The sequence below is a fragment of the Centruroides sculpturatus genome, unplaced genomic scaffold, assembly GCF_000671375.1.
Source record: "Centruroides sculpturatus isolate CEXI.00-Female unplaced genomic scaffold, Cexi_2.0 scaffold525, whole genome shotgun sequence".
In the NCBI taxonomy this organism is placed as follows: Eukaryota; Metazoa; Arthropoda; class Arachnida; order Scorpiones; family Buthidae; genus Centruroides; species Centruroides sculpturatus.
Genome location: NW_019384791.1, coordinates 423114 through 495202, shown reverse-complemented (window position 1 = coordinate 495202; position 72089 = coordinate 423114). Strand labels below are relative to the sequence as shown.

At 27.3% G+C, this 72089-nt stretch overlaps 2 protein-coding genes across 2 annotated transcripts; both read left to right on the top strand.

The window, feature by feature from the left end:
- Positions 1-24715: 24715 nt before the first annotated feature.
- LOC111629313 (cGMP-dependent protein kinase, isozyme 2 forms cD4/T1/T3A/T3B-like) lies at positions 24716-65644 on the top strand. The gene is made up of 17 exons (XM_023373195.1): positions 24716-26181; positions 35536-35702; positions 39208-39321; positions 41918-42023; positions 44834-44897; positions 47591-47668; positions 58065-58159; positions 58233-58304; positions 58383-58457; positions 58866-58953; positions 59494-59633; positions 61066-61155; positions 61225-61439; positions 61914-61953; positions 62150-62212; positions 62297-62363; positions 65538-65644. Exons 1-17 carry the CDS (start codon positions 25853-25855, stop codon positions 65634-65636), a joined length of 1902 nt encoding a protein of 633 aa, XP_023228963.1. The 5' UTR covers positions 24716-25852; the 3' UTR covers positions 65637-65644.
- LOC111629324 (cGMP-dependent protein kinase 1-like) lies at positions 54119-55564 on the top strand. The gene is made up of 4 exons (XM_023373211.1): positions 54119-54290; positions 54370-54492; positions 55043-55105; positions 55190-55564. Exons 1-4 carry the CDS (start codon positions 54268-54270, stop codon positions 55293-55295), a joined length of 315 nt encoding a protein of 104 aa, XP_023228979.1. The 5' UTR covers positions 54119-54267; the 3' UTR covers positions 55296-55564.
- Positions 65645-72089: the final 6445 nt, after the last annotated feature.

Genomic DNA, 72089 nt, shown 5'->3' with positions numbered 1-72089 from the left:
TACTTAAGAATATTTACTTTCTTAATTTTGGAAATCTATGGATTTTATATAAATATATTGTATTTTTCTTACTGATAAGATACACTTTAGGGATAATATAAACAAATTAAGACATTAAATTTTCATTTGTAGTGATTTTAAATATGTAAAACTTATAACTTATGTCACTTAGAATCAAAGTAGCTGCTGACAATTTGAAAAGAATATATAGCCTATTTCTTCATTACAGTTACTTGCAAATATTGTCTTTAATCATTAAAATATAAGGTATTTTTACCATTAAAAAATGAATATTTTAATAAAAGAAAACATTGATTCTAAAATTTTTATGTATTTAATATACTAGATAATATTTTTTGATACATAAAACTTAAATTTTTACAATAAAATATTGAACTGTAAAGACGTTTAAATTTCATTATAAATTTTATATAAAAAATAAAATTAATATTCCATATATTCGATTTTGCATAATACAGGACGAATGCTTAGAGTTTACTTATAACTTTTTCTTTTGTATGTGTTTTTTCCACAATAAATGCAGTGACCCAACAAACAAGACCCAAAAAATTGTTTAATGATTTAAAAAAACTAATTTTAATGGGAATAGTGTTGATGAATATTGATAAATAATATAATTATAATTAAATTCCTAAAATTTTGTAAGCATCCTTCGTTCCAAAAATAAAATATAACACTATTTTCCTGTACTTTATGTACAGCATACTAATTTAGTATTTGACTGCTTGATCAGCAGTAATTTTTATTTTTTGAGATTAACGACTCTACAAAAGCGTGCATTTTAGTACAAATGTCGTTCATTTATTATTATTATTATTTTTTTAAATAAGTTACTGTTCAGTTCAAAACATGACATACGTGAAAATATCTGTATAATAACAATAGTAAAAAAATATTCACATAATGACATGCTATATGCTAAGAGAGATTTTTTGAAAATCATAATAACTTTGTATAAATTTAGTAACTATACATGCAGATGCTCTGTATCTACGAAGATGCTGTGTTGGTTTAGCTCTGTAAAAAATGCAATTACTGTATAAGTATTTCACGGGTTTTTTTCAGTACGGAGAATGAAATAATTCGTACATTTAATTATAAAACCAATAAATTTATGTTAAATTTATTCCTTTTTAATATAGATTCGTTCAAATGTTACATCATCAAAAATTTGTCCTTTTTGATCTCCCTCCACTATCATCATTAGTCACCAGAAATCTAGGTACCCCTTCTCCTACTTATGTCATCAGGCCAAAAGTTAAAATCGTTCACAAATATAAAGAAGTATTGCCAAGACTTCTTCTCATTTATGAAATTTAAATAGAGCGAGGCGAGAGAGGGAGTGCGCAGGGCGTACTTGTACCACCTTCTGAGGATTTTTCCTAAATAAAGGCGGGTACTTCAGATAGTAAAAAAATTTATAAGGCATATTGTTTCCTTTCTGCACTCTCCTCTAAAGATTTCTGGATCTACTATTGCTCCAAGCTCAGGTTTCTCTAAATTATTCCAGACGAAGTTTGCCTGTTTCTGACATTTCTGTGGCATTTATCTCAGGATATGCCAGTGTGCTTTTTGAAAAGCACTTTGAAATTTTCGATGATGAGCCCTTTATCCATGATCAATATTTTATTCGTTTCTTTCATTTGGTAAGTTTCACACAGCATCCTCTGTAGGAAAGTTTCTCAGCTGATTCCTCCTCCATATTAAACCATAAAAATTTAGATTTAAAAAAATAACTTTATTTATTAAATATTTAAAGATGTATTGTAATTAATAAATTGTGATACGTAAATAATAAATTTTTCAGAAAATATAATTGCCAGATCTCAATGATATAGTAGCAACTCTGAATATTGCCGGATCATCGGGATTTTCATTCATTCTACTGACTGACATGTTAGAAAATATATAATCCTTTTGAAAATAAACGCCGGAATATAAAAGATTCATGATATATAATTTAAAAAGAATGTTATAATATTATTGCATTCGTCCTCCATAAATTTTGTGACGATGGAGAAAAATAAACGACGGGTGTAATCTTGTCATCAAAAACTCACTCACAGCCATCTGGCTGTGACTCATCTCCTCCACCATCTTCATCAATTGTCAGATTATAAACAGATCTCTTTCCTTCATAAACTACTGACATAATACTTGAATTGTCCCTATAAATAGTATAAAAAAATGAAATAACACTATTGAATTTATACTAAAAGAAGGAATAAATTTCTTGTATCGTTGAATTTACTTCAATCAACAAAGGAATATTTAAATGATGCTATATATTTACATAGATTGTGAAATATTTATATTTAATATATAATAAATATTTATCTATTTATCTATTATAATCATCTTTATCTGCTCACTAGTGGCCGAATGGAATAACCGCTAAACATTGATAGTTGATCACACCTCATCAATTAACTAGTGTAAAAGCAATTAATGAAAGTGGGTGTGTCTGGCTGATCAACAGATAGGTAAGCAAGGCAATGACAATTTGTTTCATATTAAATAAACTATATCATTAGCTTGTTGACTTTCCTACTGGCCATCTATTTGTAACTTGTATTTCAATAATCAATGGTTATTAAAAAGTATAAGTGATATATAGAGTATTTGTATTTGCATTTGCATATATTCATTTGTAAAGATTAAAATAAAATTAAGAAAATATTAAATAAAGTACTAATTAAAAATATCACAAGTTGAAGACTAAATACAAATGACATTTGCTGTCTTCTTACATCCTACAGGAACACGAGTAATATTCGGAGTATAGATTCTGAGTCTGGTACAGTGATAAATTTGCAATCTTTTATCCTCAGTTATTACCAATTTAAAATAAAATAATATTCTTTATGTGCTGTCACAGTCGAAGGTGTCATGTTTACGAGTGGGAATATGACAGAAAAGTAATAACAACAATGATGATGAAATAAATAGAAATTTTTTCTTAATATATTTAAACATGATACAATTAAAAATGCTCTACTGTTTACATAACCTGATCAAATGGGAAATAACCTTAATTGACTTGTACAAACGTGAGATAACAAAAGCCATACTCTAATTTTAATTGGTTAGAATTATCGGTGTAGAGTATATAAGCCTTCACAATATGGCCCAAGCAATAATCAAATTTCAAGACAGAAAGAACTCCAGTTCAAAATGAAAAAAGTAATCTTTCTCGTTCTATTAGTACTCGCTTCGGTCTTGGCAGATAATCCCATCCAATCTTCTAGTAAAAGCGCTCAAGGCTGGTTCGGCGTGGGAGCAGATGCAGGTAAAAAGGCAATCGAATTTGGCAACAATGCATTTAATAAAGGAGTTAAAGTGAGTGAAAACGGTGCCCAAAAGGCTGTCGAAGTAGGAACCAGTGCAGGTGGAAATTCGGAAAATACGGACGAATCAACCGCTACAACTGAGAAAACAACTGAAGAAAAAAAAGACTGAAACAAAAGATCAACGGCTCATGGATTCGAAACTGAATTTTCTTTGTAATACCAAACTATTTTTACTGATATAATTTTTATGTAAGTTTTTATTATAATGCAATATAAAAATTTTATTAATGAAATTAAATTTGGATTTTTCTACAACATTTTACGGACTACTCAACAGTTATAGAAATTCGCAATGATCATTTACTTACATTCAAATTTTCGATTTTATGATAAAATGGCTATCCTGTATCTCATATATTATTACGTGATATATTTTTCTGCATCAAATTTTCAATGTGATATCAACAACATTGTGCTTTTTCAGGTGAGTGTTACTTTGACGAATAAAACATGACAAATTAACATGAATCTTGCTCGACTTTCATGACACTCTAACATGAGGTTAAAAAACCATTAGGAAGTCTGATCATTTTCAATTATAATAAAATATATAATTTAATTATAATAACAAAAGCTGAAAAGGAGTAATTTTATTAAATTATGAAAAAATCTCCATTTAGAAAAACATTTAACTTTAAAAAAACTCTATGACATTAGCTGAAAGTTAAAATTATATGCCGCTCCATCTGTTATGATAACTCTTATAACTTAATTTTTATATTATTAATTATTATTTAAAAAAGGGCAAAAAAGCTTAATTTCTAGCCTTAAAGCATTAAATGGGTTATAATTTATATGAGAAACCACTTAAGATACAAACAAAACATTATATTCTTTATGCAACGAAAGAATTGAAAAGCAAAAAATTTAATTAAAATTATGTCAAACCAAAACAGCACGAAAAAGTACTAATATCATCTTAAATCTTTTTGCAGAGAAAATTATTAATGTGGTATGTGGTTACCTCCTGCACGAACACACGCTACACAATGATAGCTTCTACTGGTTATAATGTTGGCCAATTCTTGAAAAAAACCGTCTTAAAGTTTATAAAGTGTTCTTGGTGGAAACTGATGGGATGCAAGCCAAACAAGTTCTATGGGATTTAGGTCTGGAGAACTTACTTCCATTCCATGCAGAGCCTCCATAAGGGTACAAATCACTTCTAGGTAAATGCTACTTTGCCGCCCCAATGAAAATTGAATAATATTTTAAACCACCTTCACACATTAAAAAATTCAAGGAACACATCTATTTTCTAAATACAATTCTTCATTTAAATTCTTTAAAAGAGAAGAAATATAAATAAAATGTACATTTATTTGTTATCCGATGTCTGATAAGTGTGATGTTTCGATAAAATTGAAGTTAGTACAGTATAAAAAATAAAATACGTCATATATTTAGTATGTATTTTAATTTTCGGTTTTTGCCGCTCTTTTAAACCTGCTGTTCCAGTCGATGCTTCAGTTACCTAATGCGTTATGGCGGCCCTGATTCCAGGTAACGAATATTCAAGAATGTTAATGACGAGCATTATTAAAAATGAATTCCTCACCCAAAATCTTCGGAAAAAATGGGTTTTCAAAACCATGTCTTACAAGTTAGTTAAACCTTCTTGCAGTAATGGCATCCCTTGAAAAAGCACGAAGCTCAATGCAATCATCAAGCATAATGCCGCTCCAGACCATAATACCACCACCTGGAAACTGATCTCTTTCCATGAAGTTCAAGAGTGAAGTTCGGATTTTCCGCTTTCTCCACATTCTATTCCGACGAGAGTCATTTAACTAATATCTATGGATCGACGATTATGCTTATTGTATGTGCTTGAGTGTACAAAGGATCACATCACTGTACAATAAAACTGCAATCATACCTCGTTTCAAACGAATGATTTTAATATTAGCAATATTTTTATTTTGAATAATTATTCATTTTTATTAACCCTCGGCTATCCAGGCATCTGCTCATAATGTTCAATCAAGAGCATTTATACTCATTTGCTTCTTTCATTATTTCAATTTTCTGAATTATTAAAACATTTCATTATAAATTAAAATCGGCAAAAAATCTTCAATTTTTATTTTTTTACTATTTTTTGCTCACCAAACTTAATTTTATTTCAGAAAATATAGTTTACATGACAGGTGTTGCAAGAAATCTTTTATAGAGTTACAGAGAAAACGTGAAGAATTTCTTACAAACTCGGAAAAATTATTTGTTATTCCGATAACAATTAATTAGTTTAAGAAGATTAATTATAATAAAAATAATAATGATGGGTTATTACTTCATTCAAGTTCGATATATTTTTAATTTACATTTTCAAGATTTTGAGTGATTCATATTAATCTAAAAATGGAAATAAATTTTTTATTTATTTTATTCACTAATAAATGTTATTTTACACATTATATAAACTCTTATTCATTAATAAATTTTATACAGTTTATTATAGAATATGTTAATACAGAAAATGTCAGCCTTGTTAGTTGGCTAAATTAACAACAGATGGCGGGGCATACCAATGACTCTACACGTAATAAAATAGTGAAATAATTGCTCTTTACTAGGCAAGATGTGTAATTGTTTTTTATTAGATTACCTTGTCTTTATTAATTACATGTATATATATGTTAGTGATAATTTAAGTTTTTTATATTATTTCCAAGTTTAAGTTAATTTATTTTGTCATAAAATTAAACTTATTGAAGTTTAAATTTGACTGTTAGATTTTAAATTAATTAAAATTTTCACTATATAAATTTATGGTCTATAAATGATTTACACTTGATCAGGAAGTATTCTTAGTAAACTAGGATAATTTTTGTCTTTAAAATACAGTATAGGTATACCTCGCCTTACGTCGGTAATTGGTTCCAGGAGAACGACGTAAGTCGGAAAACGACTTAAGTCGAATTTACTTGTCTTCGAATCTACTTGTCACTAGGCTAAACCATAAATTACCATTCCTGGTTTTGTATTTTATTTATTAATGCATTTTTAATAATATATGGTTAATAAAAATCTATTTTAAGCTTACAAACAAATAAATTTTGGTTTTTAATACAGAAAAAAGTATTCTAAATTTACGAATGCATGTACTGTAAATACAGAACATACTAGTATATATTTCAATATGATTTTATGTGCCTTAAACGTTTTTCTAGTGATATTACGACTTCAATATTTGTGGCGGACAGACGTAAAGTCGAATAAAATGACTTAAACTTGATATTTATTTTTCCATATACTTTTTTGACAAACGACGTATAATCGGGAACGACGTAACTCGAAACGACGTAAGTCGAGGTATACCTGTATAACACAGCATACACAGCATTCATAAAACACATGCAGCATTGGAACTTTCATATTAGAAGTATATCTTTTGGCTTTTCATCAGATAAGAGTACTCTTTCACATAATTTTTATCGAAATGTGCTTATTTTTTTTATAAATTGTTGTTATTAATTATGCCTGTAAGCAGTGGTGATATTCAGCGGGTTCGCACAGGTTCGGCCGAACCCGTTGTTAACATTTTCAAAGTTTTCCGAACCCGTTGTTAAACACACGTAACGTTTCTCAATGGTTTCGTTTCTTTTAAAAAATATATTAAAATATACGTATTATACTCTGTAACACTACTAAACTAGAGTCTTATACCCCGTTCGCCTTGGTGCAACCTCCATCGACCATTTCAATCTCGACTGAAACCAGGTTTAGTCGCGATCGACTCAAGAGAGTTCTTGAAACTAGGTCCAGTCATACGAGAGATACCACACGCGCGAGAAAATACAAGATGGCTGCGGAACACGTGTCGTGCTATCGACAGCGAAATAAAAAAAATATTGTATTTCGAGAAACGATGACATCTGTCTATTATTATGATTATACCTAAGGATAAAATAAATGATTTAGAAAAGTTTTTTCTTGAGAAAAAGTCATAGGGAAAACAGTTAAACCTGCTTTCCCTATGACTTTTTCTGATTAAAAAAACGCCAATTTTTATGTTTATAAAATATTTTGAATGAAAAATATTAAAATATGTACAAAATAAACCATTTTGAACACTCTTTTTTATCAAAAAATATAGTTCTGGCATAAACAATGTTAAATTTTAACTGACTTAATTTTGTGAACGCATTTTTTTTATTTATATGGGTATCTTAAGGTCAGTTTTTGCGCTAATATTGCTAATGCAAGCGAAAAAATTTGTTAAGGAAAAATTTTCTGTTAGCGAACCCTTTGTTAAATATTTCGAATATCACCACTGCCTGTAAGTCATAAACAGTAACTTTTTCGACTTCGTCATGTGGAGGTGCTATCGACCTTTCATGTACAGTATACCGATTTCCAGCTATGCTGCATCTTTTTACATTTGCAAACCTATTAATTAATACCTTATATGTGACGCAATCTCCATTTAAAGGCTTTGTAAAATATTGTTATGTATGGCCATAGTTAACTGTAGTATAATTACTACAGTAGTACGGAGTATAAGTAGTGGATATAATATGGTAGGCCTATAATATATTATGTGTATGTATTCTTTCTGTGTTCAACAATAAAATATGATTTTCCTAATGGCAAGATGTTTCTTTATTCTCCGTTTATACCTTGTACTGTAGTACATATACCTCACTATAACAGTTTATAGATAATGTACTGGAAAGTGATTCTCGGTCAAAGAGTAAATTAAACACTTTTCGAGCGTGAATGAAAAGCTACAGAAATAATAATAATAAAATAAAATGATTTAATATTCAACATAGTATTGGTTACTAGTGCAGTTAATGCGTCATTAAGGCACAGAGGGCCGAAAGAGCGCAAAAAAACCAAGGGAAATATTGATGAATCCGCGACGAACATGAAAAAAATAAAATAAGATCATTTGGCATTTATTTTAATTAAAACTATTTTCATATGCCTTATTACTTCCTTTTCTTTAATAATTGAGGAAATAATTACTAGGTTAAATAAAATTTCAAAATATTTTTAGCAAATAGACTTTAAAAACTTTTATTACTACATTATTGAACAATAATTGGAGACTACACTAATTTTTTAAAAATTCTTATCTAAATTTTGTTAATCTCACTAAAATTTATAAAGATTAAGCGATAAATTCAAAATTGACTGTCGTTGTTAAATGCGAGTTATAAATTTGATCACATGAACCTTTGAAAATTGTAAGCCTAATTAAAAATGTCAACCCTTTAACATATACTAGGACCTCTGTGACCTTCGCCAAAGTTCATTCGGATTGATGAGATAAGGCTTAGGCGAAGGGGATTGCCTATTGCAAAGACTTTCTGTTGGGAACTGGTCTTATTTATGTGTTGAACACGTGAAAAAACCCGAAAACCTTACTCGTCTTGCTTGTTGATCAGGCGTGAACCCGCGACTACTGGCGTTCAGTGATTTTATCCTCTCGGTCACTGGTGGAAAATTCAATGTGGAATGGTTGCAGCGGCGCATTATAGCTTCATGAGCGCCCAGGAAAATTTGATTTAGGGGTCCCTGTAGTGACTTCAGACATATTTCTTCGGGAAAATTTTGGGAGAAAATATTATATTATAAAAAATTAGTTTGTAGTCCTGTATGCGAGGATCCCAAGCAATTATCCTCTCTATTCATATGATGGCACGCAGCTGAATAGTCGGTATATTTAAATAATTATTTTGATATCAAGAACATAAAAAAACATTAAAATTTCGATTAAAGATCTTCATTTATTTCCTTAGTTTTTTTCGAATTTATTAATTAATATTAATAAATGTAGCAAACTTTCATTAAAAATCAAAAGCTGAATTAAAAAATTGATTAAAAAACCAGGTGGCTAAATAAAGCAGATTAAATTTCCTCAATGAGCTTAACTCTCTAATATAATATTACTTCTCTTTCTACAAATATTATTTTTGTTAACTAAGACTTTAATTATACTAAAGATTGTTTTGCAAGATAAGAGAACATTAACATAAATAAATATAATAATTTACATTGATGCAATTTAATTATATTGTCTTATTCTTTAAACAGAATAATTATATTTTTTTTTATCACTAAATAACATTTCCTATTCTATGAAAACATTACACTTTTGTTATGAAAGGTGATACGCATAACCGGACTTTAAATGGATAATTAAAATTAGAGTCCCTAAATATCGCATCCTTTGAACCGCCGGTTCGCCATATTTAGTCCAGCTGTTACTATTCTTTTATTAAATTTTAACATTTTGTGATATTTTATACTGTAATGTAGAATCACTGTTGTTGTAATATTAGCAGGTTAACTATGTCAATAAGTAGGCATTTTGAAGCATAGACCGTAAATACTAATAATGGACTAAATATGGTAGTTATGTATGAAACATAAATATTTACTATTTTTTGTCTTCTATCTTAATTTAACGCTTTATTAATTTATATTTTTAAAATTTATTAAGTTAAACATTATTTAAAACTGAAAAATATTTTTGTAAATTAAAAACAATTACACTTATTTAATCTAAGCGACTACTTGAATAAATAACTATTTTTTAATGAAATACTTTAAAGATGCTAATATAAATATTTTAATATGGGAAAAAATCTACTTTAATATTTAAATTATGAGAAAAAAGTAATTTTATTTCAAGAAATTTTAAAATATAATTTAATTAATATATTTTCTTCATAATTTAATAAAGAAAAACCTCCAATAACGACCATTTCAAAACAGCGGCCATTTTTTCCCAGAAACTTTCTTTAAATTAACAAAAATGCATACAAAATAACTTCCAATTAACGGTCTTTGTATGTTTCCGTCAACGTCCGTATTCAGAGGTTTGATCGGACATCTAAACTCATTTAAATCAGTTAATTACCTGAAGGATGACTACAATTTTAAATGACGCACTTGCTGTTATTATCTAAAATCTTACATATTAGCCTTGTTTGTATAGAAATTAAACGCATCTCTAACATTTCATAATCAAAATTTACACCTGTTCTCTCTCATAGAAAGCCTTTACATAACTATGTAGGCCTATATATAATGCATTGAAATTCTCTAATTTTAATTCTACAAACATTTAATTTTTACCATTTTTCTTACTGGTAAACGAATTGTTCGTTGTAAAATGAATAATTTTAGATTTAATCAGTAAATTCTTTAATAATTTTAAAATTGGACTTATGTAGAATTGTGATAACAAGAACTATATTTAGATTTAAGATAAGGTTAGAAAGATAAAGCGTTTAGTGAACATGAATTTTCATCTTAATGACGTTCAACTGCTCTATAACAGTAACATGAATCATGTTACGTTCGATCCGGAACTGTTCTCAAAGGAACATTGACCTGAAAATTTCCGATTAGAATGAAATCGTTCAAAGTGTCATTGAATATAATTACACTCCTTGCAAACGTCTGCATGTCGGCCCGTTAACAACGTCTCCTTGTTCCCGAAATATTATTTATTTCGACTGTCGGCGCCATTTTTTATCCACTTAACGGATTTTAACCGTAAAAAAATCTATTTCGGATTTTTTGAAAAATTCAAATATTACTAATTTAAATTTTAAATCTTAAAATGTTAGCTTTTAGTGAGTTAACTAAACAATAGATGGCAGCACTATACATATGTAGTGTGTCTTAAATTTAAATGTCTGTTGCTATGTTCATATATTAGTTTACTACTTCATATAACTTTATAACCGATAGGGATATGATGTACAATATATGATTTATGTACACAACAGAATGATATATATATTGTAAATAGCGTTAGAAATCTCGTGTTCTTACATATTTATTTTAATAAGCACGTTGTACTGTACGTACTGTACAGTAGGCCTACTTGTTTATTATCTACATCTATAATTACAATTGTGTTCTGTATTCGTACTTTTATGCTTGTATTTCGTATTTTACACCTAGAAGAAGAGCTTCTGTGAGTATAGTACCTTGGAGTTCTCCGGTCCAATTTCTTTAGAGGCATATTATACAGATGTAGAACAAAAGTATTAAGAATGAGTACTCAGATGATAGCCCTTAATTAAAAAGGCGAATACGCCTATGTGTTAATGCAGCCCTGCCTAACGTTATATGCAATGCATACTTCATAACATTTCTGTTATTTAAATATCTCTTCTGTATACGGTCCATCAGGAACCGGGTGGTTAAAACCATTCAACACTAGCAGTTGCGGGTTAGAGTGTTATAAACGGGCTGGCATATGGAATTTTCTGTTTTGTTCACCTTTCTAAACACCTAAATAAGAGCCAGTTTCTCGTAAAAAGTCTCTCCAGGAGGCATGAATCGTCTCATCAATCTAATCCTTTCTGTAAACATTACTTATGATTGTCACTGTATATTATTACTTTTTATCTTTATTTTTATGTTTCTTAGTACATTATTGCGCATTTCCTTATTTATAAAATGCAGAATTCTTATTTAAATTACGAAAGCGAATAAATATAACATTGCAAAACTTCATGGAACATTTTTCTTAAATTAGAACACGAATATATCTAGCAGACAGATAGATACCGTATTATGTAAATAAGCAAACGTGATAAAAATAATTTATAATTTAAATAATCCTTAGTTTATAATATAAATTCTTTTCAGTACAACGCTTTTACTAAAGAATTTCGTTCAGTTTAAGGATCTATTGAACAGCACAAGGTCTAGTTTAAATCTTAAAGGATATCGATCCTTGCAGATAACTTTTCTTTGACGTCATTCGGAGCTCTTTCAAAGATAATTTTAGAAACAATTGACGGAAAACTATCGAGCTTAAAGTGGAACAATATGAAGTGGACGTTATTACAAGAAGAGTTTATTGTTAAAGAAATGTGATTTTCTAGCAAGTTGTTGAACTTCACTAGTAAACTCGCTGTTTGATGAGTAGTTCTTATCTTCTTAGAACAGGCTATACCGTTAATAAGCCCAAATTTAAAAAATTACAACACCAAAATGCAAATAATGTACGCAAAGTATAGTAATTATAGCCATTCAAATGAGGTATCAATAAAAAAACAGTTTCTATCAGAAATTAATTAACATACAGAAAATATGGATTATTATAATATTACTTTTTATCCAATAGGCATTGTCTACTAATATTGAACTACAGTACTAATTTAATTCTTATCACCATCTTTCTATAAATGTTTACTATATTAAAGACTCACTATCTTATCGAGCTTAACTGTCTGCATTAATGTACGAACAAGACACGTGTCTATAGGGCCAAGCACGATCTTGAATACAGTATGTTGTTTGTGCATGGTACATTAAACACGATACGTGCCCAGAGGGTTTTCTTGCGACACGTGTCTAAAATGCGAATTATGCTATATATTTAGTTATATATTTGATTATATAAATATATTTTTGAAGTTATAAAAGGAAGGCATCTTAGTCATAAAGTCGTGGTGTCTGCGTTGTTCTGCTTTAGTGGTAAATTGAAATATGAAAAGAAGTTTAAGTGGCGAATAGTTCTGTCTGAGTTAAAGCGTGATTTAAAGTGTCAAAAATGCGTAAATGATTGGTAATATACTTAAAAGTAGAAATGAACTTATCAGATTTTTGGAAGAATCTTAAATTCTTCAGCTTAAGAAAGTAAATATAATATTTTTTTAGCTTTCAAAGATGGAATTTCAGAGAAATATTTTAAAGGGTGAATCTTTCTGGACTTGTTCTGCTTCCTACGCATTTTTTAAGTGGAGAAATGTACTTTTTGTCGTTAATTTTGTAATTTCTTCTTTGTTTCTTTGCCAGATTTATATCTAGAGGTATACCTAAATATAAACATGGATACTTTTAATCAACTACATTAACTCATTAATATATATAATTAAACATCAGCTTGATGCATCCGGATTTGATATTATGCAATTCATTTCCATTTTAATCACCATAAAAAATGCATTAACATGCATATACATCCTAACAAAGATTATAATAATCTTTATTTTTAGAAACTTATTTATGTATTTACAAGTTTAATGTGCAAAGTTCCAGATTATTGATATGCAAATATGAGCAGAGATAAGATTTTAGTTGGTTTTAACGGATAATAATTTTACTTTGGGGCAATTTAATTGATATAAACATGTAAATGTACGTGTGGAAGAACCGAATTCTTAAACAGATTGTTACTTATATAATATTTTTTAAATTATAAAATATTTATAGGCCTATACCTATTCATCTTTATTCAGTTTGTATTATTACTATACAAATAATAAAAGTTTTAAATTAATTCAGACTTTAAAGTGTTTTATATTTATTAGATGTTTCTTTGTTTTAAATGATAAATATTGAATAAAATTTACTTAAACCAGTAGTGCAATTGCTGAGAAGAGAGTCGTCCTAAATTATGAAGTGACAGACGTTCATGATATACACATATGACAAGTAGATAAAGCGGCGATATCCCATCATACACTGCCGCTGACGTCACGCAAGTTCTCCCTCGGCGCGATCACCACTACGCTCAACGGAGTCGATCGGTATGCACTTCAACACCGGCTAGCATCCACGCTGTTTTGATAACAATGATATTATGATACGCTGTTCGTCCTCGTCTTCATCAATTTTCAAAATTTAAAACGTCATCTAACGATATTGACAGTAAGAATCCATCCAACAAGAACTGTTTGAATGACTCCTGAAAAAGTAGAATCGTTGCCCTTCTTCTCTCACTTGCTGTACGAAAACAATCCTCCCAATCCTAAACGGATGATGGATTATATAGAAGATCCCATCAGCGAAGTGGTGAGAACCCAAGAAGAGATGATTAGAAAGCTTCGGGAATTATTGATGGAGAAGGAAGAGGAGATCATGAGGCTAAAAAGCCTCGTGGATAAGTATAAATCCGTTTTAGTGCCCTATAATCGATGCAGTGGCAACGGTAGGAGAAAAGTAAGGGCACAGGGTATATCGGCAGAACCACACTCCTTAAAAAATATTCAAGAACTTATACAGACTACATTTCCAGAATATCCTAAATCTGTTAGGTAAGTTCAGCTTTTTTTGTTACTAAAAATAGATACTAGGTGTATTTGCGCGGTGTACAGAAAGGGTGTTACAACTCAAGAGAGGCATTCGGAGCTCGTTCCAGAATTTACAGCTTTAGTGCTATTTAGATTTTAACAAAGATGGAATTGCAGCCTAGTTGGGTACAATTTAAGGATTTTGTATATTATTTCTTAAATATTCTTTGGGATAATGGTATAACATATGCGTCTAGTGAATTCAGAAGGTATCTGCACCTGCTTCGACACATCATAAGCAGGTAGAGTTTTATAAATTTTAAAATATTTCTCTTTCTCTTTTTTTGTGTGAATTTTGCAATAATTAAACTTAATTAAGAACAAGATGTATATCTTAATTATTGCACTGTGTAGAATTTCAATGAATCTTAATTAAAAAATCACGTACGTAGTAAACTAAAAATGTGCTATTTTATAGTCACTTAAAAGTACAGGATATAGCTTTGCTTGTTGTTACGTGCTTCTGCATCTATAATTATCTCCCGCCGTTCGTTTCCACACCTTAATCACATCTTTACGAGAAAGATGACGATGATGATGATCAATTTGTGATAGTAATGGTTATTTTTTCTTATTATTGATTGATGATTAAGCATAATCTGGTAGTGTGTCAATGTTAAACATTTTCCAATCTAGGACAAAGGACGTTGCAAAATAAGATTTGCAGTCTACAAGTTTCTGGCCTATTTTGGAAAAGTTCTATGCTACACGACGTCTTCCAGGCTGCTTAACTTCTTTTTTTTTTAAATCTTGTTTGTATCGAAAAAATTCTTCGCTGTTTAATGTCCATAACTGAATCTACAAGAAGCATATATTTTGCATTTGCCTTTTAGAAATTTAAAAATGTTCAGCTATGTTATAAGTAAATATCATATTGAGCAATACTTTAACAAGGTTATATATTTTCATTAATATAATAGTATTATAAAATTTTAACAGACTTCACTTGCGAAAAGAGTATGATGAAAATAACCCTCTTAGCAAACCTCTTCAGAAGACTCTACTTCTGAAATTATGCTTTAAAGAACAATTAACAGAAGCAATCAGGGCTGGACTTGCTAGACTTGTGGCCCTTCTCCTCTACTTAATTATGATAAAGGTAAAAATGTGAGGCCCTAAAATGCAGTGTGTTTAGCTTAAGTGCCAATCAGGCCGTAGCAGCAAGGCATCTTTAATACTAAACTAGTACAATTACACGATAATAATCGACTCTGAGTACGAAAATATATGCCATAAATTATTTTGTTCTTGTATTTTCCATCCAATCTCGAAAGTACATACGTACAGTATTTCTATAATAATTTCTATAATAAAATTAATAAATAGTACTGTTCGCATTATCTAATTCTACTTTTATACTACTTTTTAAAACAATTTTTCTCTATTCTAACAGAACAATAATATTTTAATAATAGATTCTATAAAGGAAAAAACTGCAATAAATACCTTTTCCGCATACATCTCCAAGTGTATTTATATATATAAATATAGTAGCATTTATATTAGTTTAAATTCAATTTATTAATTTAATATCCTGGTAGTAAGTTCGCTCTCAATGGGCACAATCTTTATATTAAGTTACATTGACTTTGCGGATGTCACTTTTTTATGCTTCATTCTCGTGCTACTACAGTATATTATAACACTAGACTATATGACTATTTACTGAGTAGATTCTCTATTACGTTATTAAAATATAAAAATTAATAAGAGCGCCCTGTTACTAACATAACATAACATTAAGCTTTCATACAGATAAATATTAAGTCAACTTCTAAACTTCTTAATCTAAACAATCAATAATTAGATTAGCTTCAAAATTATCAGTATTAAAGTCCTTAGGGAAACCCAGAGTGGCAAATTTCCCTGACCCCCGAGGAATTGAGGGTCCTTATTTTACTTTAATATAACATTTTTATGCATTGGGCTCAGGCCTCCTTACCATTTGACTACTAGTGATTTGTACTATAATAGCATCACTACTTACCCCGAATTGGAGGGAGGTTTGAAGAGTTTATATACTGTGTACAGTTAATTAAAGCGGCATTATTTGTAGATTGTATATTAAATTAATAGAAAGAGTACATACTACTATAGTAATATCAACTTCTACAGTTTTAATTAATATTTTATTAGCATTACTTCATCATAGTATGCAACACAGTTTGCAACTCAGTCATTATTCACCATACATTACTGTTTGGAAGACCTTCAAACTGTAACTCATTTAAAATGCTGTTACAAGAATAAAAAATAAACAAATAATATTTATTTTTTTTAATATATACTTTCACTTATTAATAGCACAGAAGGTTATTTTTTTCTTACTTATCAAGATAATATTTTTGTCTGTAGTTATTATTACTCTAGAAGTGTTAAATATATTAACTATTGGATTAAACATACTCCTGATTTATGTATGTATATCTAAGTACATAATCCATAATTTTGAAGAGGGAAATTTATTTTTTTATCTTTACTGATAAGTGTGTAATGCTACTGCACTGCAGCAGAATTTTGTAAAGTTGTGTAGCTTTTACCCTGAGATTTTAAGCATATGTTACATATCAAAGCCCTTGTTTGTTTACTTTAATCTACAATAAACAGTAACTAGATTACAAATAAAGCTTCGAAAGTATCCAAAATTTCAATTTAACTCGTTAGAAATATCCGAAATGTTTTGAAAATAGAAATTATTCGAAATTCGAAGTTGTTGAAAATAAATTTCTGCCAAAATCTTGACCAAAAATAAATTCTAAAAAATAGGAAAAGAGATTATTTTTCTGCCAACAACAAGATAAAGAAAGTCGAATTTGGAATTTGATACTTTGCACCTTCGAGATAAAAATCTATATTTATACATGTTGAAGCATCTTATCGAAGTCCGACCTATATTTTGATAAATTAATAAAGTTTAATCAATGATTCATATATTCTCGTACTTCCACGTCTTTGCTTAGACGTATACTGCTATAACAATAATTTATGGCTTTGATAGTCAACTAAATACTACATAAATATTTAAAAAATACTTTTTTAGTATCACTCGAACCCGTTCTTGTTCCTAAAGAAGTATTTAGTTGTTACAACACGAGCTTGTAGGATGAGTTTTTCCAGTTTGAAGAAGCTCTAAGCGCATCCCCTCTGCGTATTATATGAAAGATTAATGCTGTAGTAACTTTATTGGCAAGCTTCCACTTTAAAAAAATATTTAAAGAATAGAAGTTTTGCAATTTTATTACGCTATATTATTTTTCTAACGTGTAGAAGTAAGTTGATGTATAAGAAAATAGTAATGAAATCGTACACGATTACACAAAATACTATTACCGTACTACAGAAGAAAACTCTGAACTTTATCATAGTACAGAAGCCAAGTTTAAGTTTAAATAATTATTTTTATAATTTTTATGGTTTTAATTAAATGAGTAAATTATTATATTTAAAATAATGCACGCTGAAGTTTGTTACTGCAGTATTAGTAGTAGTAGAGGCGACATTCTTGGCTCTGGGTTACTTATAATTCCTTCAGGGAATTTCCTGTACTGTTTAATGTAAAAATTCTTTTAAGTATGAGATTATATACTTCAAATCACGTTCGCTATGAAAGTATTAAAATTGGCTAAGAACTTCACTTAATTTGTAGTATAATACTTTCTAAGCATTCGTACAATAAATAAGATGACGCGAATGGTACAAATTGTTACTGTTGTTGTAAAATAGAAATGCGTTAGACATTTTCCATGTGGGAGGTTGAGGTATTTTTAGTAAAGATCGCTGACCTTTGAACCTCATTTCCGCCAGAAGCGATGACACTTTACGTAACTTCATGTTTGTTTTACAATCACGTGTTACATCTTTGTTACTATAATTGGATCTTCTCATACTTTCTTCGTGTTTCTGGAACAGCTCATTTGTCTGTTACATTAATTTTGATTAAACAGCGTGTATTATGTGATGATAAGTGTTTATTATGATACAGAGAAGAATGAATGTGCTCTAGTATGCGTTTATCTTAAGCGAGAAAATTGGTTAACGTGTATGCAGTCTTACACAGTTTAGAGTCAATTAATAAAAATCCTATTCACTAAACATTAAAAAAAACTGTCTGCACGCAGTCTTAAGTGTCACACAAATGTACAGTCAATCACGGAAAGTTTTAATACAGACGTAAATCTGTTAGTTAGAAATGTGAAGTGCAAATGTGCCACTCGACATTAAGTGAATAAGCAGGTAGCACGATAAAAAACCCGAACAGCTGTCGTCGACTGTCATAAGAACGAAGAAAGCACTCTTTGTAAGGAGCAAGTGTCATTGAGAGACAAAGGCACTCTCCTTATAGACACACGACACTGTTTATACTCCGTCTCCTTGGCATTGTTAATAAAATGCTTTCCACTGTTTACCGTTCGGTCTTTAAAATAAAGAACAAAAAGAAACTTAAAAATAACTCTTTGTTACATATCAAACATAATTCGTCGCGGGATACTCCTCTAAATATTTCAATTATTTACAAGATTTCGCAAGCTCAATCAATTAGGTCAATACACTAGCGTTTGTCTTTGTGTGTGTGTGTGTTTCTGTGTATGACTCAGCTGTACGGTTTAAATGCCATTGTTATAAACATTTGCAACATGTGCTGTTTACATTCGTATATAAACTACTTTTATATTGCCATATCAGTAAATTATTTACTCATATTATCTATTTTTAACATCGTATCTAAATACTATTTTCACTATAAAGTATACTGTAAAACAATACATCTATTATTTCTATATTCAAGATATAGCGTGTTAAAGCACACTATATGCTCTTTTATTTAACTTGTAAAGTAATAATTAATCACTATTTTATAATTATTCTGTATGTAATAGTTTCTAAATATTATATTTCCATTTTAAACTAGGTCCCGATGTTTCTTATGCATAATGGATTTTTAAATTAAACATTATTTTCTATTGCAACATATTATATTAATCTTCCTTCACGCATGATTATATAATTAATTTTATGTAATAACTGTAAGTTGTGCCAAAACTTAAATTTAAATTTACGGCGATATTTTATTCTCGTGTACGCTACATTATGGATAGACAATACTTTTTACCTTGTAAAAAAATAAATATGGCGATGGATGAAAGTTCTGACATAGAATTAAGATAAGAATTTAATTAAAATATTTGTATCTACAAGTTAATTGTTTGATGCATATGATATAATGTCTAAAGGGCATATATTCTATTGTTATCTATGATGTAAGCCCATTGGCGTTTTACAGTACATTATTGGGGAGTCGGGCCAATGATAATGAGTAGGAAAAATTTCTCATTATCGAGGACAGTGCATTCGTTTCTACGCTAATTTTTGTATTATGGCATAAAATAAAAATATGTATATATATCCGGAAGGGGAACAATCTGCTGGTATAAAAATATTGAGGAATATGTCCCCTCTGTATATGAATCGACATCCATGTTTAGTCCTAAACAGTAACGCTCGTCTTTTCATCACGAAAATATGTTTAAATAACACAGTGTTTACAAATTAGGGTAGATATCCGTTGTAAACACTACATTTTTATTTAAATATTAATGCAGATATACTTTAAAGTAGACCGGGTCTAGATTTGGCCTATCAAGTCTAGAGCCATCTTATAGATTGTAAGATTTTATCGTATTGTTCATAAGGAAGAGAAAATTGAATCTTATATTCAAAGCTAAAACTAGAAAGATTAAAAAAAAAAACACTCAATATATAAAAAACAATATAGTCGTGAATGGTTCTTAAGTAGTAATCGTATGCCAACGTCCTTCCGCACTTTGCTAGAGCAACACTTGCACTATTTGTATAATTCTCTGCAGTAATTGGATCCCAGTGCACACTTGGACAGGAGCTTTCTGTTTGTATGTAGGACGCCATTAATGTTGTTGGGTCCAGACGCACTCAGAAAATTTCGTTTGATGTAAAAGCATCAGATTTCAATCTCGTTAATAAAGGTTGAAAATAAAATTGAAGGACGTATCCTCACTTAAGGCCCAACTGTTGGACATAGGTTGCACGGTTTAACGCAGTCCCACTTCACAAACTTGTCTGTTTCTGGAGAATTAAAACTTATACCTGTACTACAAAATACGTTGAGTATACGTAAACGAGGATAATTAATAAAAAAAATTCTTAGGATAGCTTCACCTGCACGAAGTAGAATATTTTTAAATTTATAGTGAGTAGAAATTGTTAATTAAACAGCACGCAACTAGACGGAAAGACAAGACACCCCTGCTGTTAAAAATTCGATTATTTTAAACTAGAGTTGGAACAAGGTTAACACAGTAAACTGCACCAACATGTTTATCATTTGGCGAGTCAGAGGTCGTTTTCTATTTTTAGCAGGGTTATCAGACCTGACTTAGCAGGACGAAGTGGGTGGAATGAGGAACGTTATGGCGTCGGTTAGCCAGTTAAAATTCCTCATCTAATTCCTTTAATTAATTAATTCGAACGTATCCGATCGGTCACTTGTTCGTTATTACGTAAAAAATATTAACTAAATCCCCGCTTACGTGATAGACGAAAAAATTCGTCTATGCGCCTCGTTACGTAAACATTGTTAGTCACGTTCCGTGTTACGATCACGGAATAGGCACCGTTTGGAAACGTAATAATACGGCGTACGTGACATCGTAACAATATCCGAGCTCTTTAAAAATAAAAATTTAATTGTGAAAAAGTATGTTCTAATTGAAAAATTTTAAATATTCCGTCACGTGACGGTGCAACGTAAAAGCCAAACGTAACACGATAACGTGTCTCGGATTTACTTATCGAAAATATTAGAAGAGGTAAAGTTTACACTAGAGAAAAGATATTTAAATATAATACAATCGTACAGGGAATCTGCTGACCCAAATCACGTGATTCGTTACAATTAAAAAAAACACCAGAATTTTTATAACTTTTATTTATTGATTAATTTTTTTCTTCTTAAAATTAAATCGGCTCGAGGGTGTTCGGAATTGATAAACAGCTATAATTATTGCAAACGAGTTAAATTGGTCGGGTTATTTATAGATTGCGATAAGAATAGAAACACCGGTCACGTGACCGAGAATGCATGACTAATCATAAACAATACAAATGTATACATAATAAAATAAAATTAAACTTATGTAAGATTGAAATGCATTACAGGCGATTTTGCGTGTAAAAGTTTAAAATTTTTCAATTGTAAGTACAATACAATCTTGAAAATTCGACATGTACGGCACCGGAAACATATAAGGGGATTGCCGGATTATTGAAAGTAAGATGAATTCAATGGCACGTAGTCAACTGTTAATAATGCAGCAAAACACAGGTCCTATTCATCAAAATATTCGTACGTTCTTCCGTTGCCGGTAATCAATGTTGCAGAGTTGGTAGTTCCCATTAAATTTAGTGGGAAATTGAAGCGAACAGTGGGAAAGTTAGTAGGGATTGGAGTTTGAACTAGTGAGAATCTTGTATACTTGGCGACAGTGTCAGATTACTGGACGTGTCGAACTAGCGAACGGCCGGATAACCGAGAACGTACTGTAGTTAATACTTATGATCAAGTATTGTTTATAGTAAATATTTTGTTTGTAAAATGAATATTTAATTATTTTTGTACGTATTGTTTATTTGTTTTGAAAGAGCTAATTGAAAAGTTCTTAAATATTTCGATTATTGTTAATATTTTTAATAAAATATAAAATTATATAGAGTCGAGCCTCCAATAGCAGTCTCCTCTGAACAACGGCCATCGCACAATAAATCATTTTTCCTGCCTGTGGCCGTTGAGAGGTTTGATCGTACTCATAAAAACGAAGCAATTTTCTAATTTTACAAAAAATCTCTCTTAAATTTTTAATTGCACGTCTGGCAAAATGTTTAATATCTTTAAGAATCCTTAAAATATTTTTAATATCTAAAAAAAAAATAATAATAAATAAACTCGAAAAAATCCCATAAACTGACAAAAATAAAGAAGTTTTGATGCAAATCATAACTAAAACTTGAAATTAAATAAACAAATTTATCTTAAATTTAAATTATTCAAAATTTAAAAGCGCTTTTTCTTGATTAATAAAGCAAATTATAGAATTTGTACTCTAGAATTTAGCTTACCGAAGGAAAAATATTGATTACTGTAATTATATAAACGATAAAAAAAAAACTATAAAATTATAAAATAGAAATCCTGTTTAAGGAAAATGCCCACCAAATCATCTTACAGCAAAAGTCTCGTTAAAACACGCTAGAAATCATCAAATAAATCAAAACACTCTCGTAAAGAACCTGGAATATATCAAAAGTCTCCTTCAAAATATGTAAATTGAAAAAAGTTTCTAAAAATAGATAACAGATTTCCGTGAAACAGACTGGACTTCATTTCCCGGAAAGAACGAACTCCCAAATATTCCTAGAGACTAAAAATATCCATTAAGTTTGTATAAAGTAAAAGTTGCAGCCGACATTTTTGTTCTCCCTTGTTTTTTTTTAACTAAAAGTGAAAATCACGTGACCGAATAAAGTCCTACACTTCGCTCCATTGAACTATAAATAGCATCTACCGCCAAGGTCATGTATCAAGTACTACACCTTGTTCACCTTGAAACTATTCTCTTCTAGCTCTAACCGATCGTAAGCCGGTTGCATTTGTATCTTTTTATAAATCCATCTGCGTTATTTTCCTAAAATAAATATATTTTTACATAAAGTACATTTATATTTTATATTTTCTATTAGATGTGCCTGTCTGTTTTGTTGCGCCATCTATGTTTTGTTTTTTGAAGTAACTGATGTGTAATTATTTTTGATGATAATTAAATTTAATACGTAGTTAATGATAGAGAAAATATATTGAAATCACTTATTATTGTTAGTTTTTATTTTCTCAAAATGAACGATTTTTGTATTGTGCGTTTGACTCTCTGCAACGATTTACAGCGCTCAGTATCGTGCGTTTAGCTTACTACAACGATTGCAGCGCTCAGTATCGTGCGTTTGACTCACTACAACAATTGCAGCGGTCAATATTGTGCGTTTGGCTCACCACAACAATTGCAGCACTGAGTATCGTGCGTTTGACTCACTACAACAATTGCAGCGCTCAATATCGTGCGTTTGGCTCACTACAATTGAAGCGATCAATATCGTAGGTTTGGCTCACTACAATTGCAGCGCTCAATATCGTGCGTTTGGCTCACTACAATTGAAGCGATCAATATCGTGCGTTTAGCTCAGTACAAGAATTGCAGCGCTGAGTATCGTGCGTTTAGCTCTCTACAATAAACTGCAGCGCTCGGAATTGTTTTTATGTCTGTATGTGACTTTGTAACTTTGTATATTCTTTTTTAAAGTGATTTTAAACATCTACTAGAGCGCTTATCGTGTATACAATTGTTACAAACCGATGTATCGAGTCGACAGAGGAGACAGATTAGCGAACAAGTGTCGCTCTGGCGTCACCCCAAGTGGAATTCTATTTATAGAACGTTAGCAATTATTGTGTTTCCTATAAATACAGGAGGTCTGTTGTCCTCGCCGTTGTTAAATCGATATAGAAGTCAACTTATAGTTCAAGTACTGCCTTTGATAAATAATGCCAAGTAGTTGTTTAAATGGTCGTACCTCTTGTCGCCAGTTTGATCGTTTCTTAAAACATCAATCGTTCATTTTGTTTTTTAATTTTTGAGCATTCTTAAGCATTAAAATAAGTCAGAGTTAAATGGAGAAATCACCAAACACGTGAAAGTCAACTGATTGATCAATAGACCTTGATCTCTTCGTAATGCTTCAGTTAAATGATTCATAAATGGAGCTGGTATTTTGTTAACAATGATTACAGAATCAATTTCTTTCCCTAAGTAAATGTTTTAATATTCTTAAGTAGTGTTTTATTTACAATTTAAACGATTCATAAGTTAATTAATAAAATGTGGATATAGATAAAACTCCTGTTATCTTATAGGATATATGTTAAAGGCGTGTTAATTGAATGATTGATCACGTGGACTTGGCCTTATGCATCATTTGATATAATATTTTTGATGCTGTTCAAAGTAAATATTTTATAATGCAAATTTTACAGTATAAATGTACTGTACTTTACAGTCTACTTTATAAAATATTAATTATATCTGTTCGGTCTGCTGCTCGTGTTAACTATGCTTTGAGAAATAATGAAATAATTAAAATAGTTTTATTTATTTTTTACGATTAAATGCAGCTTATAATTATGTATTATACATTCAAATATAATAAATGTAATAGAATAATATAAACTAGGTACTATATCAGGTTTAATAGCGGTTATTTTATAGGAAAAGCAAGTACAGTTGCTTGTTTGCCTGTAGAGAGGCCTATTCCTGCTTCAGCTTAAAAGATATTTATAATAAAAAATAATTATATATACGAATAGAAAATTCAAAAGGCCCTGGAAATAATTATTGCTGAGAGTCTCAAGACGTGTTAATCCATCTTGCTAACAAATTTGATTTGTTTACCATTTAGTATAATAGAAAACAGCATAAATATACTTTGTATATTAAAGATTTGTTAAGTGTGTTTCCCAATTTTAGCAGAATTTAGTCCGTATCTCAGAGAAAATCCATTAAATTCAAGTATTGCGCCTGTCATATAAAAGAAGGAAAGTTGCCAAACTTAGCGTCAACAGAGTGATTGAGCACCCGATCGTAATCTTGATGGATATAATTTGACAAAGGTTAACACATGACTTCCATATCAGATTTTCCGTATGGATGATTCCATAACTCGAATATGATATATCAACTAAAACTTTATAATTTTAATTCGATAGCATCAAATTAATTTTCTTTTTTCCATCAGAATTTAGATTATGTTAAAAGAAGGTATTAGACGTTATCTATGATAAAATTTCGAACTTTTAAGCGAAATTTTTTTGTGAAAATACAGAATTTTGTCAGAATATCGATATTGAAACTCAGTTTTGAAACAAGTTAGGTAATAAATTTAGTACAGGTGAATTACCCATGACTACATAAGTTTGTCACAAGTTAAAAATAGCGCAAAAAATGATTTGAGAAAATTCCCCAAGTGTATTGTATCTCTAACTAGAATCCGTAAGTTTATGAACATCTCCACCTACCTAATAACTTACTAAAATATATATATATATTTTTTTTATTTTGTAACTACAGCCTCGGTTTAGCAAGGAACAGGCGGAGTCACAATTTCCGTTATTGGGGTGCAAAACCGATAAACAGTCTAGAGGCACCGACACTTGAACCTCATTCCGCTCTGGTCCTCTGCCAATGTTATGTTTATAAGTAACTGTTAAACGGCGAAAGATTATATGAGAGCTTGGCTTGCACTTTTCCTGACAAATAACTCATTAAGTCGCTGCGTTACGATCTAGAGAAGATGTCATCCATAAGGGAACTTCGGTACGCTTTGCAACAGAAAATCGAAGAAATTCGACAGAGAGACACACTGATAGACAAACTGGAAATGGAATTAGAAGCCAAAAACGAACTAATTCAACAGTTGCAAAATGATCTCGAACTTTATAAAACGGTTATGAAACCACTAACCAAGCAAATGGCAATGAATATGCATTTGTGGGTGGATTCATCGATTAGAAATGGTAAAGTCAAATTGGAAGGACGAACCAAACGTTTAGCTATATCTGCAGAACCCATTCATGCCGATTTACTAGAAAAAAATCTTAGAAAAGTATCTAAGAGTAAACGGTAAGATAAATTTATTTTTATTTAAGTATATCTAAAAATCAATTCTTCCTGCTGGTAATTATTTCCTATAATGCTTTCAAGGACGATAGAAAATTAATAATGGCCACTTTTCATATAAAAATTAATATCCGACGGCTAATAGATTGTAAGTTATTTTTCTTTAATGGATTTATTATAATTCTTTCCCTGTTAATTCTCGCTTATTGAAAAATGTTGCAATACTTCTGGGAAATTTGATTGCATAAATGGAATTACTATAATTTCTTTTAATTCTACGTAATATGCAATTTTATGAAAGCAGAATAAAATTTTTGTACTTTCAGTCAGCTTCAATAAATTACAATCATTTTTAATAATAATACATATATATAATTTAAGACATTCGACGTTATTAATTCGCATAGTGATGATGCTTTTCTCAAGTTGCTCTTAATTTTATTTATAATTTATTATAGAATATTAAATTATTGATTGTTGAATGATAATTGAATCTACCTTTATGTGTTAAATTATCATTTCATTTCTAATTCTTTAATTAAACATTTAATTTTGATGAACTGTTAGAAATGCTGAAGCTCTATGGCTTTTCTATGCCACAGAATTGATTAAACTTGATCGAATATTACATTTATTACCTGTTAAAAACTTTGACATAATAATTATTTTTGTAGTTTAGTGTATTTTTGTGCTTTTGCAAGGATATCCTATCGTGCTTCCTGTCGGAAGGGAGGAAAAAAATTCTACGAAAGTATTACTATCCTCATTGAGTTAGCTGAGTAGAAACCGGGTCATTTCTAAAAGCGTCTAGAATCTCATCTTTTCTTATTTTTTTGCTATGCTCATTAATTTCTCAGCTTTTAAGATTGTTTCGTTAACTGTATCAGTACCGAAAAATTAAAAGAATTATCGCTCTAGTGAATATTCTTCGTTTTCTGTTTTATTTTAGTATCATTTTGCGTATTATATCACATTTATACATCGCAAAAGTAGAGATTCGAGATGCATTTCGTGATAACTTTTGCTATCATTAATTTAACATTTCTACTAATGCCCAGATTTAATTATTATTAGCAAAGTTGAAAGTTTTTTTTTTATTAGAGTTTCAATTTTTAATCAGTGCAACTGATGTTTCAGGTATTACAATATAAAACTATTATAAACATTAATTAATAGAATTAACTGAAGTGTTACTCAAGAGGACTTAAGTTGAAACTATTATCAAATCATTTATTAAATATTCTATAAATGAAACGGCATGGTGATGATAATAAATTATGGATTATTGATCAAAGCTCCTTAGTACACTTAATCTAGTAAAAGTTCCAGGCTTTAAATTTATGCTTAATCTATTAAGCATAAATTTAAAGTCTCGAACTTTTAATTATATTGATCGATACCTCTTGATGCCATATTATTAAGTTTTAGCATATTTTATTTGAATATCAGAGTTTAATTAATTAATACTACCACTGAACATTGGTGTGCCCACCAGTCCAAGTGAATAAAACAATGAATAAACCACTGGTTGTGGGTTTATTCATTCTTCGCGTGTGTAACATCTAAATAGGGTCACCTTTCTACAGAAAGTCTTCCCATACGTCGCATTTCCTTATTGCATAAATCCGATAAATTAATACTAAGTTTTTACGAATCAATCTCGTTTGGTATCAATTTATTGAACGTATTCCTAATACTGTATTACTATTATATTAATCAAACTTTATTCTTGACCCGTTTTATACATGTTGGAATTTAAAGTATATTATCAATCAATATTCGGTCGTGTGTGTTGGCTTTAGTCGGTGTCTACTAGATTTATGGAGGCAGTTTTTCACACATTTTTCCCATTAAATAGAAAGAAGACAACTTTCCCAGGGAGGAAAGTAGTCTACAGGTGACGTTTCAAGTATACACCACATGTTTCGAGCACTAAAATAACTGAAGTAGTTCCCACAGTAACAGCGTGCGAAACTCAGGATAACGGCGTGTATACGAAGGGCGATTTTCACTCACATCTACGTGTCGTAAGATTGTAAAAGGCCAAACTTTTAGATTTTTCCTCTTGTCATCAGCTAGATATAAAATAGATACGACTTAATTAGGTTCTAAGCAATTAAAAAATTAAATACTTTAAAACCCAATTACGAAGTTCAATCTCAATAAGATTTAGTGCAACAAAACTATTTTAAAAGCATAAATTAGTAGAAACATTTCACATGTGTAACTTGCAGCCATTTAACATCAGACTAATTGTGGAGAAACGATGAACTCATTACAAGGAGCACCACTTAAAAAAGAAAAATGGAAAAAAGGGCTGAACGTTAATAACATAAGATGCTATTTCAGTAAAAAAAAAAATACGGTCATGTTATAAATATGCAGCACACCTTCTGTAAATAGCTCTCTATTTATGCAGACTAAGTAAACTTCTACAGTTACCCAGTACTTTGATAAACTTAAAACTATAATAATAATAGAAAAAAGAATTAATAAAATAATATGCTAAATCTTCAAGAAAGTATTTATATACAATCAAAGAAACCGCTTAATTTCAACAGCAATCGTCGTTTAGAGTTTTGAGATATCGGCAAAGTTGAATTAAATGGACTTTAGATCTTCTGTAAGTCGCGTCTTTTTATGAATCGAGAAATTCGTTATTGACAAAAGGTACAAGGGTTAAGAGACGGAGGTGGTCCTAGTGTCTAGAAAAAAAAGGGGAAGAAATGTAAATATTTAGCCAGCTAATACGTCTTGTATATCGTGCAATTAACGATTCGAAAGCATAATGGTTTCTTATGTTAAGAGCGACACATTATACTGTACTTGAAAGTAATAATTTAATTGTACTTTTTGACGTCTTGAAGTTTGTTGATGATACTGGAAGAAGTTGAAATTAGTTACAAAAATAGCAAAGAATAAAAGCATTCCTTTCTCTGGCGCCGTTTGTGTTTTTCAGTCCCGCTTTAAACATAACGAAGGTTGTTTTGGCTAAAGTTTCTCGATAAGATCGTGTTTAAAACTTTTTATTTTATAAATATTATTTTGTAGAAAAATATTTTCCGCTATTATAACATTCAGGAACGGCCGAAATTAACATATTCTTTACATTTAATTTTAGCCTGTGATGCAAAACGTTGCGTGATATTAAATGAAAGGTGAACTGCTACCGGACGTAGGATATTATGAATTAAATTTTTTTGCTCAAGTTTTATATATCATTGATATGTAAACTACGTAGTAAACCATTCCAAAAATTACGTAACTGTTCCATGTTTTTTAAGTTTGTCTCTATCGCGATTATTTGCAATGCATGGGATTTATTTCTCGACAAATATTAACTTATTTTTTTGAAAATATTTAATTTAAGTGCTTTAAAATAAATAGAAAAATTATTTATCTACCAAACTATTTTAAAATTACGATAAATAAACATAATATAGAATTTCTGTAATAATAATAACATATTTATTTTAAAAAAATTGTGAAATAAAAACAATTGTAGACGGCGCATTAAAGGAAACGAACGCCATCTGTGTAACAATACAGAAATTTAATAATAAAATTTGAAATTAAAAATAAAATTTGAATTTATTATTTTTTTTCCTGAATGATATTTAATTATTAATTTTGATTTAAAATAGATATAATATTAAAAATATTTTAAGATTTATAACTCAATATCTTTTAAGAATAATATTTAATAAATTTTGAGTTTAAATGATTTTTCATAAATACATCACTTTACATTTTATAAATACATCACTGTAGAAGCATAATGAAGTGTTAATATATGTAGAATAATTTATATGTATATAAACTATTTAAAGTTTTCAAAATAAAATTTGTAATACTTGAAATAGTAATCGGCATTATCCCGAACGCGAAAGCGATACGGAAATATTTATATCAATATTTTATGATAAATAATTAGATTTAAAATATTTTTGCAATATTTTAAGAAATTTTAATGAGAAATGGGATTAGGATATGAATTTTAGTGGGCATTTAAAAAATTTCAGTAATAAATTTGTTTTGCGTGTCGTTAGCTTTTGGTTTGTTGTTTCGAAATCGCTGTTATTCCAATTGCATGTGTTTGCTATTTTTAGGCTTTGTTTTTGTACAGGATGTTACATCATTGGCAATTCGTAGATTTATTTCTTTCCTTGTGGGTATATATCTAAACTTTAAACTAACATTTTATCTAAACAATTTTAACGGTCAGTGACATTTCTATTAATTAGCACGAACAACAAGAGATTAAAAATAATTATAACTGTTTTTTAAAAATTAAACAGTTTCTTTCTTCATCAAAATTGTTTAATTGTATTGGCTTCAAATTTTTTAATTTTATTACATATTTGTACATTTTAATAATAAAAATCAACATTAAAACTAATTTGAATTTAATACTCGATTCGCCTACAGATGGAGCTGCAGATTTAAATTATACGTTTTATTGATATCTATGAACACAATATGTTTTTTTTTTTTAATTGCTATGTTTATCAATCAATATATTTCATTTCTGAATTAAATTTTTTATTTTTATTATTTTTAAATAATTTAAAATAGTCTACTAAATAAAAACACGTAAATTATATAAATATGCAAATTACACATTGCGTTCTCCATACTATTGCAGCTTTCATTAATCATTTTAAATTTTGTTTTGAATAATAATTTGCAGTAGGGCTTCAAGCAAATATAATTTATGCAAAAGCTATTATTTTATCATTATAACAACACTTCTCACTGGGGGGAAAAACACTAATTTCACAAACAAATTGGATCGTGTCAAACTTTTTTGTTTCGCGGCGAACTATAAAACATGTGAAATTTTTTTGCGCACTTCGTGTACAAAATTAAAAATACATTAATGTCGCGTTATTAGCGACAAGAGTATTACTCCGACTAAAAAAAAAGTATATCACATACAGAAAATACTCTTTTATTCATATTCAAAACGATACAACTAAGGCCGATATTCTTGAAACGAGTCTTCTCGGGGCGGATTGTTTCCGCATTACTTACAGTTTAAAAATATAAAAATAAAAAACAAACATTTACAAAAGCCCGAATAAACACAAATATTTTATGCTTACAATTGTATCATTAATATATTTTAATTACGAATAGCTATGTGTTTTCAAACACCAGCTTAATTATATTAATTTTAGATACAAGAGAAGATAATTTTGCCCATAAATTCGGCAAAGATATCTTATTTTATCTAAAATATTGCAGCACATAAATATTTAATATTTTAATTAATTTATTTCAGATAATTCAATGGGTTTTAATACAAATTCGTAGGATTCTCGATTAGGTCAAAGTTTTCGGCAGGAATTTTAATGTAGATATAAAATCATTCCAGACATTTCTAATCCAAAAATGTTTCTAATTTTTATCGAAATTAAAGGGATTTATTTTTACAGATTAAAGGAAAACTTAAAGAGATTATAATCATGTTTTTCACTGAAGATAGATGCTCTAGAATTCAGAGTTTAGATTCTAGAACCTTATACATAACAAATTTTAAACTTTTCCAAATTTTGAAGATAATTTTCTGTTTCTAATATTTAACATTAAAAATAAATAATAACTTATTTATAAGCATGTAAACATCTTGATATAGTTTCTATTTAAAAGGTCATGTGATTAGATTCCAATTAACTCTTTTAATTAGATAATTATATAATACTATATCAGGGAGATAAGACGTTGTAATTCATTAATAAATCCTTTATTAACCAAGATTATTAAGACTTTTCATCATAAACAACATTGAAATAGGTTTTCTTTATCATACCTTTACTCATTGGATATTCATGAGTCACATGTGACATCCAATCAAAATACTGTATATGGTTTACTTCTGTTGAATGAATTGTTATTGTCCTGTCAAAGATTTAACTTTTTGTGTTATGTTTTGTTACCTAATAAAGTAGATATACTAACTTGTAAGAATTTAATTGCAAAATATGGTGTAAACAATAATGGCATGAGTCAGATTAAGAAATTTATTGAATGTTTCTGGTCTTTGAACTTATTCTAATTTATAATTAAAATAATGGTTGCTAATGTTCCTACTTAATCATTAGATTTATCTACTTTTATAATTTAATAGCATTTAAATATAGTTTACAATATTTAATGTTTTCAAATCTTGCAAATCCATTATGTGGCATAGATCTATTTCTGTGCGAGTGTAATGAAAACATTAGTTGTATTGTGTATTGTTTTGATTTGTATAATAATTACATGTTAAAATGTACTATGAAAGAGTGTATTATGATATGCCAATGAAGTAAATCATTCTATTATTCAGTTAAAGTTTCTATTAATGATTAATTTTGAAACAATTGTATTGTTTGACATTAATTTAGATGTGCTCCCTATTTTTACAGATTATACTATAATTTTAAAGTGTATGTTACATTAAACAAACAGTAATGGAAATTATATTCCTGCAATTTAAATGATAGAATAAGAAAAACTCCAGTGAGTTTGAGTTTTGAAAAAGTTTAAGTTTCTTAATTTGCAATTTAATTTATAAATAAATAATTTGCAATTTAATTTATAGAATGAAATGTAACTATTATCTAATGGTATTATTTTTCCATTATTATCCTTTTTGTAAATAGGATAAAATTTTCTATATAAAGTACCATTTATTTTGAAGAAATATAATTTTTCACATATCACACAAACTGTATTAAACTATGGCTAAGTTTTAGAATACCTAATGTAAAAGCAAAGTTTGTATAGGAAAAATAAATCTTTAAAATTGTATTAAAATTTGGAGCTTCTTTATAATGATGGAAAACAAACTGTGTTTACTAGAGGATATGTTAAATTGTATGGTAATATTTTAAAGAAACTCAAATAAATGATTAGACTATAGAAGTGTTACAGTTAGAAGACATTTGTGTTCTATAGAAGTGTATCACTGCCAAAAGATTTTCAATTACAGTAGAATTTTCATGGTTTTTTGCTCTTATTTCATTATACATTTTGACTGTAGGCCCTCCTCAGATTATGAAAACTCTGAGTGAAATCTTTTAGTAGTGTTACATTTGTAAAATTCATCTATTTAATATTTATTCAAAATAATACCATACTGGTAACAGGTTTTTTTTGAAAAATATATGTGATGATGATGTATTAATTTTCAATTGAAGTATTTTTTTCCATATTTGTAATGCTCATTTTGGATTAGTGGTATAATGGCTTTCTAATATTAGCCAGAAGAAAATATTTCAAGTATTAACACAATATTTTGTTGTATTTTATATCAGAAAGAAAAGAGAAAAAACTGCCAATAACACATCACATTTTAAAGGTTTTACATGAAATAGAAAAACCAATAAATGCAACTTTTTATTTGTTTAACAATAATAATATATTTACCATAAGAAAAAAAGTAATATAAATGTATGTATGATTGAAATTCTGTATATAACTATATGAAATAAAATTGTTTCTATTAAAAAGGCAAAAACAAAACAAAATTACATGAAAAGTGGATGGGATAAAAAATGCAGCATATGGGCAATCTGCCAGGGGATAGTGCCTCCAAAGGATTTTTAAAGGAACCGGTTACTATCTAAATGTTAGACAAGTGAGGAAAACCTGGAAGATGGCCAGCTCATTGGTTGGATACAAAACCCCAACCATCCATTACTTGTTAGTGATTTTTATCCACTCATTTACTGGTTGGCCTAATGAGAAGTTTACAATAGAATGTCATATTTTATAATTAGTTCATTAGTGGAAGATTACAAAAGATCTTAAGATACATTAATTAAGCAAGCAAATTCTGATAAAATATTTAATGATTTAATTTCTAACTATTATGATTGAAAATCTTACTAACAAATCTATTGGCTAATTTAGAATTAGTTTTATGTATATTTATTGAATATTCTTGTTGGTGAGATCCAGTTTTATTTTCAAGTGGTTTTTATATGGAAACACCAGTTCATATATAAACATATCATAGCCTATTGATATCTAATTAGGGTTGTCATAAATCTGGGTTTGGACTGGAAAGTCTTGGAATTGTGGCAATAACTAGGATTGTGTTCAGAAGTAGGATCTAAATTTCTTTGTGTGGGAAGAAATAAAGAAAAAATAAATTATTTATAGCTGCAACAATAATTCTATGGTTTGGAAGATTGTTATGGACTAACTGCCTTGGCCATCCGGCCTATTATATATCCAGCCCTTATATTTTAATTTTAAAAAATATTGTATTATTATTACATCTGTATTATACGATAAAAATATTAATAAAATTAATAAAAGAATGAAATTGAAAAGTAATATTAGTTAAGCCAAACTGAAATTATTATTATATTTAAATAGTAGCTAAAAATAAATGAATACCAGTTGTTTTTATGTTTATGAGTTAAACCGAAAAGTAAGGGGAATTAAATTTCATCATGAAAAAATTAATGATTAATTAGCTGATGATCATTTAATTTGTTCGTAGATGACTGTTTTATTAAGATTAGATAACATAAAACATTACTGTAATCACATTATTATTCATAGATGTTTGGGACATTTGTCTGGAGTTCAGTTAAAAGGGAACAGTTAATTTTAGATTACTTTGAAACAAGATCAGATATACAGTATATTACAGTAACAACAATTTATGAACAGTCGTATAATAATGATCTATTTACTATTTTTCTTTGTCTTCAACGAATATATACAAGTACATTAAAAATTCATATTTTTTAATAGAATTACATCTGTAGGGGCATTGAGAGTAGTTGCCAGACCCAGAGAAAAAAATTTACATGGGTTCCAAGTGAATAAATTATTCTAAAATTTATTTTCAGTTTTTTTATGGATATATTACTTTTTTACAAAATAAAGAATAATTATTGTTAAGCATTTTATATTATAATAGTGTAAAAATACAAATTGTGGGATAATGTCCAGGCTCCTGTGAATCCCAGGTTTGGAGAATACAGATTTATGTCTTTATGTGATGTGAAATTTACATATTCTTCATAGCAACAGATAAAATCAAATAATTTCTCATGTTTCATAACAGATCATTACTTTGTTATAAAAAAGATCATTATTTTACTTCTGATAATAAATAATCTAATATTATGATGCATAATCAGAAATACTGAATTAATTAAAACTTTTAAAGATGCATCAATTAATATTTCATCACATTTATAAAATATCTATAATTGAATATTTTGATGGTAACAATGTTAACTAGTATAGCATTTATATTAATTAATATTGTTAATTCAGTAAAACTTATTTATTATTCATATTGAATAAATATATAATAATATATTGAAAGTTTTCTGTTTTATTTAACAGATCTAAAGAATTAATTAAAAAGGCAATTTTAGAAAATGATTTTATGAAAAATTTAGAAATTGTACAGATAAGAGAAATCACAGATTGTATGTATCCAGTAATTTATCCAAAAGACAGTCTCATTATCAAAGAAGGAGATGTTGGTAGCATTGTTTTTGTTCTAGAAGGTAAGTTAAATATTGTAATTGTCAATATTTGAAATATTTTATATTTACCAGTATAGAATGATTGACATAGAGAGCAATAATGATATACAAACTTATTAATTTTTATTAATATCTTTGTCTCTGTCAAATTGCAGTTCAGTCTGATTAGTTAGCTAGATAATGTACCCAGAACGAATAACTTATGTGCACAGAAGCAAATGTTTTCAAACTACATCAGATTTCTTCAAGCATTATAATTATTTGCATTAGTTTTTTGCTTCTGTGCACATCGGTTATCAGTTCTGTTTACATTGTTAACTATATATCTTGATGCGATGTAGTGTTTTTACTAGTTAGCTAGATAATATACATCTGAACACAAGTATTTTTTTTTTGGTTTTTAAGTGATAATCATTGTAAAAAATGATTTTGATCAAAACCTGTTCCTTTAGAACTGTATACAAGCATGATTGATTCTCTCTAAACATTTATTTAATATAGATTTCATTTTATGAAATCATGATTATTATTATATAGTACATGCCATGTTTAGTGTTGAAAATTAATGCATGAAAGCTTGTATAGGTATTTTTTATTTTATTAATGATCTTATTTGATAATCTGTTTTCAAATGCAGATCATATAATATTTGATTTTTTATTACTTGATGCAAAATGTAATTTTTGGTGATCTGTCCCACTTTGTTTTCATTCACTCAGACAATTACAACTTTGCTTTACTATAATTTGCAGCAGCAAGAAATTTAATACAAAGCATGTTTTTATAATAAGGTTTTACCTCAAGTATTATTTATTTAAATGATATCCATATCTGTTTAATATTAAAAGGTATTGCCTATTAATAAAAAAATTTGTATAAATCTCAGATGTAAAATTTAATATATTATATTTAACAGTTTTTAATTCAATAATGAAATGTTATACAATCAATTTTTTAGCAAACAAGCATTTTATTTGATAACTGTTGTCTAAAATTAGAATGATTATAATGTAATTTCCATGGACTTATTTAATTTTGCAAAAATGCAGAAAACTCAGATATTTATATCAAATATAAAATTAGAAATTATTTACATAACTAATTATAAAAAGGGAAATTCAGAAAAGGGTTAAGTAGAAGAAAGTATATTAATATAACAAAAGTCTCGTGGCATTTAGCCAAACAAACATGTACTGAAATAAAGTTTCTGAAGTTTGGACAACCTCATTGTAAAGTTTAATATAAAATATATATAATAATTTTTATTATTTGATTTTAATATAAAAAATCATAATATTTTGTGTAAAAGCAAATAATGTAGAGTATCTTTTAATAAGTTTCATTAAATGAATTTTAGATTTAATGGATTAAATTTCTAGAATAGAAAAGATATAATCTAAACATGTAGTCTCTTTTCTAGATCACATTGTTTAGACTAATTTCACAGCATCTAATAGATCTGGTAAATTCATGGTACTCATTAAATTGTGTAAACTTTTGTTTATTTATATTCATAAAGTTCATACAATAATTTAGAAAGATGAATTGATAATATATAAAAAGTATTTTACGTAGATTATTTAATATACTTGTATATAATTAAATGTATATTTTATATCCATATCCTTCCTAACAGATGATTAAACAATGTGAAATTAGTTTATATATTACTTTTATTAGTTACTGTATAACATTTTAAATTAATATTACATTTTGATATTTTATTACAAAATAAGTTCTTTGTTTTATAAGTCATAAAATATTAAACATTTACTAATAACAGACACTTGGCTTTAATAAACATTATCTTTCTTATTAGTTTCTATAGTCATGGTTTAGTGTATATAATTTTTGAAATGAATATCAGAGATAGCTGTTGGATTGTTTATAAATCATATTCTTTCTCTGCTTTTTTTAGTAAACATAAAATATATATGTGTCAGTTTCAAAGTCACTTATCTTTGACTTTGGTAGTTTTTAAACTTATCAGTTTTTTTTAATGCATTTGCAGAGCATATTTAATAATCTTTAAACTCAAAAATTACAATTTATCTATAGTCTACTCTTCTATAAATTGGAAACTGCAGAGGAAGGCAAAGTTTACATTGTTTGAAATTTTTTGCTATTTCTCTAAACCATGTCATGATTTTTTACAAAAATTGTAATATAAGCATAGAATTATTGTTAATTTCACATGGAATTTTTGTTTCTTTTACTGTTATTTTTTCATAAATTTTAAATAACATCATTGTCATGATTACGTTTTAATTGAAATGCATATAACAAATATAATTAAAATAAAAAAGCATTCCTTTCTCTGGCGCCGTTTGTGTTTTNAATGGAAAATTCATGTTATAAACTCAAAGAACTTATTAATGTTAGATTAGTTATTTATCATTATTATACATGTTTATTAAATTGGGTAATTTATATTTCATTATATATATATATAGAAAATTTACAGGATTCAAAAATAAACATGAATTTTGTACTCAGAATTGATGAATAGATTCATATCAAGTTTATCGCTACTTTTATCAATGCATAAGTTACCAGAAGAACTCATTTTATTGATATTATGATTTAATATGTCAAAAATAATGTCCTTTAAACTATTTTATGTATTGATAAATTTTTTATCTATGATTTTAAAAATAATTATCATAGATTTTATGGAACAAAATTAGATCTGTATTTCAGAACAGATTAAAGTTCAAAATTAAAATTATTATCTGTTATAATAATTAATATTCTACCAGTATCTTATTTTTAAGTAAAATTTATCAAGAAAAACTTTTTAAATCATTTCATTAAGAAGTATGTAAATTTATTATTATACTATTCAGAAAAAAGTTGATGATTGGTTATTACAATTTTTTGACAAGCTAATAAGATTTGAAAATTATTTATATTTCTATTTAATGTAAATCACATAAGCTACGATAAGTTATTTTATAACGATATGTCAGATACACAACACATTGTGATAACTGTTCTGTCCAGTTCAAATTGATTGCATGACAGATAAGAAACAGAATTCAGTTTAATTTATGTAGAACAGCTGAATCAACATGCGCTTTCTTTTGTCTTTAAAAATAATGGAAATTAAAATTTGGTTGGTTTGGATAGAGGATGTTTTATACATTCTATACAAGATTTTGATCAATTTGCGTAAGTCTTACATTAATAATGACTCTAGTTTTACATTTATTGAAGAAATAAAACTTCAGTAAGGCTTTTTCTACATTCTGTTGACATATAATATATAATTTCCAACAATAAATTAGTTTTTGGGAATTGATTTTTTTTTATATGATTAAAGATTATTAACCTGAAGATTCTACTTGCATCATCTAATATACAGTAATATAATTTTTTCAGTTTTAATAAATTTATATGACTATAATACATTTTTTATTTGAAATGGCTTTCTGTATGCTATATTCATTTATTAAAACTTTAAATAGATATTCATATTATTAATATAATTATAATAATTTTAAGAATTTTATAATGTTTCTTATAGAAGGGAAAGTAGAAGTAACGAAAGGAGGAAGACTATTATGCCATTTAGGTATTGGTAAAGTTTTTGGAGAGTTAGCAATACTGTATAATTGTACAAGAACTGCAACAGTTAAAGGTATGGTTTTATGTTTATTTATTAGTGTACTCTATTTGCACTGTTGATTTAGAAAATATTGATGTTACTAATTTCAGTAGACATTTTGGCACCCATCCATACAAAAAATTGCTGACTACATTAGTATTATTAAGATACTTCTAAAATATAATGTACTTGATATACTTTATTTTTGTTTTAAGATGTTATATACCCTTTCAAGTCAAAATTGCTTTAGATCAAATTGGATTATGTAGATCCCATTATTTATTGATCTTTTGCCTAAATTGATTTGATGTTTATCTGTTACTGCAAATATGAGAATTTGTTTACTGAATGATACTTACCTTATTCTCATGATTTATTTATGAATAAAGTGCTGAATTTAGCAGCAAAGTTGCTTTTATTAAATAATGGGAATCTGTGTTGCTGTTACTAAAAACAAGAGAATAAATCATCTAAATGTATATGTATAGCCTCAGAATATGAATCTGTTCTAAAATCAACTTGAAATAAAGTTAACTTTAATATATATTAATTCTCACTTTTAATTTTTCTTTGTCAATTTCATGGTTATACTCAATATTTTATTCCTTTCCACATGGTTTTAAAAATAGAAAGATTGTAACTTAATTTTAGATAATCTTTATGTGTTTTTACATTTGTTACTATTAACAAATTTATTTTGATAATCAAAATTAATTTTTCTAACTGTTTATTTCTTTAAATTTTCTGTTTAATATAAAAAAATAAAATATTGTGTTCTGTTCAAATACATGTTTCGTTTTCCTTTTAGTTTTCTTCTTTAATTAAAAAGAATGGATTATAAATTTTTTATAAAATATAATATCAGCTTTAAAAATTAGATACTGTATATGAATAATTCTAAATATAAAGTTACATGCAACTGATAAAAAGGTAATTAAATGGAGAAATGTAGGTTGAAAAGTTCAAATGTGAATATATTTTGCAATTCTTCTTGAACTAGTTATAAAGAGAAGATAAAAGATGCTCTATTTTTAGTCAGCAGACAGTTATGAGAAACAAACACATGCTTATGTTAAAAAATATAAGAAAGCAGAGGAATCTTCATATTATTTTTATTTATATTGTATTGAAATTGGTTGAAATTATTAAATTTATGTATATTATAGGTATTAAAATAAATGGACAAAATACAAATAATAATAATAATTATTATTATTATTTCCTCAGTTATGAAATGTAGTTCAAAAATGTTAATTGCCAAAATAGAAATTAAGAATTATTCATTAATTTTATTTTAGCTCATTAGCTCCTTTTTTTCAGTCAATTGTTAAAGGATAGAAGACTATTTAGAATCTTTAAAGATTATAATTATTTTAATTACAATTCAATTTAGAAAAATATGATGTTTCATTGTAAATATTAAATTTTTTGTTTTTATTATAATTATAATGAAAATACCAGATCTCATATTTTATGCAAACATGATTGATTATTGAAAAATATGGTCGCTAATGGAATTGTTTTTAAAAACTATAAATTAATAAATTAAATTTTAATCATTTTTATTATTAATATACTGATTTATTTTGGATTATAATTTAATTTAGTTCAAAGTGTAGACATGATATGAAGCTTATGAAATGTAAACTATGCTTATTATGTTAGCAAAAATTACTGTGGAAAACTGACAAACTTAAACACAAATTCCTGCATAATGAATGAAACCTACTGCCGTATCTGATTATCAAAAAATATATAATAGATGGAAAACACAATATAATCTATTAAAATGAAGTTATCACAGATATATTATTATAGCTTTTCTAAATAAGTAAGCTGTTTTTTTTTTTATAAAGAAATTCTTTAAAAATTTAATTGCATAAATATATGTCAATCTTTACATTGAGTTATCTTTCAATATCACTGGTAATTTGATTATTTTTTACCATTTTTAAATTGATGTTGCTGTAATTCTTCTATTCAAATTGCATTATTTATATTAATATACAGTATTATGATTTAGTCAAGAGTGTTTTTTAAAATTATAAAATTAAAATCATAATATTTGTTAGCTGAGATCTTTTATAAAATTAATTTTTTTTAAAATCTGTAAAAAAAGATGCATTATAATCTTCTAGAGAGAAATTCTTGTTCAATGCTATGTTTGTATTAAGTAATTCTTGATAATTCTGATATACACCAAAATGATTTTTGCAAACTGTTGTGATATTTGATAATTTGTATATTATTGCATTTAGAGTAAATAACTATTTTTTTAAATAAATTTTAATTTAGCTAATGAAAGTAAAAGGACATTGATAATTGTTTTAATTTATGAATATTATAAATATGATAATGAATCAAGCAGTTGCTTATTGAAAATCCTTGTTATTACACTAATAAACTGATATACTAAACTCATTTTGAATGGATTTTAATAAGTTATGCATTATTTATTTATATATTCTTGAAACATAACTTAGGAACATTTTTAAATCATTAAATAACATTAAACAATCATTTTGTTTAATTACATTATCTGTAACATGTTTTTGAATTAATAATTTTTTTTTCAATTCTTTCTTTGTTAAAAAAAGAATGAAAACATATTATATATATTTTTTTTAAGCTCTGACTGATTGCACATTATGGGCAATAGAGAGGCAATGTTTTCAAACAATTATGATGAGGACAGCTTTAATGAGGCAAGCTGAGTATACAGATTTTCTTAAAAGGTAATAAGACAAATTTAATATTACAGTCATTTTAAAATTATGTAAATATTATAAGTTTTATATTTTATTTTTTATAATGAATATGATAATGCAATAGAAAAATTGAACATTTTTACAAATTAAATTTTGATATAATGATGTATTATTTTATTTTTTTTGTAGAATCAAATTTTTTTTACTTAAATTTTTTATTCTTATCAAACATATCTTGCACCTGTTGCATTTATAGTGTTTACCAGTTTTTTTTTTCATGCTTCTGTTTTTCTCAGACACTGTTACCATGCAAAATTTTGCAATCTTTCTTCCTTCCTGTTGACTGCTCTTTCATTACCTAAACTTTTTAATAATTTCAACTTTTTCCAAGAACTTAGTATTCATTTCCTGTTTAATTATAAATGGGAAGTACACATTGGATTCTTAGAAAACACTTCAAAGTATTAAGAGTTTAAGTAAAGAAAAGGCAATTAACAGGAAGGAAGAAAAATTGCAAGATTTGTTATGTAAATAATATATCAAAAAAGTATTGAAAGGGATGCTAGATACCATGAAGCAATAGGTGCAAAGTGTCTGATATAATTAAAAGTTTTTAATTTAATATTTTATTTTTGTCTTTAATATTCATTTTTTTTTAAATTTAAAATATTTGAATATAAGCTTTTTTTTTTTGATTCTTAACTTTTACAGTATGAATTAATAACTGAAAATGAGGTAGAAACTTAAAACAATTTTCAAGAAGAAATAACAAACTTTTAGAAAGTAGTGTGTGTGTGAAGATTAATGTTTGAAAATAAATCAGAAAATAATAAATTAAAAATACAGTATTAAAATATTTTAAAATAAAGAGTTATTTATAATATACAATAATCTGTCTTTATTGGAGACAGTAGATCCATTAAGCTCATTCATAAAGCAGTTGAATTGATCAACAGTATTCTCAGCTTTAATAAAATGCTGTGTCTAATAAAAATGAAATTAATATTTTTAATAAATGAAAACAGTTCTGTTCAATATCTGCACATAAAGGCTAAACTTTAAGTGGATGAAGATCCATTAAAATTATAATAAATTATCTGATGTGCTACTTAAAAACAGTTGAAATAATTTATGGATGGTTATGAAAATAGAGAGTTTATTACAAATTTATTTAATATGTCAAGTAAGAGTAAACATTGCTGAATGCCTTTATATTTTTAAAACAATGATCATATTAACTACAATGATGATGACAATAATAGTAATCAAGAAAATTCTATAGTTATGTTTATGACTTAGACTTATTACATAAAACTATACGAGTTTCAAATGTTATCAACAAACATTAGGTCAAATTATATCTTATAATTCATTTTTGTAAATGATATTAAAGCTAAAAAATCATTGGTTTAAAAATTTGAAAATTAGTCAATATAATTTTTTTTTGAAGGTTTTGTATTTATTATATTGTCATTATTACAAAAACTTACTTATCACATTATATTGAGCAAGAACATCCTCTTTTTAGCATTGAAGATATGATAAAGTTTTGACAGGTTTGTTTATTGAGCAACAACATCCTTGTAATCGCAACTACTGTTTCTATTTTGGATTAGTTTTGAAACTGATCACTAATTTTATCATGTAATAACAAATAGATTCTTGAAAAGAATTATATATTTTAAATATTTATATTTAAAGTATAACTATATATATAGGACCTAGTTTAGATAACTTAGGAAAATATTTCATTTGTGCAAATCAAATATTAATAAATGACTGGATAAAATACTATAATTAACTAGATGTAGCCATGATCACTGATAAAAATATTATAATGCTTTAAATATATTATTATGGAATATAATTTATAGAAGAATAAAATAATAACTTTATAAAATACATAATATTTCATCTTATGATGTATTTATAAAAGTTATTTGAATAAATAAAATTCTGCTTGATAGTTATAAAAAATGAGTAGTATATTCCAAATAAAGATTTTATTAAGTTACATACAGTATCTAATAACTTGAAAATAAGTTAATATTACATTACTGTAATACATTATTGTATATTTGATAAGGTAGAGTTATTGTTTCTGTTTTAGCATCTGTTTTAGCAATGATTTAGTGATTACTTTTATAAAATTCTATTTGTTAAAGATATTTCATTGCAAATGTGGTAATTCTACAACAAAATCTTTAAGCATTTTTATTTATTTTTGCTATATGATGATGATCTGATTTTCTACAGAATTTTATAAACTGCTGCTTATATGAACTATCTTTTCATCTGTAGAACTATTTTTTTTTTCCTTGGACACGCATTTTTTTAAAACATATATTTCTATTTATTTTATTTTATAATTTTTATGTTTTTCATGATGAGAGATATTAATACTATATATTTTTAAATTACTCGATTATTTCTGCACTGATAAAATGCTATAACAAACTTATTTGTTAGTTTTATTTTTTGTAATCTTCATTACATAAAAAAATACATTTTTTTTTTGAGAAAAAAATGTAACATTTTCTTTTATTAAAAAGAGATAAATTATTGTTTTGATTAGTTAATCAGTTTGATAATAACTTGTTGACTGTAACAAACAGAATTATTATAGAATTAGAGTAAAAATATTTTTATTTATGAAGTTTACAAATAATAAATAACAATAAATAATAAAAGTTTATAAATTATTTTCAAAGGGTAATTCTTAACTGTTTTAAAATATAATTTATTGTTGTTATTTTGCTGAAAATTTTTATATTTATGAATAGTATAAAAATTTATATTACTGAGTAACTATTAAATATCAAATTTTATCATTATAGTGTTCCAACATTCAGAAAATTAAATGAAGAAACTCTAATAAAAATAGCTGATGTACTAGAAGAGGCAAGTTTATATTTATATATATTTCTGAATTTAATATTATTTCAAAACAAAAATAAATCATTAAGAATTTATTGAAGCACTTGTTCCAATAATATTCTGTTAAATTTCAATATATAATTTATAAAAACCATATGTTGGCTGGATGGTTGTGATGGCTTAGCTTTGTAATTGTGGTGACATTAATGTTCTGAGGGCTCAGGATCAAGTCCATGCTAAGACTGCATGGATTTTTCATGAATGCTAGGTGTTCTATGGAACTTCATGTGAGGATGAGATAGTTGCCAACTTGGGATTTTGTGTTGGGTGGCATTGCTGGATCCATTAAAGAGATATGACTGCTCCTGTGGATCTACAGGTGGATGAGGTATTGGTTAGGTCAGTTCACACATCAGTTTCTGATTGACTCCTTGCACAATTGGCTTTTCAGNGTGACATTAATGTTCTGAGGGCTCAGGATCAAGTCCATGCTAAGACTGCATGGATTTTTCATGAATGCTAGGTGTTCTATGGAACTTCATGTGAGGATGAGATAGTTGCCAACTTGGGATTTTGTGTTGGGTGGCATTGCTGGATCCATTAAAGAGATTATGACTGCTCCTGTGGATCTACAGGTGGATGAGGTATTGGTTAGGTCAGTTCACACCTCAGTTTCTGATTGACTCCTTGCACAATTGGCTTTTCAGATCCCAGTTAATTTCTTCCACACAATCCAGTAACAGCCATAATGTAAAAATAATTTACTGATTTATATCAAATGTTAATTGTTATAAAAATCACTGGCACAAATTATGCATAAAATTAGTGATGTGCTGAATATCCGTATCCGTATCTGTATCCACGGATATCCGAGGGAAAAAAAAGATCCGTATTTGTATCCGTATCTGTTACTTTTTAGTGGATCTTTAACTGATCTTTTATCTTAATGAATTTCATTACTTATAGAAATTTTAAAGATAGGTAGCAATAAAATACTAACAACTTCAATTCAAATCACTTTTTATTTCTTAAAATCACATATTTGGCATGTTCATATTGCAAAAATTTTATCCTGCAAAATTCATTTACTATCGTAAAATATTTCCATATTATACTACTAAACTTTTTTGTTGACATTGTTTTTATTTTAATTTAACTCAACACACTAAAAAAATACAAACTTAATCTACACTATCCCGTGTCACACTAAACCAGTGTTTCTTAACTTCTAACGAATCGTCGCCTCCTTCAATGTGATATTGCCCCCTTTACTATAAATTCCGATGGCGAGGGCCAAGCTAACACCAAATTCATACTGCATTGAATAGACTAGTGACTAAGATAATGTTATTTGTTTAATTATTGTATGATATAATGAATAAAATATCTAATTATTCTTAATATAATGTTTTACTATATCGCCCCCAAAATATAAATTGTTATTAATCGCCCCCCTCAACATGGAAAAACGCCCACATGGGGGCGATATCGCCCCCATTGAGAAACACTGCACTAAACTATAGACAAAAACACGCGCAGTGCAAGTCAAAACACGTCGCATTACTAATGCAAAGCATCAACTATTGGTCCAAGGTCATACACACCGGCGCTGACCGAGTACGAAAGTTGAGATTCGTATTCGTATCCATATCTGCGGATCTAGACACTAATGATCCATATCTGTATGTGTATCCGTGGATATACATTCTTAACGATCCAGCACATAACTACATAAAATATATTCTAAAAATTTAAAGTTAATTTTTGCACAATTATTGAACAATAGATTCTGTTATAATATTTTCAGTTGCCATGAATTAATACATGGCCAGTGAAAGAATTAACATTCAAATAAATGTATTCTATTTCATCAACTAGAATGCTACTCAACTAAAATCATAGTTGCACTCTAGATGCTATGGATTAAATAAATTGTCAAACTGTCCAGTATAATGCTGTAATACAATACTTTAAAAATTAAAGTAATAATTTAAAAGACAAATGACATAAACGTCTTTTATAGTTTAAATATAAACATTCATTGCTTCTATCTTTAATATATGAAAGTGCATATAAATAAATATTTGGGTTCAAAAATTATTACATGTCTAAGTATTTTTTTAAATCAAATTTACTGGTAAAAATATATCATTATCTTTATAAAATGCTTACTTTCAGGTAGCCAGCTTGTTAACTTTTTCACAAAAGAATGTTTTTGTCCTGTTTTAGGACAGCTTCATCTTTTTAATATACACCAGTCATTGTCCTAACTGAATTTGAACAGTAAATGGTGTATATTAAGAAACTGAAGCTATCCTAAAACAAGATGAAAATGTTTCTTTGTGAAAAACTTAAAAAGTTGGTTATCTGAAAATGAGCATTTTATAAAGATAATAATATAGGGTTAGACACACAAGAGGTACTATTTGTTAAAAATATCAAATTACCAGTATATTTAGCAATGCATTTTTATCTGATTACCAGTAAATTGGTAAATCATTTACTGGTAATGCAATCCCTATTTGTTATTTATTCCTCACTTATAAGTTGATTGGTTTGATTTTTATTTTATGAGGTTATAATGTCATAGAATATTTTTAAATATTCAAAGTACATAAAGTATGATAAAGTTGTGACTCACTGTAGATTTTAGTTATGCACTTGTTATAGTTGCATATATTTGATAATTTTGTTATTAAATGATTGTTTTTCTCTAGACTACATACAATCAAGGTGATTATATAATTAGACAAGGTGCAAGAGGAGATACATTTTTCATTATCAGTAAAGGGGAAGTAAGTATATTTTTTAAAATTATGTAAATANATTTCTTAACTTGGAATATGTAAATATTTTATTTAGAATGTATTTAAATATCAGAATTCAACATCCCATCCAGTATCATCATCTCGTGGAGGTCCTTCTGTCTCTGGTGGATATGGATCGAAGTTGCTGGTATCTAGCACATTTTGAACCTGTAAAATATATGAAACAATACTGTAAATAAAGTCAAATTTTTTAATTTGGTAATATTATCATTAAATTTAATAATGTAAGTATATTAAACATTATTTTAAAAAGTAAATCATTATTGATTTTCAATCAACTGTGATTAGAACTGAACTTTTATTTTGTATGATCAAATTACAAATATTTTGATAAGGATTTCAATTACAATAGTAACATCACTGAAATCTGAATAAAATTGTATGTAACTGTGGTAAAACCTGTGTACACTGGAATCACACAGTATCAAATATTTTTACTGGTTTGGCAGGTTTATGTTTTGAACAGTGCCCAGTAATCTCAGTTTTATTGAATATCATCGGATCTATCTTAAAAGATATATCAGCTCAATATGCTGAAGATTGACAAATTACTCAGAAAAAATCACAATCTTGACAACAGGAAAATGGCATTACAAAGATTCAAAATTAGAAACATTTCATAGCTTCATAACTATTTTCCTTGTAAAGCTCTAATTTTTTATAACAAAACAATACAATTTATGCTCTTTATATTATTTTTTCTATTAAAAATAAGATAAGAATAGAATACTGTTGAAATACTAAACACACAAATTAGTATTCAGACAATATCCAAATCTTCTCTTAATGGATAGAATTCTTAACATTATACAATTTATTTTGAGAAAAGTAAATTAATATACTGTATATCATAAATGGTTTGACATTTCAGTAAAAGAAAGTTAACATTGAAAGTAAATGTAAAGCTAACATATCTTTACAAGTACCTGTAAAGTATTTATATAAAAATACTTTATTTTTTTATATGTAATTTCATCTTCTATACTGGAAACTTAATCAGATATGAGTTAAACTCAATTACAGAATACAATAGTTATGCCATACAACTGCATATTGTATTCTGTAATCAGATTTAATTAATATAGTAAAACAATAAAAGTAACTACATAGAAACTATTCTAATTTTTAATTTCGTAATATAATCTTGATAACATTAAATGACAAATTGGACATAATATACAATATTTTTTCTTATGTATTACTGCTAATTTTCTGACAAAAATAGCCCATAAAGTTTCATAACAATATTCACATATTAATGTGCTGCATATATATATACATATATATATACCATAATATTAGAGATGTTCTGATACCACAAAATATTGATACCAGTGTCAGTATCGATCTTAAACTATCAATACCAGTCAGTATCTGCATTGGGTATCGAAATTGGAAATCTTGCTGGCTGATACTGTTCAATCTGTGGCTTGATTTAGAAATGTTTTCTGTAATTGAAACTTTGAATTTTAACATAAATAACATGCTTTATTCTGGTTAGTTATTATTAATAAATTATTAAAACTGATTTCTAATATAAACTAAATGTTATCAGTACTGTATCACTTGATTTGAAATTTAATATATTTTCAAGTGTTTCAAAATAATTGGCAAATTATTTATAAATAGTAATCTTAGCTTTATACTGTACATAGCTTCTGAAAATGAAATTTGATGTAATAAATTTATTGAGTTTTGGTTATTAATATTTATTATACAAGTTTAACTTAACCAAAAATAGTGTAAAATTTTATTTCAGTTTCAGCAGAAACTTATATTAAAACCCAAATCTGGTTTTGGTTTTGGATTCAGCTGCAAAATTTAATTTCAGTTGGATCTTACCTGTCTGTGAAGAACATAATGATACCAGATCTGAAATTGAAGGAAAAGCATTGATACCAGTATTGGTATCTGACCAAATTGTCAAGTACAAAAAAGAAAAAAGTATCAATATGGTATCAGTATCAGCAGTATCAAGACATCCCTAACCATAATTAACATTAATATAGTCCAAAATTTAATTCCTTACAATAAATGAGATTAAACACTTGAACTAATTATTTTTAATTTAAATATTTGCTTAAATCACTCTGATATTTTAATTATTATTGATTATAAAGAAATGTTATCATTTGAATTATATTTATGCACATTATGTCTGTGGCTTGGCACAAAAAAAATGCCAATGTCAATATTTATCAAGTTGCACCTAAGTCAGCATTTTAAATATTGACATAGACATTAGCACAGCTCGTTTTGTTTCTTCCTATTTATATTATAACTTTGGCATACACACACATAAAAATGTTATAAAACTTTATAGATTTATATCACAACATAAGCAATAATACAAAAATTAAGAAATCTATAATTTTAACCCACATTGCCATTAGAAATTAAGATTTTAAATTATATTAATAAAATAAAAATTAGCATAATTTTCACATAGTTTACTACAACAAAACTCTTAATAAAATTTAAATATTGATAAATTCATATATTCTATATGTGCCTTATAAAATTCAATGTAAACATTTTCAAATATTAATAAAATTTATAAATTTTAATATTATGTAGATTAACAACTATTGTGATTCTTTATCTTATTTGTGCATTAGATAATACCATTGTTCTTAACCAAAAGCTTTGTTTTTCATATTTATTAGAAAGATAAAGTTTTTATGTATTATGATTTTAGCAATTTATCTTATATATTATTGTTTGTCATTATAGATGTTACTTAATAAACAAATCAATTTTCATGTCTTTCTATAAAATACAAAATATACAGAAATCAAATATTATTAATTTTATAATTGATAATTTAAATAAAGTAAAGCCTATTCTTGATTTTTGTAAGTTAGACAGCTATAATGTTCTAGAATGTAATTAATAACTATAAATAAATAACTGAAATCAATGAATTTTTAATTGTTCTTTGTATGTAAAAAAATTCATAGAATTCAAAAGATATATAAAATAATTATAAAGACTGATTTAATAATAAATATGCTTTGAAAAATCAGGCATTGATATGGTAAGAAAAGCTCATCATCTGATTCTTCAGTTCAGTTGGATATTTAGAATAAATTTTATTTGCTTCAGTTCTGTAAAGTAACATCAGAACTAGTTTCTAATAACAATATATTTTCCACCAATTTTAAATTATAATATTTAAAATTCTTCTCTGTCACTATCAATAACAGACATTTTTGAAGTGGTAATTTAATCTGTGGCAATAAAGTTTAGAATAAAAACAGTCTTTCAATTATTTCATTTATTTTAAATGGACATTATTAAGTAGAGAAACCTAATACTTACTAATGGAAGAATTGGAGGAGTGAGAGTTCGGTTACGAAGTCCTTCCCAATTAAAACCATCAAACCACCTATAAAATCATTACATGATTATTTCTTTTAATTATTTTTTTTCAATTTAATTTTTACAATGTTTATAATTATTTATATCTTACTTGTGTTTTTGAATATCTTTAATCCCTCCTTTCTGATATCCTAACCTCTCTGTAGGATTGTCACTAAAATTATAAATTTAAAGTTAATTTTGCCTTATTGTTTAAAATAATAATAAAAGTAATTCTGAAAAATCATTATGCTAACAGCATGAAAATATACCTGTATATAAATATAAAATATTCAATACAAAAATAATTTAACATTTAACAAATATATAATGCTTTAGTTATTTAGCAAATCAGATTTTCAGTAGCATACATTTTTGGCAGTCATTTTATATCTTTATTTTTATACCATTAAAATCATGAGTAATAATGTTAATAATTTCCAATGAAAAAGTTAAATAAAGTACAATTAGAAGTTTGCAGCATTGTTTTAACTGATATTTTTATGGAAACAATACATAATTACTTTCAAATTAATGACATTTTTACATCAATTTATCTGACAATTCAACTGTCTTTCATTTAAAATAAAAAAAATCATAACATGGCTAGTATAATCAATTAATATGTATTTGATCTAAGTATCTACTTGATCTAAGTATGTCAGAAACAAAGTTTTATGTTTGATAATAAATCATATTTTTAAATAGATGAAAAATGTGCTTACCGACACAGCTTTTTAATTAATGCAGCAGCATTTCTAGTAATGCAACGTGGAAAATCTACTGCATCAATGCCTTTAAGAATTACATTGTAAGTTCTCATTGGATCAGGACCCGTAAATGGTGGTCTATAATGAAATTTATATTGCTGCAATATAAAATTTGTTGATACATAAATTAAATATAATAAAAAATTTAAACACTTACGTTCCAGTCAATAGTTCAAACATAAGAACACCCAAAGACCAGTAATCAGCTGAAATGTCATGACCTCTGTTTAATATCACTTCTGGAGCTACATATTCTGGAGTACCACAAAACGTCCAAGTTTTATGACCATTATTTAATTTTTTGGCAAAACCAAAATCAACCTATGATTTCAAAAATTAAATAATATTGAATTATAAAATAATGTGCTAATAAACTATTAGAAGAAAATACTCTTAAATTTTATTCTGATATAATTAAAATTTATGATTTTAAATCCAAGCATATTGGAAATTAACCAGTTTTAATAATAATTTTCTTTCAGATAAATTGAATAATTTAATAAAATATCAATAAGTTTTAAATTGTTACATTTAGTCCATATTGAAATAGTGAGATAACTTAAGCAAACACTTTCTAAATACTCAAAACAATATTTATTATAGCACAAAAGTCAAAGAAATGCTATTACTTATATTTTAACTTAATAATTAAATCTGACTCTTTACACAAACATTTTTTTTTTATTGTTTCTGCCCTATGAATACTAAGAAGATCTTTACTTCTCAGGGCCATCATGAGTTTAGCCAAGTTCACAATAGGAGAATGGATGGTGAAAGATGGAGACCATCATATCTGAGGCAGACAACTCATGAAAAATTCCTGGGGTTCTTGCCTCCTTCCCAAATCCAGTTCCAGAGCAATAAGCTAATGTGTTAACTGCTTTGCCCATGCAGTCAGCACAATAACATTTTTATTCTAGTTCTTTATAATTGTTATTACAATACTATCTGAAGTTCAATATAATAGAGGCTGTATGTAAAAGTAGTAATCAAAAAATAAATTGATAAAACTCAGATATGTTTGCCAATTAATTTTGTTGAAATTTGTTATTAATAAAAATTGAACAAATTTCATATTATTATTTATGGATATTTGCAAATAAATAAAAAAATAGGATAAGGTTTAATGATTAAAATCAACATCGTATTTTTTCATTTATTTGATATAAATTTCATAGATCCTACATTTCTGTTTCTTTCTATTTAAAGGATTTTTCATTGATCTTTTTCTTATACAGCAACTGAACCCAAACTCGGCAGAAAAAATAATTCATCAATGAACACCTTTGGCTGCTGAGAAACATTTAAATAAATGTTTCTCAGCAGCCAAAGGTGTTCATTGATGAATTATTTTTTCTGCCGAGTTTGGGTTCAGTTGCTGTATAAGAAAAAGATCAATGAAAAATCCTTTAAATAGAAAGAAACAGAAATGTAGGATCTATGAAATTTATATCAAATAAATGAAAAAATACGATGTTGATTTTAATCATTAAACCTTATCCTATTTTTTTATTTATTTGCAAATATCCATAAATAATAATATGAAATTTGTTCAATTTTTATTAATAACAAATTTCAACAAAATTAATTGGCAAACATATCTGAGTTTTATCAATTTATTTTTTGATTACTACTTTTACATACAGCCTCTATTATATTGAACTTCAGATAGTATTGTAATAACAATTATAAAGAACTAGAATAAAAATGTTATTGTGCTGACTGCATGGGCAAAGCAGTTAACACATTAGCTTATTGCTCTGGAACTGGATTTGGGAAGGAGGCAAGAACCCCAGGAATTTTTCATGAGTTGTCTGCCTCAGATATGATGGTCTCCATCTTTCACCATCCATTCTCCTATTGTGAACTTGGCTAAACTCATGATGGCCCTGAGAAGTAAAGATCTTCTTAGTATTCATAGGGCAGAAACAATAAAAAAAAAATGTTTGTGTAAAGAGTCAGATTTAATTATTAAGTTAAAATATAAGTAATAGCATTTCTTTGACTTTTGTGCTATAATAAATATTGTTTTGAGTATTTAGAAAGTGTTTGCTTAAGTTATCTCACTATTTCAATATGGACTAAATGTAACAATTTAAAACTTATTGATATTTTATTAAATTATTCAATTTATCTGAAAGAAAATTATTATTAAAACTGGTTAATTTCCAATATGCTTGGATTTAAAATCATAAATTTTAATTATATCAGAATAAAATTTAAGAGTATTTTCTTCTAATAGTTTATTAGCACATTATTTTATAATTCAATATTATTTAATTTTTGAAATCATAGGTTGATTTTGGTTTTGCCAAAAAATTAAATAATGGTCATAAAACTTGGACGTTTTGTGGTACTCCAGAATATGTAGCTCCAGAAGTGATATTAAACAGAGGTCATGACATTTCAGCTGATTACTGGTCTTTGGGTGTTCTTATGTTTGAACTATTGACTGGAACGTAAGTGTTTAAATTTTTTATTATATTTAATTTATGTATCAACAAATTTTATATTGCAGCAATATAAATTTCATTATAGACCACCATTTACGGGTCCTGATCCAATGAGAACTTACAATGTAATTCTTAAAGGCATTGATGCAGTAGATTTTCCACGTTGCATTACTAGAAATGCTGCTGCATTAATTAAAAAGCTGTGTCGGTAAGCACATTTTTCATCTATTTAAAAATATGATTTATTATCAAACATAAAACTTTGTTTCTGACATACTTAGATCAAGTAGATACTTAGATCAAATACATATTAATTGATTATACTAGCCATGTTATGATTTTTTTTATTTTAAATGAAAGACAGTTGAATTGTCAGATAAATTGATGTAAAAATGTCATTAATTTGAAAGTAATTATGTATTGTTTCCATAAAAATATCAGTTAAAACAATGCTGCAAACTTCTAATTGTACTTTATTTAACTTTTTCATTGGAAATTATTAACATTATTACTCATGATTTTAATGGTATAAAAATAAAGATATAAAATGACTGCCAAAAATGTATGCTACTGAAAATCTGATTTGCTAAATAACTAAAGCATTATATATTTGTTAAATGTTAAATTATTTTTGTATTGAATATTTTATATTTATATACAGGTATATTTTCATGCTGTTAGCATAATGATTTTTCAGAATTACTTTTATTATTATTTTAAACAATAAGGCAAAATTAACTTTAAATTTATAATTTTAGTGACAATCCTACAGAGAGGTTAGGATATCAGAAAGGAGGGATTAAAGATATTCAAAAACACAAGTAAGATATAAATAATTATAAACATTGTAAAAATTAAATTGAAAAAAAATAATTAAAAGAAATAATCATGTAATGATTTTATAGGTGGTTTGATGGTTTTAATTGGGAAGGACTTCGTAACCGAACTCTCACTCCTCCAATTCTTCCATTAGTAAGTATTAGGTTTCTCTACTTAATAATGTCCATTTAAAATAAATGAAATAATTGAAAGACTGTTTTTATTCTAAACTTTATTGCCACAGATTAAATTACCACTTCAAAAATGTCTGTTATTGATAGTGACAGAGAAGAATTTTAAATATTATAATTTAAAATTGGTGGAAAATATATTGTTATTAGAAACTAGTTCTGATGTTACTTTACAGAACTGAAGCAAATAAAATTTATTCTAAATATCCAACTGAACTGAAGAATCAGATGATGAGCTTTTCTTACCATATCAATGCCTGATTTTTCAAAGCATATTTATTATTAAATCAGTCTTTATAATTATTTTATATATCTTTTGAATTCTATGAATTTTTTTACATACAAAGAACAATTAAAAATTCATTGATTTCAGTTATTTATTTATAGTTATTAATTACATTCTAGAACATTATAGCTGTCTAACTTACAAAAATCAAGAATAGGCTTTACTTTATTTAAATTATCAATTATAAAATTAATAATATTTGATTTCTGTATATTTTGTATTTTATAGAAAGACATGAAAATTGATTTGTTTATTAAGTAACATCTATAATGACAAACAATAATATATAAGATAAATTGCTAAAATCATAATACATAAAAACTTTATCTTTCTAATAAATATGAAAAACAAAGCTTTTGGTTAAGAACAATGGTATTATCTAATGCACAAATAAGATAAAGAATCACAATAGTTGTTAATCTACATAATATTAAAATTTATAAATTTTATTAATATTTGAAAATGTTTACATTGAATTTTATAAGGCACATATAGAATATATGAATTTATCAATATTTAAATTTTATTAAGAGTTTTGTTGTAGTAAACTATGTGAAAATTATGCTAATTTTTATTTTATTAATATAATTTAAAATCTTAATTTCTAATGGCAATGTGGGTTAAAATTATAGATTTCTTAATTTTTGTATTATTGCTTATGTTGTGATATAAATCTATAAAGTTTTATAACATTTTTATGTGTGTGTATGCCAAAGTTATAATATAAATAGGAAGAAACAAAACGAGCTGTGCTAATGTCTATGTCAATATTTAAAATGCTGACTTAGGTGCAACTTGATAAATATTGACATTGGCATTTTTTTTGTGCCAAGCCACAGACATAATGTGCATAAATATAATTCAAATGATAACATTTCTTTATAATCAATAATAATTAAAATATCAGAGTGATTTAAGCAAATATTTAAATTAAAAATAATTAGTTCAAGTGTTTAATCTCATTTATTGTAAGGAATTAAATTTTGGACTATATTAATGTTAATTATGGTTAGGGATGTCTTGATACTGCTGATACTGATACCATATTGATACTTTTTTCTTTTTTGTACTTGACAATTTGGTCAGATACCAATACTGGTATCAATGCTTTTCCTTCAATTTCAGATCTGGTATCATTATGTTCTTCACAGACAGGTAAGATCCAACTGAAATTAAATTTTGCAGCTGAATCCAAAACCAAAACCAGATTTGGGTTTTAATATAAGTTTCTGCTGAAACTGAAATAAAATTTTACACTATTTTTGGTTAAGTTAAACTTGTATAATAAATATTAATAACCAAAACTCAATAAATTTATTACATCAAATTTCATTTTCAGAAGCTATGTACAGTATAAAGCTAAGATTACTATTTATAAATAATTTGCCAATTATTTTGAAACACTTGAAAATATATTAAATTTCAAATCAAGTGATACAGTACTGATAACATTTAGTTTATATTAGAAATCAGTTTTAATAATTTATTAATAATAACTAACCAGAATAAAGCATGGTTATTAGAATAAAGCATGTTATTTATGTTAAAATTAAAAGTTTCAATTACACAAAACATTTCTAAATCAAGCCACAGATTGAACAGTATCAGCCAGCAAGATTTCCAATTTCGATACCCAATGCAGATACTGACTGGTATTGATAGTTTAAGATCGATACTGACACTGGTATCAATATTTTGTGGTATCAGAACATCTCTAATATTATGGTATATATATATGTATATATATATGCAGCACATTAATATGTGAATATTGTTATGAAACTTTATGGGCTATTTTTGTCAGAAAATTAGCAGTAATACATAAGAAAAAATATTGTATATTATGTCCAATTTGTCATTTAATGTTATCAAGATTATATTACGAAATTAAAAATTAGAATAGTTTCTATGTAGTTACTTTTATTGTTTTACTATATTAATTAAATCTGATTACAGAATACAATATGCAGTTGTATGGCATAACTATTGTATTCTGTAATTGAGTTTAACTCATATCTGATTAAGTTTCCAGTATAGAAGATGAAATTACATATAAAAAAATAAAGTATTTTTATATAAATACTTTACAGGTACTTGTAAAGATATGTTAGCTTTACATTTACTTTCAATGTTAACTTTCTTTTACTGAAATGTCAAACCATTTATGATATACAGTATATTAATTTACTTTTCTCAAAATAAATTGTATAATGTTAAGAATTNATACTGTCCAGACGATAGAAATCTCTCCGTAGCGTGGCGCTACGGACGGCGGGAAAGTAGTTCGGCTTCCCGAAGACGTTTGAGGTGTTTATAGGGAACTTTTACTATTTTTTACGGATACCGGTAGCAATTTTTTTGTAGTTTTATAGGAATCGTAACTATAGGGACCGTAATTATAGGGGGGTCGACTGTATTTATAAACATGAAGAGAAACATGAAATTAACATAAATAACTTCATTAACTTTTGTTTATTATTATAGGTTAGAGTAACAATGAAATTGCCAGATAATGATGAAGAAAAATTTATTAGGAAACTTCATAGAGGTGATTTTTTTGGAGAAAAAGCTCTCCAAGGGTAAGTAATTATATAGTGTTATAGTTTAATAGCTTATTTTATTACATTAATTAATATTTATTATTTTCTGCAGAGAAGATGTAAGGACAGCAAACATAATTGCAAATGATCGTGATGGTGTAACTTGTCTAGTCATTGATAGAGAGTGAGTTTTTAATAAAATCTTAAACTATTAATTTTTTTACAACTAGTTAACAATTATTAATTAAATATGTTTTCTTAGGTCATTTAATCAATTAATAAGCAATATAGATGAAATCAAAACCAAACGTTATGATGAAGCTCCAGCAAGAAAAAGGTAAAAATTAGTATTGTTATTAATTATACTCAACAGTAAAATGAAAGCTATTATTTAGTATATAAATAGTATTATATTTTATAATAAAATAAAAGTTTTCTTACTGCACCCAGGATTAACTATAAAGGTAAGATATAATATTACCCTAAAGCCATTCCATTCATTTCAAGAAGAATTTGCCTTTATGATATTAACATTGTTATTGGGATCTTTAAAACACATTATGATAACTGTGTATATCATTATGGTGGGCAATGACTTGAATAGTGATCGTTCCAAAATACTAAAAGATAAAAAGTATCCATTTAAAAATTATTAAAAAATTAATTTTATAAGCAAATAATTTTTAATTTATTAAATATTTACAATGTAATCATGATAAATAAATTTAAATTAATCTTATTCTAGGATAAATGAACAATTCTCTAATATAAAGTTAACTGATTTAAGAGTAGTATCAACACTTGGAGTTGGTGGATTTGGAAGAGTTGAACTGGTAATTAATTTTCATATTCAGTTTAATAATATAAATATAAATATTATTGAATTATTATGAAAAGTATATTTTAAATGTATTCTTTAATTAGTTCTTTCATTAGCAGTAATTTTTCAATTATACTTAATAAAAAGTGTTTAAAAAAATATATGAATTTCAGAGAGATTCAAATTTAACTTCAGAATTAATTTTTACATACTGAGAATGAAATGCCTCAAGTGANTTAACTTTCTTTTACTGAAATGTCAAACCATTTATGATATACAGTATATTAATTTACTTTTCTCAAAATAAATTGTATAATGTTAAGAATTCTATCCATTAAGAGAAGATTTGGATATTGTCTGAATACTAATTTGTGTGTTTAGTATTTCAACAGTATTCTATTCTTATCTTATTTAGAGAGAGAGAGAGAGAGAAAGTATATGATAAATTTAGTTTTTTAATAATAGAAAAATTAATTTCTTTAGTAAAACTAAAATTTTTATTACAACTGTGCTTAGTTATGTAATTAGATTACTCATGAAAATTTTAATTTAGGTTCAAATTGCAAATGATCCCTCACGATCTTTCGCCCTTAAAGTAATGAGGAAAGCTCAAATTGTAGAAACCAGGCAGCAGCAACATATTATGTCTGAAAAGAAAATAATGGAAGAAACGAATTGTGATTTTATTGTCAAGTAAGCATATAAATTATTCATTTATTTCTGATAGATGTTCAGTTTCTGTTCAAAGTGGTATAAATATTAAAATATAAAATTTTATCAAATTGTTAATTTCCAGTTTTATTCAGTTTCAGTTCTGTTCAGTTCTTGTAATGTTTTAAGTTACATTTTAAATTAAATTATTAGGAGATTTAGATTAAAAGTAAGCGAGCTTGGTGGTGTGCCTACCCCTCATAACATCGTCTTTAGCACCAAGATGATGTTATGAGGGGTAGGCACACCACCAAGCTCGCAAAAAAAGTACTTGAGCAGGGTTATAACCCGCTATGGTCCCAAGTGATTATGCTCAGGAGCTGCAAGGATCAAAAAATCGTTTTCATATGGGAATCTTTCCTTACTACCACCTTGGACACTTGCAACACCCCTAAGCTTGATCTTCCCAGTGTATGGGCCATGCTATATAAGCGTTTAAGCAAGTATTAGCATTCTCCAGTTTGCGTGTAGCGTGAGCCTGGTTCTGCGCATACGCCAGCTCACACTTCACGGAACTAACTGCTCGTTTGGCTTTCAAATTATATTTGAATATTTGCTTCGTGTTCTAAACGGCTTTGACAAAGTTTCAACTTACATTTTATGCGTTCTATTCTACATCAGATTATTTCTGTTTAAATTTTTCCAGAAAATATTTGTATTCGCCTGAGGACGACGACTATAAGTTCGTCGAAAGTGCTTGTGACAAAAAATGTATGCATGTAACGCTGAACTCAGTGTCTTTATTTTTATTATTATTATACATTAATTTGGCGTGATAGTCATCCTATTGATTGCATATTTGTCATCAGACATGATAAAAAATTGAAAAGATATATATATGAAGTTCATTAACAGTATCAAAAGATTGTAAGCTTGTTTTATTAGTCTTTTATGATATGATCTAGACAAAGATATTGAAATATGTTAAAATAAAAAATTGAGTTTTTAATATAGTGAAAATTGAATTCAAATACATTAGTTGAATTTTATTTTCATAAGTAAAAACAGTTACACTAGTGATTCATACAATTGTAGAACTTTGATGATAAAACTAAATAAAACAATAAAATTTTTAGTGTGATTATTTTAAAAACAGTGGAATTTCTAACTTTATGCATTTCTGAAGATTATGTGAATCTTGTTAGATAAATTAATGTATCAATAAAGTTTATTGACTGAATTTAAATTTCTGTAAATTGAAAGTTTATTACAGTCAGTAAACTGTTAACTCTTTAAGTTGTCAAAAGAGAAGATAACAATAGTTTGAAAATGTTTTATTTAAAAGGAAGGAACATAATAACTTGTACAATTAAAATCTTAAATATAGTTTTTTCATTTCAGTGTAAGATTTTATTTGCATTAATTCTTGTTTTAATATACTGATGTAATAAATTGATATGTAAACTCTTTTCAGGCTATATAAAACTTTCAAGGATAGGAAGTTTCTTTATATGCTAATGGAAGCGTGTCTTGGTGGCGAATTATGGACGATACTTCGGGACAGGTATAATTTCTGTTTTATAAAGAAATTTCTAATTTTAATATATTTAATAAAACTGTGTTGAATTTTCAGGGGTATTTTTGATGATATGACAACAAGATTCTATACAGGTTGTGTAGTTGAAGCATTTGATTATCTCCATGAGCGCAACATAATTTATAGGGATCTGAAACCTGAAAACATGCTTTTAGATTGCAAAGGCTATGTAAAATTGGTAAATATTAAATTATTAAAATATTACTTTTTAAGATTAATAAATAAATTATATAGTGAAACTAAAATAGAAAGCACAAATTATAAAAATTATGAAAATATTTCAGAAAAAAATATTGCATAATTTTTAGATAAAGTAATAGAAAAAGTACAATTTAAATATATTAAGAGTAATGTTTTTTTTTTTTTTAAAACTATTATTGATATCAGTTTGAAAGAGATTTAATCCAATCAAACATTTAAGTTAAAGTAGAATGTGACAATTTACCATCTGTTAAATAGGCCATCTCTTATGAAATTCTTATAATCTTTTTATGGTAGGATACATTTTCTTCCCAATTGTTATTAACATTTTAATAATGACAGTGAATTCCAAGAAACATACCCTTATTTCCCAAATTTCTAAATTATTGTTTTAATACATTAAATAAATTTTTATGAAAATAACTTGTTTCTAATATTTTGTATAATATAAAACATATTATGCTATAAATAAAATAAATTGTTCTTGAAAGATTAAAACATTGATAGAAGGCATCCAAAATAAGAGAAACAGCTTTATCATTTTTCCATTTCACTATTGATTATGTAAATGAAATAAGTCTATCCTCTAGTAGTCTAATGAAATCCTCTAGTAGATTTAATATTTTGTTTAAATTAAATCAGTAAAGAATATTTAATTTTTACATTTGGAAAGTAAAAATTAATTCAAAAAATAAATAAATAATTTATCTCTAAACTCAAAATATCNAAGGCAAAATTAACTTTAAATTTATAATTTTAGTGACAATCCTACAGAGAGGTTAGGATATCAGAAAGGAGGGATTAAAGATATTCAAAAACACAAGTAAGATATAAATAATTATAAACATTGTAAAAATTAAATTGAAAAAAAATAATTAAAAGAAATAATCATGTAATGATTTTATAGGTGGTTTGATGGTTTTAATTGGGAAGGACTTCGTAACCGAACTCTCACTCCTCCAATTCTTCCATTAGTAAGTATTAGGTTTCTCTACTTAATAATGTCCATTTAAAATAAATGAAATAATTGAAAGACTGTTTTTATTCTAAACTTTATTGCCACAGATTAAATTACCACTTCAAAAATGTCTGTTATTGATAGTGACAGAGAAGAATTTTAAATATTATAATTTAAAATTGGTGGAAAATATATTGTTATTAGAAACTAGTTCTGATGTTACTTTACAGAACTGAAGCAAATAAAATTTATTCTAAATATCCAACTGAACTGAAGAATCAGATGATGAGCTTTTCTTACCATATCAATGCCTGATTTTTCAAAGCATATTTATTATTAAATCAGTCTTTATAATTATTTTATATATCTTTTGAATTCTATGAATTTTTTTACATACAAAGAACAATTAAAAATTCATTGATTTCAGTTATTTATTTATAGTTATTAATTACATTCTAGAACATTATAGCTGTCTAACTTACAAAAATCAAGAATAGGCTTTACTTTATTTAAATTATCAATTATAAAATTAATAATATTTGATTTCTGTATATTTTGTATTTTATAGAAAGACATGAAAATTGATTTGTTTATTAAGTAACATCTATAATGACAAACAATAATATATAAGATAAATTGCTAAAATCATAATACATAAAAACTTTATCTTTCTAATAAATATGAAAAACAAAGCTTTTGGTTAAGAACAATGGTATTATCTAATGCACAAATAAGATAAAGAATCACAATAGTTGTTAATCTACATAATATTAAAATTTATAAATTTTATTAATATTTGAAAATGTTTACATTGAATTTTATAAGGCACATATAGAATATATGAATTTATCAATATTTAAATTTTATTAAGAGTTTTGTTGTAGTAAACTATGTGAAAATTATGCTAATTTTTATTTTATTAATATAATTTAAAATCTTAATTTCTAATGGCAATGTGGGTTAAAATTATAGATTTCTTAATTTTTGTATTATTGCTTATGTTGTGATATAAATCTATAAAGTTTTATAACATTTTTATGTGTGTGTATGCCAAAGTTATAATATAAATAGGAAGAAACAAAACGAGCTGTGCTAATGTCTATGTCAATATTTAAAATGCTGACTTAGGTGCAACTTGATAAATATTGACATTGGCATTTTTTTTGTGCCAAGCCACAGACATAATGTGCATAAATATAATTCAAATGATAACATTTCTTTATAATCAATAATAATTAAAATATCAGAGTGATTTAAGCAAATATTTAAATTAAAAATAATTAGTTCAAGTGTTTAATCTCATTTATTGTAAGGAATTAAATTTTGGACTATATTAATGTTAATTATGGTTAGGGATGTCTTGATACTGCTGATACTGATACCATATTGATACTTTTTTCTTTTTTGTACTTGACAATTTGGTCAGATACCAATACTGGTATCAATGCTTTTCCTTCAATTTCAGATCTGGTATCATTATGTTCTTCACAGACAGGTAAGATCCAACTGAAATTAAATTTTGCAGCTGAATCCAAAACCAAAACCAGATTTGGGTTTTAATATAAGTTTCTGCTGAAACTGAAATAAAATTTTACACTATTTTTGGTTAAGTTAAACTTGTATAATAAATATTAATAACCAAAACTCAATAAATTTATTACATCAAATTTCATTTTCAGAAGCTATGTACAGTATAAAGCTAAGATTACTATTTATAAATAATTTGCCAATTATTTTGAAACACTTGAAAATATATTAAATTTCAAATCAAGTGATACAGTACTGATAACATTTAGTTTATATTAGAAATCAGTTTTAATAATTTATTAATAATAACTAACCAGAATAAAGCATGTTATTTATGTTAAAATTCAAAGTTTCAATTACAGAAAACATTTCTAAATCAAGCCACAGATTGAACAGTATCAGCCAGCAAGATTTCCAATTTCGATACCCAATGCAGATACTGACTGGTATTGATAGTTTAAGATCGATACTGACACTGGTATCAATATTTTGTGGTATCAGAACATCTCTAATATTATGGTATATATATATGTATATATATATGCAGCACATTAATATGTGAATATTGTTATGAAACTTTATGGGCTATTTTTGTCAGAAAATTAGCAGTAATACATAAGAAAAAATATTGTATATTATGTCCAATTTGTCATTTAATGTTATCAAGATTATATTACGAAATTAAAAATTAGAATAGTTTCTATGTAGTTACTTTTATTGTTTTACTATATTAATTAAATCTGATTACAGAATACAATATGCAGTTGTATGGCATAACTATTGTATTCTGTAATTGAGTTTAACTCATATCTGATTAAGTTTCCAGTATAGAAGATGAAATTACATATAAAAAAATAAAGTATTTTTATATAAATACTTTACAGGTACTTGTAAAGATATGTTAGCTTTACATTTACTTTCAATGTTAACTTTCTTTTACTGAAATGTCAAACCATTTATGATATACAGTATATTAATTTACTTTTCTCAAAATAAATTGTATAATGTTAAGAATTCTATCCATTAAGAGAAGATTTGGATATTGTCTGAATACTAATTTGTGTGTTTAGTATTTCAACAGTATTCTATTCTTATCTTATTTTTAATAGAAAAAATAATATAAAGAGCATAAATTGTATTGTTTTGTTATAAAAAATTAGAGCTTTACAAGGAAAATAGTTATGAAGCTATGAAATGTTTCTAATTTTGAATCTTTGTAATGCCATTTTCCTGTTGTCAAGATTGTGATTTTTTCTGAGTAATTTGTCAATCTTCAGCATATTGAGCTGATATATCTTTTAAGATAGATCCGATGATATTCAATAAAACTGAGATTACTGGGCACTGTTCAAAACATAAACCTGCCAAACCAGTAAAAATATTTGATACTGTGTGATTCCAGTGTACACAGGTTTTACCACAGTTACATACAATTTTATTCAGATTTCAGTGATGTTACTATTGTAATTGAAATCCTTATCAAAATATTTGTAATTTGATCATACAAAATAAAAGTTCAGTTCTAATCACAGTTGATTGAAAATCAATAATGATTTACTTTTTAAAATAATGTTTAATATACTTACATTATTAAATTTAATGATAATATTACCAAATTAAAAAATTTGACTTTATTTACAGTATTGTTTCATATATTTTACAGGTTCAAAATGTGCTAGATACCAGCAACTTCGATCCATATCCACCAGAGACAGAAGGACCTCCACGAGATGATGATACTGGATGGGATGTTGAATTCTGATATTTAAATACATTCTAAATAAAATATTTACATATTCCAAGTTAAGAAATATGGGACACATGCTTTCACAGCATTAGAAGATATTTTATTACCTATTTATAAATACTGTACTGACGAAACATCACAAATGATTTAACAAGTTCAATATCAAAATGAGACATATTTTATGTGAAAATCAAAGATCCACAAGTTATACAGAAGAATTTTATCGTTAGAGATTGTTATAATTTATAGAGTACAAATCTATTATCTAAGAAGCCAGTTTCAAGAACAAATTCAAGTGGTGCATATAGACTGATGTACTTTGTCACATTTACTTCAACTGTGGCATTTTACTATCCATTTATGGAGATATCCATGCATTGTTATTGCACAATGCTTAATGTTGTATATAGTATTAATTATAATTAAATTTTCAAGTGTAAATTAGAATGTTATATCAAAATTTTTATACAACTTCATTACAAAGCTGTATATTTATCACAGACTGGATATTATCCAGTATAATTCTATATAATGACCTGCAAGAAAGGTGAAAAGTAAATATAATCTGGCATTAAGTGCGTTTAATTTATTCCAACATATAGAGCTTAAATGAGATTCGGTTATAGAAAAAATATTAGTTTAAGTGAAAGAACTGTTGATAAATTTTGTTGTTATTATATAAATGTACAAAGAGATTGATTATATTTGTAAATAAAATATATTCTATTATAAAAGCATTGTTGTAGTATTATAAATTAAAAGATTTCAGATGAGTAAATGTAAATAATACATATTAAAAAACCTTTTATATTTTGTTTATTATTATCAATGTTAATTTATTAAATGATTCTAGGAAGCAACCATTTTGAATCCTGAAAGTAAACGTGTTTAACTAATTTCGGATTTGTCATTCAAATATTCCCCTCACGTACCTTTTTCGAGCTGATTGACGTCATATCTGGTAAAAGATAGGAATGGTTTAGTCTTAATCTGGCAACACTATAGATCGTTTGTGTTCTAAATAGTCATTTGTCTGTTCACTGTTCAGTCTTGTTTGTATGTATGGTTACCGGAACTAGTGACAATTGTTTAAAGTTGTGCCGTTGGATAAATAAATGTTATCAATGCACCTGTAGTGTATAGTGCGTGTCGGGTGTAGTGATTTCAGTGAACCCTGCAGTACTTTGTGATAACTTATATCGATGTCCGAACCCGTGGCTGTTTGATCTAAACATATTTTGTTTTATTTGTGGCAAATAACCCCAAAATCTCAGAGCAAGAACATAAGAGAATACGTGAAGATAGCACAGTGACTACACTTTGTTTGTCCGCTGGGTGATCAAGACCGGCTATGGGATCCACGTGTGTTGTGTGATTTGTACTGTAACGCAGAGTATGTTTGAATGTGCCATTATGCCGTGCAATTTTGCTGTACCAGTTGTAAAATATGAACCAAGGGACTGCAGGAAAGATTACTATTTTTGTCTCACTGTACTTCATGGTTATTTCTCTAAAAGTAAAAATAACATTACGTATACTGATGTACAGTACCCGCCGCAATGAAATCAGTGCTATATAGTGAGAATTTGCCAATTTCTAAGGCATCGTCCTACGTACCACAAGGACTTGAACATGTCACGTGACAAAGAGAATTTATCTTTGTCTTCAAACAAATATAATGCAGAAAGTCAATTCATCCAAACCAAAAGGAGCTTAACGATTTAATGCGTAATACGAAATTATTTTATTAACAAGCCGAGCGCCTAAGATTGCATTAGAATTTACTTGCACCTGGTAGCAAAATTTCAATAGGCTTATATAGGATTTGCAGTAGGATTCTGGAATCATTCTTTGCAATGGAAAATTCAATGTGTGCCATGTAAAGATGTGTTAGGACTCACATGAACTCTCAGCTACAATCCCATGAATGGCATCTTTTTGTAGATTTGTGTACCGGTACATTCCCCTTGAAAGCTACACGCCAGCATAATGAAAGTAAGTCGACTTTCAATTCTCCTGGTTTATACTGTAAGAGAGAAGGAAACATCACACTCTTCGCTGAGATCAAGTACAAATTTTTGTAATTCTGCAGTGAACTTAAAGTTGTTGCACTATATACACAAGTTTTTTAATCTGCAGGGAAGTTACAAGAAGCACTAGTACCATCTCTGTCTACATAAGTGCTTCAACACAACAAACTGTTACATCAAGAGAGATTGGCCGAAACTTCATAATTACAGTAAACACAAGCGAAAACGTAATTCATCCACCTTTAGTCCAATTCATAAAGTAACACTGCGTCCACTTCACTTCAAACTTGATTTTATGAGAGCATTCGTGAAAATTTTTGACAGGATTGAAAGCGCCTACATACAAGGAAAAATTTTTCTGGATGGAGTGGTCCTAAGATCATAGAAAGAGTTTTCATAAGGTCTCATATAAGAAGACTGCTCAAAGACAGGGAATTTCAAATAAGAATGAATTGATTGAAATCGGCAGCATGGAAATCGTTATAGTTTTCTTGGAAATACAAAGCATTCCAACTGTGGAATTTGCAAATAATTTTCTGTATAGCGTCAAGAACCTGTGTTCCGCATGTCCTTTAAGCTGAACTTCTTCCATTCACATCTAAATTTGAATTGCTTTGTATGAGATACTCAATCTTGAATTTAAGGACTGAACTTGAGATTATACACAAAAAACCTGTGTAAATGAAAGTGGCTTTTTAAACAGGGAATAGGAACTTATTGAGAGTGCAATATATCAACAGGTATTAGTACTGAATGTTGCATGAGATTTCAATCTCAAGAACAGATCACTGTTAAATTTATTTTCGGATAATTTGGGTGCCGTAAACGATAAGCAGGGAGAACGTTTCCGTTAGGAATTCAGTGTGAATGGGAAAATGTTACCACGACCAATTGGATTGTTCTAAGTTCGTAGACTACTGTTGGTTTTTGTTCCGGGTAGTTCGTCATACAAGAGGAAGTCAACTGAGATGCACCTTCAAACGTAACAGGTAAGAAGCTTATTTGCATCATTTACCAAAAGTGTGTTTTACACCTTTACCAATACATCTTACTTGTGTTTTTGCTAATTTTGGATATCTTTTGGCACAATTTGCATTTGTCTTCGTTACTTGAAATCTCTGTAAAAACTTTTCACAGATCATTGCAACGTTTCGGAAATTGTTTCAAGAATTTTGCAATATCGTCAACTGGGTGCACAACACAGGCGTGTGCTGTATACTAACTTATATCTGTCCAGCACGTGACAGTATGACCGACCGACAATGACCTCTAGTAGTCATCTGGTCGAATAGTTGCACGTTTGTGTTACTGACTTTATTCATTTTAAATGTCACTTTACTTTGAAAAATGCGAATTGTAATTAGTAACAATTTGTGTCCCGTTCTTGAATTCGATATTACAATTTTTAATGATAATCAATAATTAAATCGACAAAAAATATCGATTAATTATTGATTATTCAAAGCTAATCTAATCGATATATTGAATATCAAGACACAACTTTAGTTTTAGTGTCATAGATTCGCTTTACTAGCTCATTTTGCAATAACTGTTATAGATTTCCTATTATAAATTGTAAGAAATGCTGTATTTAAATGTCTTTCCAGCCCTGTGAGCACTAAGACGGCCCAAGCAAGTTCATTATCGGTTTGGTCAGGCCCACAATGGAGGGACAGTGCCCGACATATTCTAGGCATTAAAATAATGAAGCTTGCATTTACCGTCTACTAGCGCCATCTGTCCGTTGAAAATGTCTGCAAATACAATTTTTTCTATTGAGTGATTTGTATTGTGTCTATTGGATTTGATTGTATATCATTTTAATCGCCTTAAGGAATAACTCGAATGAAGAGTTTTTTGTTTATAATAACATTAAAAAATTCATTCCGAAAAGATCGTTTCTTTCAAATGTCAAATTTTTAAATATGTCACAGATAAAACGATCGAAAAAAAATTGCACACAAAAGACGAAGTCGAACGGATGATAAACACATCTTACTTTTATATTTAATGCTGCACGTTTCGATAAAAATAGGGTTTTATCCTATAACAAGCCCTTAAATATTTTTCTCTTTAGGAAAAATATGACAACATATGCATTATTTAAGAAAAATTGCATTACTGATATACGAAAAGATTGAATATATATTTGCGCACATATGCAACTTTATTAGTTGACATAAACGATTATATTTATATAAAATCCAACCAGTTGCGTAACTTTCCCGTCAACAAAATTCAAAATTGCGTGTGGCGCCATCTGTTACAGTATAATAATTAATTTAAAAAATTTAATATTATTAATTATTATAAAATGGCAAAACGCTTAATTTTGAGGGTAGAGATGAGTTTTATAAAAAAAAAAATAATAATTGTAAATACTAATAACGAGTAAAATCAATCCCCACTCGAGATACGACAAATCTACTACCTCTATCTTCCCACCTCGTTGACTCTTCCATTAGAGGGATTGATGCTATTAAATTTTTGTAAAAAATTAATAGCATAAATCCCTCTAATACACAATCCTCCTTGCAAAATTTCAGCAATTTTCGACAAAAAGCACAGGAGTTATTAAGCTTCAAAGAGAGTAAGCAAAAGAATGCCCTCCACATACACACTAACATCCATACATATAGAAAAAAAAAAACACGAATTGTTTTTGCGCTGCTCGACATTTCAAGGTAACCTGAATTCAAAAATGTAAAAATATACGGGGAGTCACTTTTTACCGATCGTCATACTTTTTCCTCCTGTTACGTTATATATAACAGGCGGAAAAGTAGGCCTAATAGCTTGTAACTGTAATAGCACGACTACAGTGACTGAAGGACAATATACAAATTTTTAAATCTAAATTTTAAGTTTAACAGAATTTATTATACTGCTTAAAAGATTCGGTTTTGTTGGGCTGCAATTTGAAAAAATTGTAGACCAATAGATTCCCACTGTTGTCCATCCGTTCGTCTTTCCATAATCTCGAGAACAGAGTTAGATAGATGAATGTCGACACCAGATATGCAAACCTTAGGGACAGAAAGCCCGATTAACTATATACGAACTTATCAAACCGGAAGTAATGTTATTTCAATTAAAAAATATTTCCCCGAAAGGTGTTAGATAGATGACAAGCACGACATTATTGTTAAAGGAAAAGTATGATGTACAGGGGCAAACCACTATTAAATTGAGGTGGAGAGCATATACAGTATTTTAAATTAAATAAATCAAAAATATGATTAAAAATTGCAGCTTGGCATTGTGATGATGCCAAGCTTGCAATTATTTATTGTGACGTTGTCACAATAAATGATTGCTCATATTCCAGTTATGTTAGTTCGGCTCGGTATGTTGTTTACCATTCCTTATCCACACATCCATCCATTGCTGATCTGATGGGAAATGGATATAGATAATTTACTAATTATTCTAATTTATTTATTGGTAAACGTATAAATTCAGGAAGCTATTTAACATTGGCGTTTCAAATAAGTTACAGACGATATATTTGACTATATAAATGTATACAAGACATTATATAATGTGTTAATTTATATAAATATTTACTATTTTTCTATCACAATGTATTAAAATATAATAACAGTAATTTCACTTAATTTCTATAAATTAATAATTTAGAAATTTAATTTATTATTATTTCTTTCTTCGTATACGGAACTGCGACACATAAGCAATCTGTTTAGGGGGAATGGCTCCCAAGAGGTCTTTTATGGGAAACTGATCCCTATTTAAGAATTACTAACGTGAAAAATCTCGGAAAACTCCACGTAGCCAACCCGTTGGCGAGGCGCGAACCCACGACCAACTACAGTGTTTATTGTTTTATTATTGGGCTGCAATTTTAAAAAATTTCAGACCTGTAAATACCCACTGGTGTCTGTCAGTCAGTCAGTCTATTCTTTCTTAATCTTGAGAACGGAGTTAGATAAAGGAAAGTCGAGACCAGATATGAAAAGCTTAGAAGCTGGTGTCCCGGTTCTGAACTTCCGGAATCGGAAGTTACGTTATCTTAATTCAAAATTTTTCTCTTGAACGGAGAGTTAGATGATTCCATTGTTAATAGGAAAAGTATGATGTACAGTGGAAAGACACTACTAAAATTGAGAGCATTGTAACGAAAAATTGCATCCCTGCATTGTGACGATGTCACAATAAATAATTGCTGGTTATTATCCAATCTTGAATAAAATTTTATCTAAAATACTTTTAAACAAAACTTCATTAAATAGGAAAATTGTAAACTACGCAGTCGAACCTCATCTCTACACAACGGCTATTTTTTGGGAAACTTTTTTTTGAACAAAATTGCATACTGATCGCATAATCTGCAATAACCAAATTTATGTTTCCGTCAACTGCCCTTGTTCAGAAGTTTGACTGTATATTAAATAACCTATTACATTACAATATTATAAAC

Bases quoted from the DNA above. Each gene is read 5' to 3' on its own strand.
- LOC111629313 (XM_023373195.1), top strand. From the start codon at position 25,853: ATGTCATCCATAAGGGAACTTCGGTACGCTTTGCAACAGAAAATCGAA. The intron at 26,182-35,535 runs GTAAGATAAATT...TTTATTTAACAG, and splicing joins AAAGTATCTAAGAGTAAACG to ATCTAAAGAATTAATTAAAA. The intron at 61,440-61,913 runs GCACAAATTATA...ATCCAAAATAAG, and splicing joins TAGTGAAACTAAAATAGAAA to AGAAACAGCTTTATCATTTT.
- LOC111629324 (XM_023373211.1), top strand. From the start codon at position 54,268: ATGTTTGAACTATTGACTGGAAC. The intron at 54,291-54,369 runs GTAAGTGTTTAA...ATTTCATTATAG, and splicing joins TTTGAACTATTGACTGGAAC to ACCACCATTTACGGGTCCTG. The intron at 54,493-55,042 runs GTAAGCACATTT...TTATAATTTTAG, and splicing joins TTAATTAAAAAGCTGTGTCG to TGACAATCCTACAGAGAGGT.